The following is a 72,089-nucleotide window of genomic DNA, read 5'->3' as shown; positions in this document are numbered from 1 at the left end:
GACGTTGAGTATCCGAGCTTGATTTCTGATGCTTGGTGTTGTCGATACCGGCGTTAACGTGGTTGCAGGCGATGAACCTTGCGCTGACAGCAACAGAGCCTGTACAAAGAAGATGAGGCGCATGGTGAACGACCTGCGCCAAGCGCTTTCGCCGTGCCCACATCGCGAGCTACATGCGGCACTGTACGCAAGTGCTGAGCAAGATGACACTTTTTAATGCAAACTAAGCTCAAACGATTGGCGTAGCCGGAGTGGAGCCAACCCATCGAAATTTTTAGTTTGTGTGTACTTATATACAGGCACATATACACACTCACGAATGTACATATAAAGAATAGGATCCCCCTCGGTCCCTTGAAATAATATCCTGACTACGGCCGTGGCTCGAACAGCTCAAAACTTCCCGTGCACACGCGCATTACTTTGCAACAAAAATCGGTGCAATGTTTTTCAGCATGCATATGAAGTTTTCTCGCGGAGGCGGAAGGCAAGAAATGTTTTAAAGGGTGTTTAAAGAAAACTTCACACAGGTGTGGTAGACAATTAAGTGAGCACATTTTGGCTGCCGAAGCGAGAGGAATAATGAATGTCTTCAACAGAACTATCGTGCCTGCAATTATGTCAGTGACCGTTGACCGTGATTCATCACAAAATGTCGTTCACAGGAGCTGCACGTTTTCGATATATGCGGTGCAGACACGTAAATTTAAACGAATTTCAATTGTTCACATGCGCACATCTTATGCAAAGCTTATTTTTACGATTCGTACCGCAAACTTCTTCTACAGCTGCTTCGTAGCAGCAAATCTGAAAGTGGAAAAATATTCAAGATGCTCGCGCTTCTAGATTAAATTTATTTCGTACATGGGAATAGATAAGCAATGGCTGGTGGCAGCAGGAGATGAGTGCTGGTTCTTGGAGCCTTTGGTGGGCAGAATTAAAGGCCACTGGAATGGCAACAAGTTATTAATAGTAACAACAGGTTATTCTTATTCGACTAATCACACAAGATGACAAACTGGCAAATTAATTATTCGCACATTGCATACTGTAGTATGACAGCACATTTTCTCTTCATACTACTAAGGTTAATTTACTATAACACAGCTGTTATTAAACGTACAAAAATAATTTCACATTCCTCACGTCGACTAAGCCTGATCGAACAAGCAACATATTGCGGGCGAGAAATGCTGAAGCTGTTTCATAAGCGGGAACGCACGGTGTTTTCGCTTACTAGAAAACAATGAACACCAGCAAATCAAACGACTTTAGATGAAAAATCAGAACGCCAGCAAGAAATTGAAAAAACGGAGCAGAGAAGAGCCAGGGTGCAGCGGGCAAACTGTACCTGCTAGTATTCACTCAGTTCTGAACACGCTTTCCTGGAGCCGCATAGAACAATCGTAGTAGCAACAAAGCGAATTGGGCGAGTTGGTAAGTTAACATTCTTGGCGTATATGTGCAGCGCGACACAGACGTGTCGTCCTTTCTTTGTACCGCGTCTGTGTCGCACTGCACATATACACCAAGAATTGCACAAGTGAACAACCTCTCATGCCAGGCGTACGCATCCAAGCGTGTACAGGAGTGTTACTCAACGTAAATGCCGCTTTAGTATAAACAAGCCGAACTCACCTCGGTAAACAAGGCGAACGGACCTCGCATATCCTGGTCCCTTTCTGAGCCGGCCTGTCTCCGTCCGTCCGCACCGCACCGCGTAAAACGCTTTGCCACCTTCCGTGCGATTTGCGCAGTTCGGTGCGCTGCAACCCGTCATACTGGAATACAAGTGTCAAAATGATCTGCTTCGTAGGACTTCACCAAAGACAATAACTTAATATCATCGAATACCGCACCTGCAACCCGGAGCCGATCGCCGCTACGCACGCTGGACGGTCCGCTGATTGCAATTCCGATGGCACTGACAGAAACGAGTCGGCGCCGTTTCCGTAAAGTTGGCTTCGGAGTGCGCAGTTGATCATTTGACGTCATTTTGCACCACGTGATCGCGCTCGACGAGTAGCGGTGCGAGCAGCGCCGGAAAAGTTATGCGCAACATTACTCCCTGCGGGAGCATATACAGGAACACTAGTCCGTTCTACAATTCAGCATCTTCTTCTACATCGCCAAGACAATTGGCTCATAAGAATAACAAAAAAGGAACATGGAGAACAAGAAAATACTTTTCAGCTTTCTTGGGCAAGGCAGCATAGCAAGAAAGGCGCCCGTCATTACTGCGAAAAATTTATCACTGCTATGGTAACTAACCTGCAAGACGAAAAATGCAGGCTTTTCAGCATCGTTGCAGGCACGCTGACGCCTTGCCCACTGATGACGCGCGCGGATGGCGGCAGGAATAAATGTCATGGGCCATGGAGGAAAGAAAAATAGGGGAGGCCTTGACGTCACGATTTTGAAGCCGGAAATGTAGCCATGTTGGTGTACCTTCTCCCGTTGCACCTCCAATCAGCTCGCCAGAGCAAATAGGCGGGAGCTTTAGCTTGCATTGCTACGAACCGCCGGTTGTGTGCGCTGCCGACGCGCGTCAGAATAGAGCCTACGAAACTTCTGCAGCACTTTTAGTGAAGCAGACACGCTCCTGTGCTTTTCTTGGCAGGTTGAAGACGATGACCAAGACCAACTCCATGATTACTTGAGTGTGTCTGTTGGTGACTGACAACTCACAGACCCAAAACACAACTTTCAAGCTTCCACACCTAGCTCCAAAGTCAGGTTCTCTCGCAAACAGAATCTGCTGCGAGAAAGACATGAACCGAAAAAACATACCTCACTTTTCAGAGGCCTAGAGCAGCAGCGGTAGCTTCAGGAGCATCCGCCGTAGTTGCTTAGCGACTATGGTGTAGCGATGCTAAGCACGAGGTCGCGGAATCGAATCCCAGCCACGGGGGCCACATTACAAAGAGGGCGGAATCGAGAAACACTCGTGTACTTAGATTTAGGTGTAGTTAAAGAACCCCAGGTACTCTAACTTTCAGGATTTCCCCACTACGGCGTGCCTCATAATCAGAAATTGGTTCTGGCACTTAAAACCCCATAATTTTAAGCTTCAGGAGCGTGGTTGCTATGGCAACCTTGACATTTTGGGTACCAGTCTAAGTGGTCCTTGGTGAAAAAACGGCACTTGACTTCCGCCACACTAGGGTGGTTGCTTGAGCTAGTTGGTAATTCATAATCAAAAATAACGTACAGCGCGAAGGACAAGGACTGCGAAGACGACATACACAGCGCTGACTTCCAACAACATTTAATTGCGTTGCCACATCGTGTGAATATATACAAGAAAGGGCATGCGCAGAAAATGAAAGGCAGTCACATGGGGTGTTCTAACAGCAAGTCACGGAACTAGAGCATGGTCACCAGAAAAATAAACAAAATAAAAAAATAAAAGAACATTGCGATTTCTATCTGTTTAGATACGTGACTTCACCAGGGGTCAGCGCAATAGAGGGGGCACTAACGCAAGTACTACCAAGTTTTCTGATGAAATCAGCTTCCACAATTTCCCGGGTGAGCTGCAAGCTGTGTCTCGCTAAGTCTTCAGTATCTTCAAAGAGGGGCACGCAGCCGCAGTCCCGGCACTGGATGCCCAAGTGGCCTTGTACAGTGCTGTAGATGTTGTTACACTGTTCTCTTTGTCGATCGTTTAAAAAGAAGCTGAAACGGTTTTCAATATCCATAAATTGCTGGGATTGGGAAGAACAGACCTAATAATTTACGGTTCCGAATTTTTTTTATTCGTTTTTGTTAACATAAGGGGCCGAAATCGCTTTCTAAATCACCCCCGCGGACACGCCCCCATTGCTTCCCGGAGCGCCGGGTGAGGTGGTTGCCTAGGGAGAGAACCGGCGAGAGTGAGGTCAATCGCGGGGACCGAGCTGCCGGACCGGCGTGCTGGCATCCACTGGCATGCCTCTTTCCGTCCTGTGCTTTACTGAACGACGCTACGAGAGATCTGCCGCCGCCGCCACTCACGTTTGTTTTCTTTTGCGATTTTCGTAAACTGTTCTTTCGTCAAGCTGCCCGTCGCGGCAGCTTCACGTGCATGCTCGCGCGAGCAAACGCCGCTGGCACGCTGCGAAGCATAGACGGAAACGCGCGCAGTAATAAATTTTGGCGACCGGACTTCGTGCGTAGCTTCCACAGCGTTGCACCTGAGGTATGAAATGGAGTATAGGCTTGCATAGTGACATTCGACGTATGGTTGCAGTTATCGTGTTTACCACACGGCGGCGATAAAACTGCCTAATATCTTTATGTCAACACTAGCATGGAGCACGCATACCGATTCTTGATCGAGCCACAATCGCAAAGTCGTCGAACCATAGTCTGAATATTCCACATAAAATACCTCTGGCCATCTCTGAATGTGTACGATAAGCAACTTCCGTGACTGTACCTCGCAGCACTGCATGTGCGCGCTTTGAAACGCGGCACTTATGTTCGCGATCGTGTATCAACACTCAAAAACCCACGGGACTTTAGGCAAGCAGCGGCAAGGTGCTTGACATCGCGGAATTGCACCCGTGTTTACAATCTAATGAGAAGTTAGTGCTTCGGCATTCTTCCAGCACCAAGCTCCCAGTGACAATTTAGCGCATTTTTTCTCCCGTCATTGGAACGTGCAGCTACATGAAAAAAAAACATACATACCAGCTAAGATTTCCAACGCGCGAGAAGGTGCACAAATCGCTCTCGCTTTTGGCACACTCATCAACGTCATTGCCGCCGTTACCGCCGTTGCCGACATCGTTTTCCGTATCGGCTGTCGGTTCGAACATGTACGGCGAAAATACAAGCTGTCCGAGACAGCGAGAACGTTCCATAATGCTTACAACTGAGCTATGAAGCCAGAACAGAACAGCGTGCTACCATAGAGAATGGTGCTACGCTCTGAAACGGCGGCGCCGACCAGCGACTGCCGCGATTGACGTCACAGCTGCCCCGACCAATCACGGGCAACAGCGGGGTTCGCTCGATGCCCTGAAGCGTTGGTGCGCGTTTTCTTGAAAAAACAGCCGCTTGCGTTTGTTTCCGCCCTTTTTCAACCAGATATTCGTGTTCAGGAGACTCAAAACTGCAGAATGCCGCAGAGAACTCATTTTTTTCCAAAAAGTGTTTCAGCTTCCCTTTAAGCACCTGCCTGTGCCATACAGTCTACTGAATTCCCCTGTCTTGCGGCAGTAAATATTGCCACGTGGTAGTGACGGTGAAGAAAACAGCAATACGGTGGAATACAAAACTAGCTTTTATTGGGCGAACCTGTGCCCACAAAACAGGCTACACTTATAGCACAACGATAGCGGCGAACACGGTCGGCGATCGTCGGAAATCTGATCAGCGGGTCAAGCGCGTCGGCTTTTATAGAGCAGTCGTCGAACGTTCCAGACTAGTCGTTCGGACCCGCGTGCATTCCACAAAGTTCTACACAATTCGGGTCAGATGATGAAATCAGATACACATAAGGTTCGGCGACAACAGACAGCGGATAGAAGCATCGATAACTTTCCAGAAACTTCGGGTACATGCAGGCGCGTCCCACGCTGTGCGATTACATTTGTTAGGCGGCGAAACGTGATTGCCCGATAAAGATAAGTACACGTCTCAATACCCCCCTCTTAAAGAGCATCGTCCCGATGCTACAAATATAAGAGAGCGAAACACAAAACGACACTTATTAAACTTAAGTAACAAAACAACAAAAAGAAACAAAGTCCAAAGGTCAGTTACGCGAAGCCCCAAAGTTCATTAACGCTGGTAGTACGGCTTGAGTCGCACAACGTGGACTATTTCAGGTCGTGAGCGGCGCCACTGTGATAGCGAAATGCCGTCTGGCACGACCTCATAGTCCAGTGCGCCAATACGTCGGATGATCTTGTACGGTCCGAAATAGCGACGCAATAGCTTCTCGCTCAGTCCTCGTCGGCGTATAGGGTGTTATAATATGTGCTATGCGGGAGTGCGAAACAAACATACGGTGCGCCGTGCGGGGGCGAAGAGGACGAATCTGGGCAAATACCCGCAAGAGAGTCATCATCATCATCGACGCCGACTCGGGAGCGTCGGCAGTGGCGCCTCAAAAAAGCGTGGCGCGAGAGTGTGGCCCGTGGCCCGTGGCGTGAGCAGTGCGCGAGGTTCGGCGGTCGACGGAAAACAGCTTCCTCGCTGGGCGTCTGGCCCAGAGGAGCTATCGCCGCCCGCGCCAATACGCCATACCCGAAGCAACACTGTCGCCTGCTGGGAGGTTACCTCGCCCCGCTCTTCCGCTGGGCACTGGTCCAGGAGGCTGGCGGTCCTGAACCGGGGCGGTCGAGCGTTCGGTAGAGCGGCCACAGGGCTACCCCGCCAGCTGTGGACGCGACCCGGTGACTGCGGCCGGGCCCCGAGAGCCTGAGCCCCGCGAGGCGGTCCGACCCGGGCGTCCAACCCGGCTGTCCGACCCAGCCGTCCGTCCCGGCCGTCCGACGCAGCTGTCCGACCCGGCCGTACTACACGGCTGTCCGACCCGCCGGCCGACACTGCTGTCCGACCCCGCTGGCCAGCATCAGTTCCACGAGGTCTCAGACAAGGCGACACACGCTTCCGCCGGAACTGTAGGCCAATCATAATCCACCCATCCATAGAGATAGTGCATGTCGCCTATGAGGCATTGTCACGTGTGTGTGCCGTTATCTGTGTCGTGTACGTCAATACAAGTCCGATGCGTGTTTGTGCTTTCGCGTCCTGCTTCTCCCTTTTTCTGGAGTGATCCGGCCCCAATAACATCACAAACTGGCGAGCCTGCCAGGATTCACTCGTAAATACAGTGAAAGGGGCAGTTTCGCTTGAGCGCAGACACACATTAGTAGACGGCACCATGGATTTAGAGAAAATCACGGCTATAGGACTCCAAATAGGATTGTCAGGCGCAGAACTTCGCAGATGGATTGAAGCCGAACAGGCAAAACAAAGGGACGAGAGAGCTGCGGAGCGACAGGCAACCAAGGAAGCTGACGAGAGGCAGCGTGAGATCCTCCAACTAAAGCTTCAGCTTCAGGAAGGAGCTCGGAATATGCCGGCAGCGGCTTCTGAAATTTTGACTACTCCCAGCACCTCCTCGTCAACCCTCAATCCACAGAAGTTACTTCCTTTGTTCGACGAGAAACGCGATGACTTACACGCGTATTTACAGCGATTTGAGCGCGTAGCAACAGGGCAGGACTGGCCACAAGAAAAATGGGCTCTTGCTGTGAGCATGTGTCTAACTGGTGAAGCATTAACTGTGATCGGTCGGATGACTGCCGCCGATTCATTAGATTACCCGAAGGTAAAGAAAGCTTTGCTGCAGAGGTTTCAATTCACGGCTCAAGGCTACCAAGAGAAGTTTCGGAAGGCACGAGCAGTAGAGGGCGAAACTGGAAGACAGTTAGCAGCAAGAATTTCAGCCTATTTTGACCATTGGATTGAGATGGCTAATGTGCCTAAAACATATGAAGGTCTACGAGATCACATGATCTCTGAACAGTTTCTGCGTTGTTGTGAGCCAAAGCTAGTCATTTTCTTGAAGGAGCGAGAGTGCAAATCCCTTGACGAACTTGCTAGCTTGACGGATCGCTTTCTTGACGCGCAGAACTGGACAAACTTAGGAAAAGGTACCGACAACACAAAGGATTTTGGTGGGAAAAACATTGAAGCTCCCAGGAAACCGCAACTTATGTGCACCCTCTGTCACCGGTTTGGACATTTGGCTCCTGACTGCCGTGCCCCGCCTAAGCGTATGCTGAAGTGTGAGTTGTGCGACAGAACGGGACATACAGCTGAAAATTGCCGAACTCGGTACGGGGACAACAAACCAAGTTCTGCGTGTGCATTCACCGAATATCGACCAGTCCGGACTCGTCCAGTGAAAGAATCAAAGCGTCCAGGAAAGAAGACTCGCCGATCAAGTGACAGCGAGGACAAAAACCCTTGGACTGCTGTAACTTTCCTCATCGACGGGATGCCAGTAGTTGAAGGCCGGCTGCTGGGAAGAAGTGTACGTGTACTACGAGACACCGGTTGTAATACCGCAATTGTCAAACGAGAACTCGTTCCCGAGATGTATATGACGGGAAGAACGAACAACGTTGTTCTTCTGGACGGCTCAACAAGTTACCTACCTGAAGCTGTCGTACATGTGAACACGCCGTATTTTTCAGGCAAGTTAACAGTGACATGTATGGACGAGCCCCTCTACGACCTTGTTCTGGGAAATCTTCCAGGCGTCAGAGGACCATATGATCCAGACTCTGACTGGAAACCCCCCGATGCTCCCAACGAGGAGTCGTCGTCGATAGGGATGAAGCGTAATAAGACGCCTAGGAAGCCTCACCATGTATCGAGCGTGGCTGAAGCAATAATTGAAGAACAAGAACAAGGCAAGATTCGTCCCTTGTGCGTTCCGACAATTGTCTTACGTGACGTCACAAAAGACCAACTCATTGAAGAACAGCGCAAAGACCCGACGCTGAAACATAGTTTTGCCAAAGTGAGCAAGTCGTTTCACTCTGGAAAGGGGCACAGCTACGAATTCGTCGAAGAAAAAGGATTGCTATATCGCCTTTACCGCCTGGCCACTGGCAGAACCTTTAAGCAGGTGGTCATACCAAAAGCATTTAGATCTGGCATATTAGAAGTGGCACATGAGAGCATCATGGCAGGACACCAAGGTATCAAGAGAACAACCGATCGCGTCCTACAAGAATTCTATTGGCCAGATGTACACGGAGACGTCAAACGCTTCGTGAAGTCGTGCGACCAATGCCAAAGGACAACCCCTAAAGGGAAAGTAGGAGTCGCTCCTCTGGGCAACATGCCTTTGATCCATACACCTTTTGAAAGGGTCGCTGTTGATTTATTCGGGCCATTTTCACCAAAGTCGGACCGTGGGAACCGATACGTTCTTACGTTAATCGACTTTGCGACTCGTTATCCAGATGCTGTGGCACTCCCTGCAATCGACGCAGTTCATGTTGCAGAAGCGCTGATCGAGATCTTTTCTCGCGTCGGCTTGCCCAAAGAAATAGTCACGGACCAAGGAGCAAGCTTTACCTCAAAATTAATGAAAGAGGTTAGTCGATTACTCTCAGTGAAGCTACTCAAGACGACACCCTACCATGCGATGGCGAATGGTCTCGTCGAGAAGTTTAATGGCACTCTAAAGATGATGCTAAAGAGAATGTGCCAAGAGAGACCGCGATCTTGGGACAGATACCTTGCTCCTCTGCTTTTTGCATATAGAGAAGCGCCGTAGTCAAGCCTCGGATTCTCTCCCTTTCAGCTCATTTACGGCCGGCACGTTCGAGGACCGTTGACGGTATTACGAGAACTGTGGACGAACGAGGAATTGGATGGAGAAACGCGAACGACATACACTTATGTCTTTGATTTGCGCAATCGCCTGGAGGAAACATGCCAGATTGCACATGATCAGCTAGAGAAAGCTCGCGACAAACAAAAAACTTACTATGACAGGAAAAGTCGCCCTAGGAAATTATATCCAGGCGACAAAGTGCTAATTTTGTTGCCAACTGACTCGAACAAGCTTTTAATGCAATGGAAAGGACCGTTCCAGGTTAAGGAACGGAAAAATGACGTTGATTATGTAATTGGAGTTTCTGGAAGGAACAAGATCTTTCATATAAATATGCTCAAGAAGTACGAGGTGCGGGAACCTGCACAACCACACCAAGTCTCTGTTGTTGCAGAGGTCAACGAAAGGTCATCCGAAGGTGACACCAGGGAAGAGGACGAAGTGAAGCAAATGCCTGTCTTAAGCCTTCATCGAACACAGTTTTCTACTGACGTTAAGTTGGCGGGTATTGTTGGGGGTATTGTTATAATATGTGCTATGCGGAGTGCGAAACAAACATACGGTGCGCCGTGCGGGGGCGAAGAGGACGAATCTGGGCAAATACCCGCAAGAGAGTCATCATCATCATCGACGCCGACTCGGGAGCGTCGGCAGTGGCGCCTCAAAAAAGCGTGGCGCGAGAGTGTGGCCCGTGGCCCGTGGCGTGAGCAGTGCGCGAGGTTCGGCGGTCGACGGAAAACAGCTTCCTCGCTGGGCGTCTGGCCCAGAGGAGCTATCGCCGCCCGCGCCAATACGCCATACCCGAAGCAACACTGTCGCCTGCTGGGAGGTTACCTCGCCCCGCTCTTCCGCTGGGCACTGGTCCAGGAGGCTGGCGGTCCTGAACCGGGGCGGTCGAGCGTTCGGTAGAGCGGCCACAGGGCTACCCCGCCAGCTGTGGACGCGACCCGGTGACTGCGGCCGAGCCCCGAGAGCCTGAGCCCCGCGAGGCGGTCCGACCCGGGCGTCCAACCCGGCTGTCCGACCCAGCCGTCCGTCCCGGCCGTCCGACGCAGCTGTCCGACCCGGCCGTACTACACGGCTGTCCGACCCGCCGGCCGACACTGCTGTCCGACCCCGCTGGCCAGCATCAGTTCCACGAGGTCTCAGACAAGGCGACACACGCTTCCGCCGGAACTGTAGGCCAATCATAATCTACCCATCCATAGAGATAGTGCATGTCGCCTATGAGGCATTGTCACGTGTGTGTGCCGTTATCTGTGTCGTGTACGTCAATACAAGTCCGATGCGTGTTTGTGCTTTCGCGTCCTGCTTCTCCCTTTTTCTGGAGTGATCCGGCCCCAATAACATCACATGGGGGTCCAAACCCAAACACGGTCACCGGGCTGGTACTCGACGAAGTGGCGTCGGAGGTTGCAGTGTCGGTTGTCGCTCCTCTGCTGGTTCTTGATTCGCAGGCGGGCGAGCTGTCGGGCTTCTTCGGCGCGCTGGAGATAGGTAGCGACGTCAAGATTTTTCTCGTCAGTGACCTGCGGCAGCACGGCGTCGAGCGTCGTCGTCGGGTTCCTGCCGTAAACCAGCTTAAATGGCGTGATCTGTGTTGTTTCTTGCACCGCCATGTTGTCAGCGAATGTTACGTACGGCAGGACCGCATCCCACGTCTTGTGTTCGACGTCGACGTACATTGCTAGCATGTCGGCGAGGGTCTTGTTCAGGCGCTCCGTGAGACCATTCGTCTGCTGATGGCAGGCAGTTGTCCTCCTGCGACTTGTCTGGCTGTATTGCAGAATGGCTTGCGTGAGCTCTGCTGTAAAAGCCGTTTCTCTGTCGGTGATGAGGACTTCTGGAGCACCATGTCGCAGCAGAATGTCCTCGACGAAAAATTTCGCCACTTCGGCTTCGCTGCCTTTCGGTAGAGCTTTAGTTTCAGCGAAGCGGGTGAGATAGTCCATCGCCACGAAGATCCACTTATTTCCGGATGGTGATGTCGGAAACGGTCCCAACAAGTCCATCCCGATCTGCTGAAAAGGTCGATGAGGAGGCTTGATCGGCTGTAGTAATCCCGCTGGCCTTGTCGGTGGTGTCTTGCGTCGCTGACAGTCTCGGCATGTCTTGACGTAACGGGCGACATCGGCGGTTAGGTGCGGCCAGTAATACCTTTCTTGTATCCTCGATAGCGTCCGGGAGAAACCGAGGTGCCCAGCGGTCGGATCGTCATGTAGGGCGCGCAGTACTTCTGGACGCAGCGCAGACGGAACAACAAGAAGGTAGTTGGCGCGGACTGGTGAGGTCTTCTTCACGAGTAGGTTGTTTTGAAGCGTGAACGAAGATAATCCACGCTTAAATGCTCTAGGGACAACGTCGGTGTGCCCTTCCAAATACTCGACTAGGGCTTTTAGCTCCGGGTCCCCTCGTTGTTGTTCGGCGAAGTCTTCCGAGCTTATTATGCCAAGGAAGGCGTCGTCATCCTCATCTTGCGGCGGCGGGTCAATGGGGGCGCGTGATAGGCAATCGGCATCTGAGTGTTTTCGTCCGGACTTGTATGTTACAGTGATTTCGTATTCTTGTAGTCTGAGGCTCCACCATGCCAGCCGTCCTGAAGGGTTCTTTAAGTTAGGTAGCCAACACAACGCGTGATGGTCGCTGACCACTTTGAATAGCCTGCCATATAGGTGAGGGCGAAATTTCGCTGTAGCCCAACCGATGGCGAGGCATTCCTTTTCGTTTGTAGAATATTTGCCTTCCGCTTTTGAGAACGACCGGATAGCGTAAGCTATCACGTGTTCATGTCCATCTTTTCTCTGGACTAGGACGGCACCGAGGCCTAGGCTACTGGCGTCAGTGTGTATTGCGGTACCGGCGTGCTCGTCGAAGTGCGCAAGTACGGGCGGCGACTGCATGCGTCGTTTGAGTTTTTGAAATGCGTCGGCCTGCGGCGTTTCCCACTTGAACTCGACTTCACATTTAGTTAGCTTTGTCAGCGGCTCAGCGATGCGTGAAAAATCCTTGACAAATCGCCTGTAGTAGGCACACAAGCCAAGGAATCTATGCACTGCCTTCTTGTCGATGGGCTGCGGGAACTTTGCAATGGCAGCTGTCTTCTGCGGATTGGGGCGGACTCCAGACTTGCTGATGACGTGGCCTAAGAACAGAAGCTCATCGTAAGCGAATCGGCACTTTTGTGGCTTCAGAGTAAGCCCTGATGACTTGATGGCCTCTAATGCTGTTGCAAGCCGCCTAAGGTGATCGTCGAAATTTCCGGCGAAGACAACGACGTCATCCAAGTAAACGAGAGAGGTCTTCCACTTCAATCCTGCTAAAACCGTATCCATCACGCGTTGGAACGTTGCAGGCGCCGAGCACAGTCCAAATGGCATAACCTTGAACTCGTAGAGGCCGTCTGGGGTGATGAAGGCGGTCTTTTCGCGATCTCTTTCGTCGACTTCTATTTGTCAATAACCAGACTTCAGATCCATCGACGAGAATTATTTAGCGTTGCAGAGCCGATCCAATGCGTCGTCTATCCGTGGGAGGGGGTATACGTCCTTCGTCGTGATCTTGTTCAGACGACGATAATCGACGTAGAAACGTAGGGTTCCGTCCTTTTTTTTTCACCAGGACAACAGGGGATGCCCACGGGCTTTTCGACGGCTGGATGATATCGTCGCGCAGCATTTCGTCAACTTGTTCTTTTATAGCTTCACGTTCTCGCGGCGAAACTTGGTAAGGGCTCTGGCGGAGTGGTCGAGCGAACTCTTCGGTTATTATGCGATGCTTGGCGACTGGTGTTTGTCGAATCCTCGATGACGTCGAAAAGCAGCCTTTGTATCGTCGGAGCAAACTTCTCAGCTGCTGTTGCTTAACCACGGGGAGACTTGTATTAATGTCGTAGTCTGGTTCGGGAACCATGGTCGTCGGGGTAGATGGGGCGGAATCCGAGAGGACAAACGCGTTACTGGTTTCCAGAATTTCTTCGATGTACGCGATCGTCGTGCCCTTGTTGATGTGCTTGACCTCCCGGCTGAAGTTTGTCATCAACACTTCAGTTTTCCCTCCATGCAGTCGAGCGATCCCTCTTGCGACGCAAATTTCACGGTGTAGCAGTAGACGTTGGTCGCCTTCGATGGCGCCTTCTACGTCAGCGGGTGTTTCGGTGCCGACCGAAATAACCATGCTGGAGCGAGGCGGGATGCTTACTTGATCTTCCAGCACACTCAAAGCGTGGTGACTACGAGGGCTCTCCGGCGGCATCGCTTTATCTTCCGACAGCGTTATTGACTTCGACTTCAAGTCGATGATTGAGCCGTGTTGGTCCAGGAAGTCTATACCGAGAATGACGTCTCGTGAACACTGTTGGAGGATAACGAAGGTGGCAGGGTAAGTCCGGTCATGAATGGTTATTCTTGCCATGCAGATTCCAGTTGGCGTGATGAGGTGTCCTCCAGCAGTCCGAATTTGAGGGCCTTCCCATGCAGTTTTAACTTTCTTCAACTGCGCGGCAATGGGTCCCCTCATGACGGAGTAATCGGCTCCTGTGTCCACTAAAGCGGTGACTGCTTGGCCGTCGAGAAGCACGTCAAGGTCGATGGTTCTTTGTCTGGCATTGCAATTAGGTCTTGGCGTTGGATCACGGCTGCGTCGTGTTGAACTGAAGCTGGAACGTTGCGTCGTCAAGTCGTCTTTCGTCGGTGTAGTCTTGGCTTCCTGACTTCGTCGGGACGGCGGCGTGTCATTATTATGTCGTTGAGGTAGTCTCTTCGTCCTCTTCGTCGGCGGCGGAGGAGCTTCGTCAGTTCGACGAACAGCAGCAACCTCCATCGGTTGCTGTTTTTAGCTTTCCGGATATGGGCTCGATGACCGGCCCCGGGCTAGGCCAGCGTATGGCCGGCGCTGCGGCGACAGGTAGCGGCCTGGTGACGGCGAACGGGACGGGACGGTCGTCGTGGGCTCCACTGAGTAGAAACGAGGTAGTCGGCGATGTCACGAGGGTGTTCACCTCCCCGAGGGTGCGGTGCATCGACGGCGAACCCTCGCAAACCCAGGTCGCGGTATGGGCATCGGCGGTACACATGGCCGGCTTCGCCGCAGTGGTAGCAGAGCGGGCGGTGGTCGGGGGCTCGCCAAATGTCCGTCTTCCTCGCGTAGCTGCGCTGGGCGACGGGTGGGCGTGCTGGCAGCGGCGGCGGCGGCGGCGGACGACGGAATTGCGGCGTTACAGGGCCCTGGCGTTGTCGCGGAGGGGGACCTTGACGGCGGGCGACGGCGGCGTAGGTCATCGCTTCCGGCTGAGGTTGCGGTGATTGTGGTTGCACCTCAGGGACTCCAAGCGATCGCTGAACCTCTTCTTTGACGATTTCAGCGATTGGACCCACTTGGGACTGCGTCCTTGGGTAGAACTTCTGCAGCTCCTCCCGTAAGATCGCTCTCATAGTCTCGCGTAGATCGTCGGTAGCCTGTGATTGAACCCTGGCGTAGTTTGTAGAGTTCTTGCGGCGATCGAATTGCCGGTTTCGGATCTCGAGTTTCTTCTCAATGTTCGTCGCCTCACGAAGAAACTCTTCGACGGTCTTCGGTGGGCTTCTTACCATTCCGGCGAAAAGTTACTCCTTTACACCACGCATCAGTAGGCGGACTTTCTTCTCCTCGGCCATATCCGGGTCGGCGTGGCAGAACAAACGGCTCATTTCTTCCGTAAAGATGGCAACGTTCTCGTTTGGTAGCTGCACTCGGGCGTCCAGCATAGCTCCGGCTCTTTCCTTGCGCACAACGCTTGTAAAGGTGCGCAGGAAGCCGCTATGGAACAGGTCCCACGTTGTCAAGGTCGACTCCCTGTTCTCAAACCATGTTCTGGCGGCGTATTCTAAGCCGAAGTAGACATGCCGCAGCTTGTCGTCGGAGTCCCAGTTGTTGAATGTCGCGATTCGTTCGTAGGTCTCCAGCCATGATTCCGGGTCTTTAGTCGCTGCTCCATGGAAGGTTGGAGGGTCCCGAGGTTGTTGTAGGATAATGGGGTACGCTGGGGCCGCCATTGGCATTGTCTTGACCACGATCTTCTTTGTCGTCTCAGGTAGAAGTCCGTGCTCTGGGGGCAGTCCTTGCAGTCTGCGGCTAGCACGCTGGTCTTGGGCGATGTTGGTTCTGTCCTCGGGCTTCGGGTACGGATCGCGGCTTTGCGGGGGCGTTCGGTACATGAACGCACAAGCACCTCCACCAGATGTCACGTGGTAGTGACGGTGAATAAAACAGCAACACGGTGGAATACAAAACTAGCTTTTATTGGGCGAACTTGTGCGCACAAAAACAGCCTACACTTATCGCACAACGATAGCGGCGAACACGGTCGCCGATCGTCAGAAATCTGATCAGCGGGTCAAGCGCGTCGGCTTTTATAGAGCTGTCGTCGAATGTTCCAGACTAATCGTTCGGACCCGCGTGCCTTCCACAAAGTTCTACACCATTCGCGTCAGGTGATGAAATCAGATAAGATAAGGTTCTGCGACAAGAGAAAGCGGATAAAAGCATCGATAACTTTCCAGAAACTTCGGGTACATGCAGGCGCGTCCGACGCTGTGCGATTACATTTGTTAGGCGGCGAAACGTGGTTTCCCGATAAAGATAAGTACACGTGTCAATATGTCGGACAGACAGGCAGGTGCTTAAACGATCGACTAAGAGAGCACTGTAACAACGTCTAGAGCACTGTACAAGGCCACTTGGGCATCCATTGCGGGACTGCGGCTGCGTGCCCCTCATTGAAGATACTGAAGTTTTAGCGAGACACAGCTCACAGCTCACCCGGGAAATTGTGGAAGCTGATTTCATCAGAAAACTTGGTAGTATTTGCGTTAGTGCCCCCTCTATTGCGCTGACCCCTGGTGAAGTCACGTATCTAAACAGATAGAAATCGCAATGTTCTTTTATTTTTATTTTTTATTTTTCTGGTGACCATGCTCTAGTTCAGTGACTTGCTGTTAGAACACCCCATGTGACTGCCTTTCATTTTCTGCGCATGCCCTTTCTCGTATATATTCACACGATGTGGCAACGCAATTAAATGTTGTTGGAAGTCAGCGCTGTGTATGTCGTCTTCGCAGTTCTTGTCCTTCGCGCTGTACGTTATTTTTGTTCCGCCACACATTCTGGGCCAAATAATAATAATATTTGGGGTTTTACGTGCCAAAACCACTTTCTGATTATGAGGCACGCCGTAGTGGGGGACTCCGAAAATTTTGACCACCTGGGGTTCTTTAACGTGCACCTAAATCTAAGCACACGGGTGTTTTCGCATTTCGCCCCCATCGAAATGCGGCCGCCGTGGCCGGGATTCGATCCCGCGACCTCGTACTCAGCAGCCCAACACCATAGCCACTGAGCAACTACGGCGGGTCTCTGGGCCAAATGACGTGATATATAAGGTGGCGATACAGTCGATGCATACAGTGCACAGGGCACTCGGCTGTTCGATGAAATTGCAGTAAGTCCTGCCGGAAGCATTGTTGTCCCCATCGGCAAGAAAGGAGCGGTAATCGATGGCCCGGGAAAATAAGGGGATTGATGCAGATGCATGTGGGGCTATACCTACACTCTAAAAACTAGGAAGGGTATCGCAGGAGTGAAGCTGCCGGTTCACTCTTCAAAGCGTCGTTTTACTCTCGCAAAATGTCGAGGAGAGTGAAATGCATTGTTCACTCTGTCAGCAAGGAGAGAGTGAAATGTGCTTTCCACTCTCCCCTTCAGAGAGAGAGAGTGAAAAGACTCTTGCGACAATAGAAAAGAGAGACTCTTGCGGCAATAGAAAACAAAACGTAGCGTAATCTTCTGCTTCAACTGTAGGTGGCTGGCCCCGAACATGGCAATGTATCATTCATGCACGCTGAGCAAAGAACACATCGTTTTGCTTCTAAGAGAACAGGCCGCCGCAGTTCAAAGGAACGCGTAGCGAGCGCTCTACTTTTTCACTCGGAGTGGCTCCACCGCGCGCGCGCGCGCTCAAGATCGCGGAACAACACAGCACCGGAGAAAGGCGAACCGTCCAGCGAGCAAAGGCCAGCCGAGGGAGATCGTGTTTCAGCCATCTCGCGTCGCCACGAAAACACGACAGTCGTTCGTCATGCCTTGGATATAACAACAAATCCGCCACGGTAAGTGAATTCTAACGTAGGTGCACATTCTCCGTATATGTCATGCTATCGCCAGGAAGGCGTCGCTGCGCTTAGCCGACGCGATTGACAAAGGACTAGGCGTACGCGCTGTCTCTCGATGTCAAGTGAAAAAGCCAGTTGTCGCGATAACTGCATGTGATTTTATCACTTTGCCGTTGTCCGTAAGAGCTTTAAAAATCGCAAACGCTGCCAGAACTATGGTATGTTCAATAAGACGCCAGGCGAGAGGACGCTTAAAATGGTTAGTTTACCAGCCCGTGATTCCGAGCCTATGCGGAGCGTGATTAGCGTGCGTTTTGTGTGTTTGAATTTATTCAGTTTGGCAGTCTACTGTGTACGGAACGCTGTTGAACTAAGGAATCACATAACAGAAGCCGTCATTTTGCTGGCAGCATGCTTTTTTTTTTTTATAAATAAACCGCGCGCTTGACGGTGTCTCGCGCAGGGGGAATCTGCGACCACTGAAGTTACGTGCAGCACCAGTGCTAGTTAGAAACTTTGCCGCAGGCATTCAGCTGCATGCTGCAAGAGGTCAGTTGGGCGCGTTATCTTGAACTTATGAAAACGCATGAGGAATCCATGTTTTATGCTGAAAAATGTATAAACCCCATATAAGCGATCTTGCGCGCGGCAGCTACAAGCGACGCGACGGAGATGGCTGTCGCGTTCGCTCGTCGCCTACAAGTCGTACTCCGTGCGAGCGACGATTTTGAGCGACGCCTCCCCGGTGTTGCCGGCATGAGGGCTGCAGTCACGCGTGACGCGTGCTTTAGTAATTTACGTTGATGGATTTTACTATAAAAAGTAGCATAAAATATTTCCGGAGGTCTTGCAGTACGTCCTTATCCTTGCGCGTATAAAAATTGAATCATTTGCTCGTTCCGCGCGACAATCGGTAGTATTTGAGCGATGTATGTACATCCAGTTCCGGCTTCGCGCTATTGGCTAGTCGCTCATAGCACTTCTGGGCGACGAGCGACGATTTCTAGATTTCCAGAACCGAGCCATCTGTTCAAGCGACGGCCCGTTTTGTCGCTCGAAGCCGTCGCTCGTCGCCGTCGCGCACTAAATCTCTCTCACTGTGTTTATCCCTAAGACTGAACTGTTTTTGCTCATGTTGAAATGGTGTGATTATAGGTCTGGTTTTGTCTCCTGTTGCGGTTTTCGTGCACGGTGCGAAACTGAAAGGATGCTTATGTCTACGAACTCGGTGAATTGTCGAGCAGCTAGTTACGCATCGGCATCGAATATAACGGCTGCTGTGTGGAATTACAATTGCAGGGGCGCTTTGCATACGCTTATTGTTTTGGACATGCCTGTGCATTTGCTAATATGAGTTGGCGTGTCAGAGTTATGTCATATGAACAGCTAAATCAGCCTTCCTCTGGGGGTTACAAGCGTAATGTGTGCATTTTGCTATAGCATGGCAGATCAAGATGTGTTTATCGCTTGAATATTTTTAGTAGGGAAATAAAATATCAAAATAAAATGTTGCTTTAATTTCGTGTTACCAGTCTGTCGTACACAGAACAATAGGTTGTTGTAATAAACTAATAACTGCGGCTTAACTGCAACTTTTACATGCCTACAAGAATCTAAAATGCTAGATTTCAAACTGCAGCAGTAGTCGGGTCTGTCAAAAATGAACTCCACTACGCACCTCATGCATGAAAATAAGTTTATGCCTTTTAGTAAGCTTAGATGCAAGCCGCAGTGAACTTGTTAGTATTGAAATGTGGGTAAGCTTGCCATAACAAGCCTTGTTGCCCTTTTTTATAGGCACATCCATATATCCATTGAGCTGAAGGACAATATTTTCATCCCTACTGAGCATCATGTTTGCAGCTATAATCCTGAAATTATGGCTTCAGCAGTGGCACAACCAGGGATGGTGCGGGGGGGGGGGGGCACACTGGGCACGTGCTTAGGATGTGTCACAAGTGGTGTTTGCGATACACCAGACTCATGACAGACCTATGACGTCTGAAAATGACCAATATTCTATTCATTAGCAGGAGTATTCTAACATTCATGAAAAACAAGGATGAACTGTGGTTTATTTGTTTTTTTGCTTAAATCTAAAAATTGAAGTTAGTTTAGCAGTTGACTGTTGCAGTCATTTGGATGTTTTGCATGCATTTCACTAGGAAGACTAAGAGCTAAGACTTTTTTATTGCCATGGCGTTGACTGTCTTGATGTTGTTTTGCACCATGCCCTTGTGTTGACTTTTGCATACGATATTTTTCAGGCACCCACTTTATATAACGCAAGAAGGCAGCTGCAAGGACACGAGGATGTGAAAGAGCCAGTGCAGCGCGACTTCGCGTAGTGCAGATGAGCCAATGCCAAAAAATCTAAATACATAGGCATGCAATTTGGACAAGAAAACTAGTATGTGGGTATATTGGGTGTACCATTTGACCAAATGTCAACAAAATCAAGATACAGTATGTTACACGAAGATGAAAATTCTCACGTGCTCCAGGCAGTCATCTTAACATGGTATATTTATGTAATGTCTCTGATTGGAAAGTCCAATCAAGTATGCTCTCTGGAGACAAACATAGCAGCAAGTGTCATTGAAAAGTTAAAAATGTGTTTTAAGAAAGCTGATTAGTCCTGAGAAGTGACTGCTTTTTGTCTTGCCTCTCAACAGATATATCCATGTGATAAAAAAATAGTGGTACAATGAAATTGCATATTTGCTTAGCGACATGATACATACTTGCAATGAGCACGGTGCCTGTGTTTACTATAAAAAGCAACAGCCCATGCTTGGTTAGGTTAGGCCCACTACAACATGCAGGCATGGGTGATTGGCGCTTTTTTTATTTCTGTGTCGTGAGGTTTATTGACGTGCGTATAGGTGCAATGGCACGCAGTATGGCTAGTACAAAAAAGGGGGGGGGGGGGCAGATATATGTAGCTCACTGTACACGACACAGGGCAAAGGAAATCCGTGTTCAGCAACTATGTTAAATGCCATGTACGTAAATTTTACAACGCTACTCGTTCGAAGCGCGCACAGGTGCATATTGAAGAAAAGTTTCCAGGGTAGATAATTTAGTTCGTAATTTACACTAATTTTGCTCTAACCACGAGACATAATAATTTGAATATACTGCACGGAAAAACCTAGAGCGAATTAAATTGTGTGTCAGCTTCGTGTGTATACATATAGTCTTTCCTATGCATTAGGTTTTTTGCGTAATGCATTAACATTTGAGAGCCTATCTTATGATGTGTACTCTGTTTACATTACAGTTGTTTATTAGTTTACTCGTTTGTTTTGCGACTGATGAAATGCCGGCATATATATATTTTCAACATTTGACATAACCCTGTATGTTTTGCAGGGACAACCCAGGACGTGCATTTCTCAGCACCCAGTCAACTGCCAAAAGTGACTCAAACACAGGCCACCAGTAAGTGGACATCAGTTGCAATTTCACATTATGCAGTTGGCGGCTGCCTTGTACGGAGGCTTCTTTTTTTTAATGAGATGGTGATGTCGTTCTAATGTACATTTTGACCACAAAGGTGCGATCATGTCTCACAGAGGCATATATGGTTGCTATTCTCTGCGAGGGACGTGTTCTCGTGTTCGTGAAGCATTTGTGTTTGGCAGTATTGTCGCCCAATGAGTCGGATATAAACACTAACTCGCCACTGCCGGCAAGTAGTTGCGAGAAACGCATTATGACACTGTAAAGTTATTTCATTAATTCGAAGGAAAGTTTTGCAGCAGGAAAAAAGGTTGGTATTCCAGGTTAACATGTCTTTTTCTCACAAGTTATTTAGCCAAACTGTAGATGCGTGAAATTCGTGACTTATGAATAGATTTTAATTTGTTCTTTAGTAATGCTTCTAAAAGAGACTAATAGCATGTGACTACCTCTGCAATCAGCAGACCATACATTTACAGTCATAAGTGGCAGTTCCATGCAGTCTCGCACTTTATATTACCTTTCCTTTCAGTAACATTGGAACTGGTGGCTACGTTTTCAGAAGGAGAAGTGCACTTGACACTGTATATGTATGTGTGAATTCGGTTTTCTTTGTATGTGTCGGCTCACTGACAAACAGTGCAAAAGTCTGTTGTACCATGAGCCTGACGACGCCTTCTGCTGCTAGAAATGCGGCACTTCGTATTTTATAGTACTGCATGACATTTAAATCAAAGCTACCACATAAAATGATCAAGAAAACTAACCGCTGTTATAGCTGTTTTCCTCAAAGAACGCTTGTCCTTTATGGGCTGTGTTAATCTGAGCTCTCCACCGATGTTTCCGTAGTATTATCCCTTAGTGAGTGAGAGATTGGGGGCAATTAATCGTGTTAGAGTTTAAGTGGTGTTCTAATTATGTGCATTTGTTCCAACAAAGTTGTCTAGATTACTTTATTGTGTAGTGTAAAGCTTATGAAACCATCAGCAACTACTGAGTTGCTAACACGCATATGGATTTGTCACTATACAGGTGAAACTCGGCTGTACCACTGCAGTGCTGCGGAAATTGCTTCACCAGCGGCTTTGCAACAGCTGTTTCGCAGCATGTCGGTATGTGTTAATTTATAATTATGTTGGGATGGGCTAGTATTATGGACCACTGCTACTCTGTATTGTGACAGATCCATATGATAAGGGATGTAATGGGCACAGCGAAAACCTTTGAATTCTTTACTATGGTACATAAACAGGCTCTCCTTTTCGTCACTGGAGCAGGAGAGAAGGGCATGCAGGCACTCCTGAATGTACATATATTTCAAAACATGAGAAACACACACACACACACACACACACACACACAAACACACACAATTAAACTAAAGGCAGGGACGTTCCATCTTTCATCTTGAATTGAATTGTGCAGCGCAAAAATACAACACAGACCACAGAGAAGCACACATGTTAACAGGTTTGATACACACGTTAGTTCAACAGATTTGATACTTCAAGTGTGCTATTTTACACAAGGGGGAAGGGAAAGGGGAGAAAATCTGAAAAAAAAGTGGAGTGGAAAAAAAGTAATCGTGCCAAAAAGCATGAGAAGCATCGCGCAGCCAGGATCACCAGCAGGACAACCTTACGTATAGTTTGTTTCAATCAACTCAGATCACATGCAGCCATTACTGCAATCAAGTTGTTTCCTTATGTCATATGAGGGAATGATGTGGGCCCAAAAAACTGTTTAGAGCTGAAGGATTATGTTCCATTCTAGCCTCATTGCCTGCTTTCTTATCATATTGTTATCAGCTGCTTATGTTAGGGACAAAAACTAAGAGTACGAACTGTTTCCCGATTCGCCATTCCACACAACATGTCTTTGTGACTATATGTACATGCAGATGATCCATAGTTGAAAAATATTCAGTACAGTAGAATCTCATTACAAGATGCACTTGGTTGTAAGAGACATCTGAAAATGGTTTGGTTGGTTTTCCGAAGTTTCCCACGTTAACAATACTGTATACAAGAGACACCTTTGTTAATAAGGATGACTTTTTAAGTATTCACTACTTCGAAGGCACACAACCCAGACACATTCACTTTGTGCACCTTGTGTGCTCCGAAGGGCGTAAAGATCACGCAATCCTTACACAAGTCAATCGCGCATGTCTCTTTTAGCATGAACCAGAAAAGGAGGGCAACGAGGACAGTGCAGGGCAGAAAGTGTCGGCAGTTGAAGCTGACGAGCGTCTAAGAGCACCTCAAAGGTACTGCGAGCAACAAGGCTTGCAAAGTGAAGTGTTCAAATTCCAGAAGTTGGGAAGGAAGCTAACACCATTTACAGTCACTAAAAAGCTGTGAATGTCTTCTTTAAAGGGCCTCTAAACCACCGAGGTTGAAATTTAGTTGCGGTGTTGCAGTTCTACACAATAAGGCAATGAACAGGTAGCCACGAGAATTTTTCGAAACGGTGCAGTAATAGTGGAGCTACGTGTGTTTGATTATCGAAAAGTAGTCCCCACTCATTTTACTCTTTCATCTGGTACACGCCATATGGACAGTGTCGTCTTTTCCTTGCCTAGTACACCTCCAAATGTTACGGGACAGGCCAACACCATAGAACTCTGTTGCTGCCGCGCTGGCCCGTCGTCCTGCGAGGGGTGGCGCTAATACAATGGAACTATATGGTGACTCGTGTTGAAGAGCCTCGTAGGGAGACCCTTCTGTTGGCGTTTCTGTTCTTTGCCCCCATTGGCTGCCCACAATGGCATCGCGCGCAACGCGACGACGAAGAAGGAGTGTGTGTATTTGCTTGCAGGCCTTGCCGGCAGTCGTACACTTTCGTTCGACCAATCGACAGCACCGGAAACTGGTGACATCATCAGAGACAGCCTGGTGATGTCAGGACAAACTGGGGGGTGCAGGATAGGTCCAGAGAGGCGCACAGGGTCATTTTCTTCATATTGTGGTGCTCCGGCAGTGCTACGCACTCTGGCATTTGGCTTCGTCGATCGTGACGGCATTCTGATTTCAATATGCGTGTTTACTTGAAATGTTCAAAAAATGTCGAGAAGTGGTTTAGGGGCCCTTTAAGCCACCCTGAGCATTTATTCCTTCAGATATATCAAAACATACTTTAGTGATGATGCATAATAAAGTGATCTAGTCTGGCTCCTCAGTGTCTTAAAATTTTTGGTTTCGGGAGACATGTTTCCCGTGTCTCTTGAATATCTTCTGATGAGGCTTTACTGTAATATACACAAACAATTGTGTAACTCCTCCTGCAAGTATTATTCATTAAGCCCGGTCACTTATGTGCAAAGCTTGTGGTTAAGTCTTGATGTCCGTACTTTTTAGAGCTATGTTTATAATTCATGCTGTTCTTATTGGTTCTTCGATGCAGGAGACAATGCCTACGAAATTATTGGCCCTGATCATGAGAGCCCTCAAGGGGCAAACAACATCTCTGTTGCAGAAGTGAGCCCGATACCACTTGGAAGTTACCATGACAGATGACACGGCAGCAATAGATACAGAGACTGCCATGTCTACTGCAGCTGCAACAGTGTACGAGGCAAGCAGCAGCGCGTCAGCATCAGCAGCAGTGTCAGAAGGAACCACACCAGGCCTGGTAGAGCAACATGTGTGCTATCACTGACTTTTTTTGTAGTGGATACAACTCATTTGCTCAACATACAAAAGCTTTTCACCACGACTGTGAGCCAGTGTTATTGTGCAGCAAGTGCAAGACTAAGTTAGGTGTTATAACACAGTACAAGCATCACTTTAATATATGCAAATGCAAACATATTACAGTTGTTGCCTCCCCAGCCAGCCCACATAGTGACAACAATGTGGAACACATGGTGGGACACACCTCTCTCCCATTACAAGATAGTAGAGACTGTCAGTGTTGCTAGATTGACTGGTCTTTGTAGGCAACTAGAAGGACAACACAGGTGTCATAAGATTGTTGTTGATGTTGTTGTTCAAGAGGTAAAAAAGAAGTTTGATGCAGCTGAAGTGCCAACTGATATTGAGCAAATCAAAAGCAACCACCTGAAAAAGCAACACTATCGAAATTTGGGTATCTATGTGCCGCCAACTCTGGTAAGAATGGCATAGGACGGAAGTGTGATGAAAATCACACAGACACTGCTGTTGCATCACTGGCCACAGTGAGCAGCGACTTGTAGGGCAAGAGAGTCAACTGAAACTAACATTATGATATAGTGTCATGCTCCCATGTGACCACTTTTCAAGTTATTTTGCAAGATACAGCTCAACCTCCAGAAACGAGACTGCAACTTGTCTGTAAAAAAGCTTTCGCAAAAAATAATTCATAACACTATTAACATAGCAGTATCTTTTTTTTTGTGTCGGTTCGAGGTTCCCGGCTGTCCATTAATGCAAAAATTGAGGAAAAAAAGAACATGTGTCGTACTTACACCTTTTTAACAAGTACGAGGGGGACAGAACTTTTCTAGTCATGCATCTTCATCATACTATCAAGTTTTTAAATGCCTTTTATAATTATTATTACCAGTTATATCTGAGTGCATTGTATGCATGTAGCAGGTGTAAAATCAGTTCAGTTGGATCAGATGCCTTATCTGCAAGCGAGCCCTATATTCAAGAAATTTGAATTAAAATAGTTACGTTAGAGACGCAGTCTTTCAGCACTTTATTGCCTGTGGTTTAAGCATTGCTCAATACTTTTGTGGGTGGCAATTTCAACCGGCACAGCACTGCGCTTTGCCACAGTCACATTTGTCTTCAAAGCGGTGTTTACCATTTGTGTTGATCTGTTTGTGTATGCATAGAGCAAGTTTTTAATTTGTATTTTTCTGCATTCTTGTGCTTGCACTAAGCTTGTATAAGGCAGTTACAAAATGTGCGTCACTATAACGAACTGTTCTGTTGAGCTTACACTTGCAAATAATCGTGTTCAGATGGCTGCACTTCTATGCGGGTGCACCGCTAGCTTTGTGTATGTTCTCATGTTTGTATAAAGCTTATATAAGCTAGTTAGAAAATGTATGTCACTAAGCATTGTGATATTCTTTAAAGAACTGCTTGGTTGGTTTTACACTTGTGAATTAGTATTGAGGCAGTGGTATTCCCATGTATGCCCACTGCTAGCTTTCTGTGTCCTCACGTGTTTGTATTAAGTTTCTACAAGGGAGTTACAGCATGTACGTCACTAAGCGCTGTGATATTTTTTAAAGAACTGCTTTGTTGGTTTTACACCTGTGAGTAATAGTACTCGGGCGGCACTAGTCATGTGTAGGTACACAGGGACCATTTGTATACATTATGCTCATGTAAAGCAGTTACAAAGTGTATGTCACTAATTACTGTGATATTTGTTGAATTGCTGTGATGGTTTTACACATGTGAATATTAGTGGTCAGGACACAGTACTTGCGGTGTATAGTTGAATTTATACACTGCCAGGACATGGGCTGTATACGTACCAAAAGAAATGTATGTCATTTTATTGTTGTGATTATTACTGTTTGGATTTTATTAAACTGTAATAAAATTGTTTCTTGTATCTATTGAGGTATGGCAATTCGTCATGCAACCAAACTGAGGACCTGAACTTGTGCATACAAATAAACAGCTAATTTAAGAGTATGCTGCTCATATTCTGCTAAACCAGTTTAACAAATCTTGTACTACAATGCTGGAAAAATGACAGAGCTGACTCGGATGTACAGAAAAAGTTCTGCACTGGCTGAAGGACTGCCCCACACTGGAGTTCGTAATGTTGCGTTTATTGGAGTAGAACAGAAAGTGCACTTCTATTAAAAATGCGACAGTCGGTGCAGAAACATAAGGCAGACGAGCGGATGTGGCACATTTTTTTCAGGGCCCTCCATGCCTACTACTGCATTTCTAGTCTTCCTGTGCTCTGCGTATAAGCCCCTGTTCAGCCAAGGTTTTTACTCCATGACAGTTGTTCTACTGGGTTCGTAGCAATATTGAAGAAAAAAATTCAATGGTTTTCAAGGACTTTCGAGGCCCCCACACAGTAACTTCAAGGACCTCGTGCAATGTGTGTAGTAGTTTGGACAGGCAATAACTTGTTCAAGAACACCGTTAACTTTAATGCAAACAAAAGAAAACAAAACAAATCGCATTTCAGTGATTTCAAACATTTGAAAGACTGCTAATTTGCCTTTCACCGCCCACCACTAAATGCACACAACGAAGCATTTCAAGAAAGCGCTCAAAGTTTTTCTGCAATAGCACAATTAACTACTTGGACCTGTAACATTTGCAGTTTTTGAATACTGTTTGGTATGACAGTGTATTTGATGTCATCTGTTGCCTCAGCTTTCTTCACCATCAAATAAGCAATAGTCATTTCTAATTTCTTTTTATTGTGTCTGTCGCTCTCAATTTACTCTTCACGGCTTCTCTTTGAATGCCTCAACTGTTGAGCTTCCTGCTTCTGCTCCTCCAAGCACATTTGTCGCCGGTTCCATGTGCATAAAACTGGTATCTGCAGCTCCTTTGTAATTTCAACTTTAAGGATGTCGCTTTCCTTCTATTACCTCCAGAGACAATTTTCTGCGACATGCGAAAGAGTGTCACAGAAGGGAAAAAAGCACTTGGCAATGTCTGCTAAGTCTAGCCAAGTGTACAAGTTTAAGGACTTTCCAGTACTTCTAAAAATTCAAGGGTTTTCAATGCTTTGAAAATGGCATTTTAGAAATAAAGGATTTTCAAGGCTCGCTACAAACCATGGATTCTAGCACCTAAATAATTTTACAAGCTTATTTTGGCATGGAGTTAGGAAATTCATGCTTTCTAGCTAACGCTGCACTATCTCTGTACAGTGAAGCCACGAGAGCGCAACTATTTTGGAATAAAGAAAAATACTGAAAGCTTTTAATACCACTCTTCTTTTTTTCTATGGAGCTTCGTATTGCCTAGTTAAGTTTACGAATGTGCCTGGTTTTGGCGGGCGTTTCTTCGACATTTTCTCGAAGAAGCAGATGTCTAGCCCCCGTATTCAGAAATGTATCTTAATACAAAGCTCATGCTTGACTTGATATAAACGACGCCTGGTGCGAACGTCCCCCAAGACGCTCACTGCCTTTCTTTTGGTGCGTTCACGACTTGCGTCGTTTAGATCAAGTCAAGCATGGGCTTCAAGTTATGATGCATTTCTGCATATGGGGGTAAGCGTGCACAATTCCGGGCAACGCACTGTGCCATTGACACTGAGAGAAAACGGGGAAAACAGAGTTAACCACTTATGCTCTTAAACTTTCGCGTACCTGTGGTGTGCGTGTATTGTGGAAGAAGAAACAGCGCAAACACAAGGACGAAAAAAAGCATCAACCACACCAGCGCTTCGTGGTGTGGCATGTTTTTGCGTCGTCCTTGTGTTGCGCTGTTTCTTCTAAAATGCTCAACCAACTAGCCGGCAAGTCCATCCTGTGCATATATAAATTGAACACACGCATGAGTGTAGATGGTCTTCGAAGCTTTTAGAACGAGCACTGCCACAGGATACGAGCAGTGCACGCGTAACAAGTGGACACATTAGTCATTTAAACATGCGTGCCAATGCATTTGACGCGGCTATCGGCATAAGCAGTCTCCAAATGCTGGAATGCATGCGCTTCAAAACGCTAACGATCAGCTGCTAATGCAGGACAACAGCTCACAGCGGACTGAACCAAACTCTAAACTAATGCACTTGAAAAGAACGCCTACACGGCAGCGTGAGGCACGTCGAAATGCCTGGTACTGGCGTCGCAGTTGCTCACCAGTATACGCGCGAATTAAATTCACATACGTGGATGGTTGGCGCAATACTTTGTATCCGCGTATTTTGGAGAACATATAATGCATGGACTGGAAAAGCACTCGATCATGAGCTGAACGGCACATTTGTTATTTTCCTGCGGTGACGACAAGCCGTGAATAGTTCTCACGTTGTCGTCTACGTTGTCTTCCTTCGTTAGTCGTAGCAAGGAATGAAAATGATGCAAACGCACACGTATTCCAGTACAGAACAGCACAGCACACTGCAGAGAAACCCCACCCACCACAGCCGATTCATCAAATACGTTTGGTATATATATAACCTCTAAAAGAATACGACTGGGCGTGGCGGCGCTGTGGTGTAATGGTTATGATGTGTGTTTTGAATTGTACAAATGCGAGTGTACGCGGGTTCGAATTCACATGATGTATAGAGCATTGTGATTCTTGATAAGTATGTGATTCCCTTGACAATTGTATTCTAATTAGATTGTGTAACTCCTGATTGTGAAATTTGCGAAGATATTTGCAGATTACGTGTTAATTCGCTTTTTTTCTCCTCAGTGGCGTTCGTGACGCATACGCATAGGCCGCTTCAGAGCAGTCACGCCTCACGGTAGGCAGCAAATAGCCAGGAAGAAATGACTTTAAAATCCTGCGTAACTTTGCTCACGCCTATTCTGAAGGCCGCTTGGAATCGGGCCAGTGTCTCTGAGGAGCCGCCTAGGGAACAGTATATCAGCGGCCCTAATTTGATCTGATTTCCTGCCTGCATGCGTGACCAGGACTTGGCTAAGTGGGTATTGGGAAGAGTACTAGCACTCTGTTCTGAAGGAGTACAAGCACTCTGTTTGGGGGAGTAGAAGTACTCGGTCTGGCGGTGTACCATTAACCCTGCGGGGAGAGTATTAGCACTCTGCGGAAGAGTACTAGCACTCCCTGTGGGAAGAGTATTATCACTCTGCGGAAGAGTACTAGCAATCCCTTGCGGTGGAGTAACAAAACTCTGTCAGGAGGAACTGACCTACTCTCTCTCAAAGAGGGTCGATCTACTCTCGAAAAGAGAGTGAAATATGGGACAAGCAGCTACTCCCTCAAAGAGAGTGCCCGGCACTCCCTTAGTTTTTAGAGTGTATAGTCAAAATCGGCACGAGGAAAAAGACAGCCTTGATTAGCTTCGGTGTAGGCACGCTGCCGCCTTGCCTACTGACGACGCGCCATGGTGGCGGCAGGTTTAAATCTCCTGGGCCAGGTGACGTCATTTGGAAAGTGGCGATAAAGTGGTGCTTTGAGCGCGCGGGGCACTCGGCTGTTTGATGAAACTGCAGTAGTTCCTGCGGGCGGCGTCGTTGTCCCCATTGGCAAGGAAGGAGCAGGAATAGATGGCCTTGTAGCGCACTACTACGTGCCATGATGGTCCGGTCGCAAAAGCGGCGAAGACACGCCCAGCACGCTGACGGTGCGCGAGCAGTAGAATCGGCGGAATCAGGTTCCCGTCTGATTGAGCGGGCTTGGCTAAAATATAATTGGTGGACACCAAGCCCCAGCGCCTATTTTTTATTCACCCACAGCCTGGTAAAAGATGTGGGTCGATGCAGATGCGTGAGGCCATAGCTGAAATCAATTTATGCACGAGGAATAGGAGAGGATTGTTGAGCATCGGTGCAGGCGTGCTGCCGCCTTGCCCATTGATGAATGAATGAATGAGTGTTCTTTTGGGGTTTTAGTTGTCAAAACCACAATCTGATTATGAGGCACACCGCAGTGGGGGACACGGGATTAATGTTGACCACCTGGGGTTCTTTAACGAGCACCCAATGCACGATACAGGGGCGTGTTCACATTTGGCCCCCATGCAAATGCAGCCGCCGCGGGCGTGATTTCTTCCCCCGACCTGATGCTTAGCAGTGCAACGGCGTAGCCACTAAGGAACCATGGTGTGTCAATAAATAAATAAATAAATAAATTCTGGCAGGACACATCTGTTTGATCGTTAATTTGATTAGCCTTCAATCTATTTAGCGACACACCGTATTGTTAATGACACCTTTATTTAAATTTGTAATGGTGTCGTTTTCACTGCTACAGCGACAACATTCGACATAGACTTTCTCCGGGATCGGCCCATTCTGCTATAACACTCGTTCGCCAGGGTCGGGTGTGGCCATGATGAAGACTGCAGGACGACGACGTGATGGTGATGACAAAAAGGGAATGGCGTCGATAGAACGAGGAAGACGATGTGGCGACAATGTGATGATTATTCAGAAAAGTTGACAATGGTTCAACGGCAACAACTTGACGACGACGGTATGAGGACAAATCACGACGACTGTATGACAGCGATGGCATGACGACTACAGTAGGACGAGATTCAGATGAAGCTGGTGCAGTGTGACGATCGAACGGCCAAGATGGCATCGCCATGACCATATTATAATAAATGTATGACGACGACTGTATCATCGAGACCCAGGTACGACGATCGTTTAAAGGGACCCTGAAACGCTTTTGACGATTTTCTACAAACGTATTGAGTCGTTAGAGTAGGTCCTTCTGATCAATAATTGACACATCTAAGTGCTCCGCGTAAAGCGTGTAATTTATTATAAGGTTTTAAATATGCACATCGCTGCCGATCGCAGCGCACTGCTCGGCGGAATTTTAAGCCGCCCCTACCCATATGACCGAAATCACCCATACGACGTCAGTGGGGCGAGCTATCCGATTGGCTGACAAGGGCGCGTGATCGATAATTTTTCCAACTTTACGGTAAACAAATTATCTTCGTAATAGTTGGAATGTTAGTTAATTTGTTTTTATGAAAAGAAAGTAACATAAAGAGAATGCACAAGAACAATTTTTCAGTACACTTAAGCACTTCCGGCACACAGCGTGTGTCGTCTGCTTGTGTTACAACGTACTCCATTTTGAAGAGAGCTCCGCGGTCAGAGTCGGTCTCAGTCTTTTCGCGAGCACTATGATTGGACTTTGTTGCCTTGTGGACTGCAAACGTAGCGACTGGCAATATGTCAAGCTGCGACATCGTGTCCCTCTGCAAGGCAGCGTACGAGCGAACTGCCTGCTGCGCATCAGACTGCCGCTATCCGATCGGCGCCAGGATTTGCGCGTTTGTGGCCGTCATTTTACACCGGAAGATTACTAGCGCAATAGCATTTCGCGAGTCCGGTATTAGGGCAGACGCAAGCGCAAGGGGACAGAGTCTGGCCGCTTAACTGTGCCGTAACGGGATGAGCCATGAGATGAGCAGAAGGGCAAATATGAATGGTCTGCATGGTGCAGCCACCTGGTGGCACAAAGCTCAACCATACACAGTAGCAGCAACGAAGTGTATTCTTCTTTGCTGCTGGTGTGTATTTTTCGCAGGAGTGTAATCATCAACACTTGTTTTTATAAATGTTTAAATTGTTTTACACTTGGTTAGAGCAATATTAGCGCTTTGTTTGGCTGGTTAAGCGCTGCGCCAACAAGTGTATGGACCGTGCAGACCGATCAGGCCGCTCACGTACGTCTACGCTAATGTTCCTTCATCAGCTTGAGTTTATGCCTCCAGTCATTTGCCGAAATGACCAGCTTGCCTGTGGTTACCGGAATACAAAACACGTTCGGCGCTACGACAGAATGCTTGCAACGCACGCTGCTTCGATAGCTCTCGCTTGGGGTCGACGGCCAAGCGGCTAGCGGAGAGGTCTCGCGCGGGTGGGCTCCAAAACAACCGGAAGTGGACGATGTGATGTCGCATCGTGACGCTGAACCAGTGAAGGCGGAGCTTAGCCCCGCTCGCTCGGCGAACGAGTTGAGGAGGAAAAGCATGGCTAGGGAGGAGGGTAACTTCTAATCGCTTGTAGCTCCATTAATACGTAACGCTTCACTTAAATTGTGGTGCGAATGTTCTACTTAAGCTGTACCCTACGCGTCTACAAAATTTGTCCGAACCGTTTCAGGGGCCCTTTAATCACGACTGAGTCACGAAAGACTGACTGCGACCGACTGATGAAGGAAAGGGGATGATGGTACGATAATTGCGATGCCATGGCGACATTGCCATATCGTTTCTGAAATGATGACAATTGCACTACGATGCCGTGAGGACAGTGGGATGAGGATAACTGTGTGATGACAAAGGCGACATGATGACGGAATGACGACGACGGTATGATGAGAATCGGAGCTTGAAGGGAAAATATGACAACGACATGGCGAGGACTACCGCCTCGCAACGAATGGATGACAACGACGGTATGACCATAAGCACGTGACAAAACTGGAAGCATGGAATTACGGTGATGGAATCACAACGATGGCATGACAACAATTGCATGAAGTTTATGAAATTATGACGATGGTCCGACAACATCGTAATGATGACGGCATGGAGAGCATGGGATGACGATGATTGTGTGACAACGTTGACGTGACGATGACGGCATGATATGAGTCGGATGGCGAAGCTAGGATGATAACGTTGGATCGACCATGACGGAATGACGACCGCGAGGACACATCTAGTGGCCCAACCTATTACAAAACTTGGATCACCGTGTCGGTGTGACAGACAGACAGACAGACAGACAGATAGATAGATAGATAGATAGATAGATAGATAGATAGATAGATAGATAGATAGATAGATAGATAGATAGATAGATAGATAGATAGATAGATCGGCTCATAATGCCTGAAATAGGCAAAGAGTGCTAATCACATAAGGAAATAAATAAATAAATACGTAAATAATGTACCACTTAATCGATTACTGTTAGGATGTTTTTGCATCTATTAGCTGACTGGATCATCGACTTATACGAATGCGGTGCATAGACAGCCGGCAGCAGCATTTCGCAAGCGGTCGTAACCAACAGAACGATGCCGTTATAAGCAGCCCTCTGGCTCTGTTTTATCGGAAATCTGTTTTGAAAAGTTAGTGCATGGTTATAACATGCAATGATAAGAGAGACCGTCATTCGCAAGGGCAGGAATATTTAAGTGGTGCTTTCCCCAAGCTTCCATGTATTCCTACACGTTTGCACGCACTGCTAGGTAGCAGGATCTGAACGTGCGCATAGAATATTGGAGAAATAGAACATATGCGATTGTTTATCATAGAAGGCTGGCGATTGTTGTAATCGACTTCCTTGCGTCAGATGAGCCTCTCCTGCAGAGAGCCGAGGTAGCCGCTGCCACACAAAACATGTGTGGTTCGAGGCGCAGCGCAGCGGAAAGTCGAGTATACGCACTGAGAAGCTTGCTGGGCTCCCCTGGCGGTTTGAAGACCTGAGGTACTCTGAAGGCGAGCTCGTCGGCGGTGATGTGGTCGTCCGTGTATACGTAAACGCTGTAATTCAGCTCACCCTGGTCGCCATAGAAACGCACGCACGGCACTGTGTGCGCCGGTTTCTTGCGGCTTACGTCTTCGCACACGACAGGCACGTCTGCACCTGAGTTGATGGCCACGTGGTCGAAAGGAGCCTCGGTCCAGATCCCGATACGATCGGAATCTGCGATTGAGTGCGTTCTTGAGTGTTTTGGCATCTACCTCGTGGCTGTCCTGACACTTGACAGGATAGAAAGCACATACATTTATTTAGCTAAACATATACCTCTATGGATAGCATTTCTGAATATTAAGTGAGCTTCGAACAACGTAGACAGATTAATATTGTAGTATATTCTAAAGTGCGGTGCGTTAGACGAAAATTTTTTGACGTTGCTTAGGGAGATCTACAGAAGCAACCGGGTATAGATAGAACGGGGAGGCCGGAAATGCACAGAGCCATGATGGCTTATGGTATTTCATAATTCAGAATGTAAGTTCATGTGTATCTCTCGGAAGCAGAACAGCAGCATTTACACCTATTTCCTCAATTCATCAGTCCTCTCACTGCAGACATCGCTACCTAGGCGTGAAAATACCGAACAAACTCAGCTGGTAAGCACATTTTACACCTTGCGGCTGACTGTTCAAGATTGTTCGGCTTAATAAAAAGGTCCCTATCAATGTCACCCACTTCTATTGGCAAACTTGCCTACGAAACATTCCCCCGGACTGACCTCAAATATAGGGCGCGAATTTAGAGTCATCACGATTAACGCATTAACTCTGTACAGAATCGCGTTGCGCGATGTACAACTTGAAAATAGGGTTGGCACACAACTACCAGTAGCATTCAATCTTCTCTTAACCTTCCGTCCTTGTCAGCTCACCGCATGATACCACAACTGTGTCTTTTTCACAAACTCTAATAATATTTGCCCGTGCTGCGTAGCACACTTAACCCTCCTCACCGAACTTGCCATCGACTTTTCAACAGGGTAAGTGTACAAGCCTCTCGCGTTAGTACCACCGCATTTCATAAATCTTTCCTACCCATTACAATAGATCACTGGAACGAGATGCCACAATCTATAGTTACTGAGTCATCATCATCATCAGCCTGGTTACGCCCACTCTAGGGCAAAGGCCTCTCCCATACTTCTCCAACAACCCCGGTCATGTACTAATTGTGGCCATGCCGTCCCTGCAAACTTCTTAATCTCATCCGCCCACCTGATTTTCTGCCGCCCCCTGCTACGCTTCCCTTCCCTTGGGATCCAGTCCGTAACCCTTAATGACCATCGGTTATCTTCCCTCCTCATTACATGTCCTGCCTATGCCCATTTCTTTTTCTTGATTTCAACTAAGATGTCATTAACTCGCGTTTGTTCCCTCACCCAATCTGCTCTTTTCTTATCCCTTAACGTTACACCTATCATTCTTCTTTCCATAGCTCGTTGTGTCGTCCTCAATTTGAGTAGAACCCTTTTCGTAAGCCTCCAGGTTTCTGCCCCGTAGGTGAGTACTGGTAAGACACAGCTATTATATACTTTTCTCTTGAGCGATAACGGCAACCTGCTGTTCATGATTTGGGAATGCCTGCCAAACGCACTCCAGCCCATTCTTATTCTTCTGATTATTTCCGTCTCATGATCCGGATCCGCCGTCACTACCTGCCCTAAGTAGATGTATTCCCTTACGTTACTGAGTACTATGGCCCAAAATTTAAGTAGTTACTGACAGCCAATTTTCAAGGCTAATCACCTTGCTTACACCTGTGCCACGTCTTACGTTTTCTTTTCCCTTAACATCCATACCACTTTTGTTATTATGACTATTCTGTATTTTTGTTTCATCCGCCCCATTATGTAATACCACGAGAAGGGCCTTTAGGAAGTAATAAATTATGATGATGGTGACGATAAAGGATCTAATTCTTTCACACAAATCGTAAATTTGATCTTTAATGAGGAAACAAGTAATGACGTGATATCAATTTGAGAGCAAGTCATATACGAATGGTCAAACAATCTATAAATACTTGATTGCATACAAAAATGAACAAAAGGTACACTCAAACATCCACTGACATAATCTGAGGAGGAAGGCGAAGCAGAATACAGCTATAGTGGAGAATGGAGGAAGCGGTGAAGAAAGTTCGTAACTAAGCATGGGATCAGTTAAAATATATATAGACAAGCAGGAGCGATCAGAAATTGCCATAAAGAAAGGCAGTAATAAATGCTTAGGATGGAACGACAAAGAATATGCACATATATAAATACGGCAAGAAGTAAACACGGAGAAAAGATCTGTAGATAGCACAAAGGGCCTTCCTATTTGAGGCCGACATGACTTCCTCAGCACAAAAAGATGTTGAAAACATTTGAAGCAGGCTAAGGCATGTCTTCTCCAGCAAAAGTCAGCAGTCGACTCTGAACATTGAAAGTAAACGCCAGGACATTCACTCAGCAACAACTGTAGGGAACGTCCACCTTCCACTAGTGCCGAAATGCGAAGCTGATAGAAGCTTTAAATGGTCACAAGTCGATATAATCAAGAGTAATGCTAGAAACAAATCAGGGAAGATGTCGATAGAGCGTGGGTCGTTACAGTGAATGGTAACTGTAGAATCTAGAGATAGAAATTTTGAGAACCAGAGAAAAGTTCAAGGAGAGATACGCAAAATGCTTGACTACAAGATGCAGTAAAGCCTGATTAGCGCCGCTTAGTTCCAAAGGGGCGACAACAAAAATCACCGCCAAGTTGCATCGCTTGGCCGACAATGTCCAGTTCTAGCTGGAGGCAAGCGCAACGTTCGATTCTGCTCAACGCGAATAGAGGAGCAGTATACCAACAAGAGCTCGCTCAAGTTGACGCCATTTTCCGATTTAATCGGCATAACACACCCACAAACTTCGTCGGTGTTGCTTTCCACTGCTAGATCTTGCATCACGTTGTCTCGGTTTTTGGCGGGCGTCTGCGGCTCAACGAAGCGCAAGATCCTTGGGCCCGCTAAGGTTCATGCGCCGTGCGGCTACCATTGCCACAGCCAAGTAAGGATTGTTCTGTGGGGTGTCGACTGGCGCTCCGTGCACCGCAGCTTAGTGGAGGCTGCTAAAGCCAGCGTCCCTATATGCGCCTTATTTGCAAAGGAAGAAAAGCCAGGCGTCGGGCACGCCCTCATTTTGTCGATATACAGCCAAATTTTGCTCAAGTGGTGTTCGTTGTAGGTGCTTTCCTATCACACGTGAAATACACAAAGTTAGCTGAAATATTACGAATGCTTTGCTGTAAAGGTCATTTTGTTGTAGAGGCGTTCAAGAAACTCGGTGTTTTTTCAGCAACTCTAATCTACAATATTTTCATGCCTAACAACATTTCGGCTCATTTAATGGTTTGAAACAGAATGGCGGTGTTTTTCTCTATGCTAAGGATGGTGCGAAATGTGCGCTTGTTTCCGTGTACGCCATGGTTGCTCGACATTGTGTACTACTGGAACTTCTCATGAGGCTATTACAATCATTTTATACAAGCATCTATCGGGTAAATGAGTTTTATATTGAGCATGTTTATGGAAGACAGCTGGAATATATAAAATATATGTGTGATATAGAACGCAACGGTCAATAATGATAGAAGGTATCAATACTGAGCTAAAATCTTGCGGTTAAGGTTGAAATGACTACCTCGGTAGCAGCCCTGTCGCATGACTAAGTAATCGTGTTCTGTTTTGTTTTTTGCTGTTTTGCCGCACCAATTAACCCATGCATTGAAATTTGCGTATATGTTTGTTTTATAATGAAACCTTTATTATCTGGTGAGTTCATTAAGGGTTACGGACTGGATTCGAAGGGAAGGGAAGCGTAGCTGGGGGCGGCAGAAAGTTAGCTTGGCGGATGAGATTAAGAAGTTTGCAGGGACGACATGGCCACAATTAGTACATGACTGGGGTAGTTTGGAAAAGTATGGGAGAGGTCTTTGCCCTGCAGTGGGCGTAACCAGGCTGATGATGATAAGTCGGCACTCGATCATCGCGGCCATTTACTTATAGTTTTTATTTTTGATGGATACGCAATACAATGAAAACGGAAGAACGTAACGCTAGAAAATGTACTGAACGGAAAACAGAACACTTCGGCAAGCACATTCGCTGTTTCACAATTTATGCTAACCTTCAGCACCACCTTTTATGGGCGTTTTCTTCTAGTCCATATTTATTTCTAAAGGTAACGCCGGCCTGCATCTAGCTGATGACGGCGCAGGCTATGGCGGAAACGCTCCATGGGACACACCTTTTTCTGAATCGCGTCGTTCGCGCCTCGGGTAGGCGGCGTCCATGAGGCGCTCCGCAGACTCGGTGCTGGGCCCGTAGCAGACGGTGGCTCCACCCGTGGGCGCGCCATCGGCCACAATCTCTGCCAGCGGGCGGGGGGCGTACGCGACCGGCGGGTTGAAAGCCTGCCGACCACCAGCCACTGCCTTGGGGCGCGTGTGGTCGCGCAGCTGCACGAAGCACAGCGTGACGAGAAGCAGCTCGAACAGCGTGGCCAACCAGTGGCGACGCAGCGCCTGCACGTACAAGGTCCGCCACAGCACCAGGCCCGTCTGACGCACCACCATGCCGCTGCTGCTGCACGGGTGAGTGCAAAAGATGACGTCGCACAAGTCGTCGTTGCCTAGCAACGCCAGGAAAGAAAGGCAATGGCGCGAGGTAGAGAGGAATTCGTTGGCAAGACAAAATTTGTTAGCGAGTGTTTTATGTTTACTTTCTACCTATTAGCAGATAGCGCGGTCACTTTCGGGACCCATGAAGGTAGGAGATAAAGAATCAGTATATTAAAACAACGCGAACTTCATTTCAGCAAACGCTCTTCTATACGTCCACCTCCAGGATAATGCCATAGTTAACGTAGCCTGGAATGCTTCCGCGATAATTCCGCGGAAATTGCTGCATTCGCAGCATTTATGATATGCTCCCAGAGTAACAAATACACAAAACAATGACGATGTCAATTTACACTAAGAAAAGGCAGCAAAATTAATAATAAACATGGGCGATTATAGCTCGTGTATTTCATATATATATATATATATATATATATATATATATATATATATATATATATATATATATATATATATATATATATATATATATATATATATATATATATATATCAAGAAGAGCTCGTTCCTACCTCCGCAGCGTACATTGATGTTCCGTGAGCTACGAGCACCAATGTGTGCTACCGTATGGGCGAGCGAGGTTTTGCGTGTGTATCTGTGCGCCCGCGTCAAGTCGGCTTCCGTAAACGTTCACTATTTACATTGGGTATAGATAATACCATAGAGCTAAAGAAATGTATTCGATTTTGTTACACACCAAGCAATGACAACTAAAATGAATTGTTTACACAGCAGGCAATACCAACTAGGAGAGTAGCTACAAAGCTTGGCGACATAGTTCCGAAAACATGAAAAAAACGTTTACGCTGCAAAATTGATTTCACGAATCCCAATTAATGTGAGCTGTTGTGACCGGTGGTCCGAAGTTGTGAGATGTTCATTCAGAGTGGAGGAATCAGGGAGCGTGGGACTGAGCCAGACATCCAGGACGTTTTAAACACGCACGTTTATCTTTACATTTCCTGCTATATTCAGAATGCATACTGAAGGTAACATGATCACATTCAAGTTCCAACTGTCGACCTATTTTTCTCATCAAGCGTCCGTATCCTCATTCGAACACCCCGTCATCCCGGTGCCCCCGTCTGCCTTCAATTCGGCGCCGGAAGATCGCCCGCCAGTTAGGAGGTCGGTAACCTTATTTCTCCGAAGAGCGCTTCGCCCAAAAACACGCGCACATCACTGGGCACGAACAGAGAAAGAGGGAAGCACAATGAGCCAGTCCCCGGTGTTAACGTGGCAGTTTGAGCTGATGGCAGGTGATGTGAAGGAATGTCTCCCTGCACCCTTCCGGCAGTGCCCCTCCACCCCCCCCCCCCCAAAAGAGCCCCTCCAGGAAAAGCCCAACCCTTCCTGGCAGAGTCAAACTGTTTACCATGAATCGTCGCAGTTAGGGATGGCTATAACGAGGTCGTCAGCTCGTTCCCCATCGTCGCGTCTTGCGTGAGCGACAGGTTTCGTGGGTATATGGCCGATCACAACAGAGCCCACAGCACACATGACATCTTAAATGATTACGCTTTGCTATAATATTAGCTCACAAGTACGGTCTGCTCACTCCGAAGTATGTTGTACACAATATGAGCGTTCATTTTTACCGTGGTCATATTTAGCGCTCTGGCAGCCCGTTCATATTGGCGTATGGCGCAGAAGGACGATTTACCACCAAAAAGCGTCGGACACGTGAAATGTATTTTTTTTTCTTTTTCTTTCAGCAGGCGGCAGCTCCTGTGAGTCGAAGTAAAACGTGGTGAATCTCGTAATCGAAATCATCCAAATGCTAGTGAAAAAAAAACAAACGCAAGAAATAGAACATTTCGAACTTGTCTCACGGTTGACTCTCGAGCTCGATACATGCCGGCGCCGAACAACGGCCGCCTGTGTGTTTTTGCATATGCCCAATTTTACGATGCTGCGTGCAAGGCGAACGCGCTAGCACCCACGTATACCACCACCTCCGCACAAGTGGCACAGACAGCGCGCTGTCGTCGCATGGTGCACTTGCGGCGGGTACCCCACATGTGGCCATGCCAAGCGGAAAAAGAAAAATCCAAGGTGTAAGGCGTGATTAACGTATTTTGATGATATTTGAAATGGTCCGCAGCTTCAACGGGACAATTTATACTTAAAGGGGCCCTGAAACACTTTTCGAACATAATAAGAAAGCGTTGCCGATCTGTAGGGGAGGCTATTGTGAACATGTGAGCATCACTGCATGCATGCAGTTGGGAATCATATCACCTCGTGTCTAAAACAGTCGCTTGCTTTCGTGTTTGCGTAATGCCGTCAGCAGCTGCATCGCTAGCTGTAGGCCCAACAGTTATTGATATGGCCTTGATACCGAGAACTCTCCAAAGCAGCCATACATAACTTCGGAGCGGTTATGCTCTCTAAGGCAGCCCTTTCTCTCCTCTTGGCCCATCCTTTCCATCAAACTGTGGCATTAATCTGGACTCCCGCGCATGCGGGCCTTGCCGGAAACGGGGCGGCTCATGACAGTGCCCGAGGATTTAGAGTCCGGCTCAGGCATCAGATGTGTCGGACCTCGCCACGGAGGAGGCGCCGTTTACAGCGCGGGGTCGACTTATTACTTACCACGACATCTGTACACACTACCGATCAGACCGCTTAACCTTTCCGCCACTCATGGGCAAATCCCCGCGTAAGTGTGAAGTTCTGTGGCGACAGCTGCAGACTCGCACCTTTCCGTCCCCTTACCTCCTCCACCGCATTCATCCCGCCATTTACCTTTCTCCCTCTTGTAAATTCTGTGTCTCTCCCAAAGCAGACTTAAACCACATCATGTGGGGATGCCCTAAGCACCCCCTTTCCTCAAGCAATTAATATCTAGTGAGGAGCAGTGGGAGGCTGCCTTGCGCAGCTCCAGGCCCGATCTTCGGGAGGCCATCCTGGAGTGGGCTGAGAGGATAAAGGAGGCCTACTTCAAGTAGTTCCTCCCCCCACCCTCTATTCCGTTGCCCCCTTTCCTTTAAAGAGGGATAAATACAGTTTTTCCCCATCATCACCGGGGATACTATTATTGCTAATGTTGAGTTTAAATGAAGAACATGTACATATCCGCCATCCTTAAAAAGCCGACAACAAATTTCAATTTGGCTCCTCCTGTCTCGGTGGACGGCCGTCTGCTTAAGATGTAGCGTTTTCTCCTCAACTCATGTGAGGCAGCACCTGGAGTATTACATGCGCGCTCTTTCAAACGTCACATGAATATGTAGGTCACCTGCTTTGCATTGCAACCGTTACTACCGTACTCACCAATGCATATCGTCGTATCCCAGACCACGTGTACGCTTGTCTGAGCGCTAGATCTCTTTTACGCACTTTGCGCCTGCCACGAAAGGAGCGATATCGCGCCGTCTCTCCTGCCTAGACGCATCTGGATTTGACTAACATCCATAGGTCAAGCTGGCGCAGGACAAAGCTGGTGCACACCACGTAGCGTGACGGCCTTGGAGGTCACGAGGGCGCAATCCAGCTCTGCCATGCACTTAGCAAACGTTATGCTATGCGCACGACTGTTGGGCTGCAGCGTGGCGTTAAGCACCGCAGCCATCATGCGGTGCCGCGACGAGCCCTCTCGATGGCGAGCTGCTCTGACAACCGCGTGCTCTGGTTGGGCTTTTTAGGGGACACAGTTCCAGGCACGGGGCGACGCTAGACAGTTCGAACACCCGCCTAGTGTGCCTCCGCGTTAAAGGGCCCCGCACCAGGCCCGACAGCAAATTTTTGTTATACACTGGAAGTTGTTACGTGCCGTCTTGGGAGCGTTCTGCCGCAAACATTTTTCAAATCGGCTCATTAATAGCCGAGATTAAAATATTTCAGTGCCACGAACTTATCGTTTCAGCAGGCGGGCTCCACTGCCAAGCGAGACGCTCTCTTCACTCGCCCCGTCTAGCCTTTGCAAGACCCACCGTGGTTGCTTAGTGGCTACGGTGTTGGGCTGCTAAGCACGAGGTCGCGGGATCAAATCACGGCCACGGCGGCCGCATTTCAATGGGGGCGAAATGCGAGAACACCCGTCTACATAGATTAAGGTGCACCTTAAAGAACCCTAGGTGGTCCAAATTTCCGGAGTCCCTCACTACTGCGTGCCTCATATTCAGAAAGTGGTTTCGGCACGTAAACTTCCATAATTAATTTCTTTTTTATTTTTGGCCTTCGCAAGCGGAATTCCTTCCTTGCGTTCTCCCATACCAGACCTCGACGATCGTGTCACACATACGTCACAGGCCCCGCCTTCAAACTTTTTTCTCTCTTTTTCGGCGCTACGCACTTCCGCTGACGGCGCCGCGCACGAGCTGTTGTCTCGTTTGCGCAGCGCACGATTTTTGCGCGCTGTGCACAAGGAAACATGACTAGCGGTATAATTCAGGGCTACACGAATACTGAGGCAGAACAAGCGGATCCCAGAGCATGATCACGCGATGGAGCACCGTATAAAATGGCATAGTTTCGGTACCTATGTACCTGAACGCACACACGTGGGAACAAGTAGACGAAGCTGAAGTACATCTCTCTTGCTTCGGTGCGAAGTGAAACAAAAACACGTAGACATTCGGTTTGTGTTTTATTAATTCTCTAAGCTTAAGTTCGTCAATTCAAGCAGCAGATCGCACAGATAACAGATGCCTTGAATAATTCTCGAAGTCACGTGTCACCACGAGCGACGTCACGCTGCGGACTCGACTATGTAAGCGCAGGGGCACAACTACGTCATCCACCGGCTTGGAGCGCGGTGGCCGCGAGGAGAAGAAAAAACGGCGTTAGGTTTGAAATTTCGGATCTTTCCGCGGCACGTAGCGATGTAGTACTTTGCAGACACGATCGTTATCGATCAATGCATGCTCTGCACTTGTCAGCTCAAAATGGCCATACCAGCTGAGGTGCCCTTTAAAACCACCCAAGTATGTTCGCGCGAGAACGGACCGTGTATTGGTGCCAGAATAGGGCGGCCACGCTTCTCTTTAGCACTCCTGCATCCACCACATTTACAATTACACTTGGCAACCACGGAGAGGCCGGCAAAGCAAGCTTCGCTTTTACAAAACACTAAATGATGCAGTGCTCTACGGAATCACCAACAAGGCCAAGTTCAAATGCGTAGCTTAAGCTACTCCACTTTTCAATGGCGTCCGCATATCAAACGCCGTTCTGAGTCTCAGTAAGCTTCGCAACACTTACTTATGTCAAATGCCGAGCTCCACTTGTCAGGGTGCGGTGCCGCTGCTGCTGATGATGAATTCGCAATTAATGACAAAAACCCACTATCGGGAATAGGTCAAAATGGGGTGGTGATATGATTGACAAATAAAATGAATTAATACATATATGAATAAATATTACAAGAAAGGAAAATAAATGAATAATCCAAGATGAGAAATTAGATGTTAATAATGAGATAAATTAGTGTTTAATAAGGTAGTCAGCTTTGCCTTGATAGGAATAGTAATAAAGAACTTATTACTGAAACACATAAAGGATATACTTAAACATGAGTAAGCGAAATATTTAATAATATTATTAACAATATTTTAACTCTGAATTTGCGTTTCATATGTTCGAATTTTCTAAACTTACAATTTATTCAAGGAGAAGTAAATCAATCGTAGAAAGTACGAAGTGTTAAGAAGGCAGTCTTTCTGTGTCACATAGGAAATTATAAATGGCTCGGCAAACGTTCATGTGGCTGTATATTAATACAGTTGCTGCAAGGGAGCGTATAACAGTAGTGCTTAATGCAGTCCTAGATTTCGAAGCGGAGTTTCTAAATATTGTTTTCGATGAGTAAAAACCGCCGACACGACCACAATATAATTGGCCGACGATTAGGCTTCTTGGTAATGCGATCTTTGAGCGCAGCTGCTGCCTTATTTCAACAACCGGCAACCGCATACAGAACACGCAGTGTCGAACGAAGGTGGTTCTGCGTTTCGCATTGGGCAGCACACACCGGGAGCCACCGCTATTGAGCCGGCGTTCCGGCGACGCGCCATCTAATAGTGGGTCACCACCCCGAGAGGGGGGAGGGAAACCAGCAATTACTATTTCATCTTTCTTCTGAGGTGGGATGAGGAAATGAGCGAACGCGGGTATTGAGTAGAGGTCACACACTCATTCACTCAGACAGGCCTTAATGTGGCTGCACAAGGTTAGGATGGGAAGTAGGAGGGGACGAAACGCTCTGTCTTTCCAGTCACCGGGCCGGTACTGCGCCAGGTAAGGGGACGTACAGGGCAAGAGTGGAGGCGGGAGTAGGACCGCCAGGCACAAGCACTGCCAGAGGAGACAAATGCCACTGAGGAACGCACCCCGCCAACGGGGAAGCGAGAGACACGGCTGAGAGCCATACAGCCGCGCGACGCGGAGACGGAGGAGCGGAAAGCCGTGGACCACGCGCGAGGCGACAAGGAGCACCCGCCGCATGCTACCGCCGGACCACATCTGTGCGAGTAAAAACTAATGTTGAATTCCAATGGCGGAGTCGGAGCAGCCGACGGACTCCGCGAGCGAGCACTCGGCTCTGGCGTAGAGCAACGCCTCCAAATCCGCAAGTGACCTGAACATCGCCCCCGAGTGCTCCGTGATCACTGCGCATGCGTGAGCTGAGAGAAGGTGAGAAAGGAGAACAACTCTTTTTCGCAGGATGTGACGTCACATTTTTGCTTGTTTTTACTTTTTTGAAAGAGCTACTCTCGAACGTAGATTAGCCATTGCCGTCGTGTCGGCTGCAAGACGTTCTGCGCGCGCTTGGCGTGCTGTTGTGCGTGTCGAAAGCGTATAACGCGCGCGATATTCGTGCGAGCGCAGTTTGACTTGAGCAATCGTGGGCTTGGACTCCGTGACATTTGCTTTCGTCATATGCGAGTTAGGGGCTTGCCGACAGGTAAACCGCCGCTGTACTTAGGTGAATACCTTGTTTTTTGTGGTCCTGAAATAAATATAGCGCGTCGCTGCGATGGTGACTTCAATCGAGTGCGGTAATTGCTGCGCATTGCGGGCGATTTAATTGCTCAATACGTGCTGCATTATCGGTGTAGATAGAGAAACCTTATCCTATGAGCCTTACTTCTGTCAGTCAATCGGTTACATGTTTCGCTCTTATCCAGTGCACATTGCTTGATATCCACTAACGATCTGCTTCAAATATCGACGAAGTGTCTATTCATCGTGCAGATGTTTTTTTTTATTTTTTATTCACACAACTAGCGATGGGCAGTAGCGTTACGGCCGTGAGTTTTCCTTTCGAGCAAACCTTTTCAAATTGAAGTTTTCGCTCATGTTCGCGAGATAGCAAATTTAAGTGTTACACCCGCTGCTGTATTTTTCGATTCCATGTGACCAAGATTTAAGCTGCCTCAGGTTGTATTAACGCGCGCAGAGGCTTTTCGAAAAATAGTTGTCACCTGAGAAATCAATGCAGTGTGCCAGTTCTTTTGGAATGGTGCTATTTGTGAAATTGATCATATTTCCCCTAGTCATGCTCAACTACTTACTGGTCAGATGCTTGAACTTCCGAAGAAGTATTTGTAAAGTTTCCCTTCCAACTCAGCGTTGTAACCGACGCTTCTCGGAAGTATGAGTGGTATTTGCCCCTACAACACTGCCATGAGTTCAAATTCAAATTCTGCCCACCGACTGTCTAACCGTGTGCCACTAGAAAGCAAAGAACTCATTTCTCAATTGTCGCAACATTTCTTTTTTATTCCATCTTCAAGAAATTTGTTTACTTCTTTTCCTCGTCATTGTGGACTTGCACACATTGAAGTTTTGGATAGTTTGGCAAAAGCATTACATAGTGGGCCTGTAGCGAGTTCTTTTTGTATTTAGCGCATTGCCCTTCTGACTGGACAAATTAAGTAACTGCATTACAAATATTTCACTTCCTTGGAATGTCTGTTCCATGTGCCTCATAACAGTACACGGTTGAATTTGGCACATATATATGCACCTTCATATGACCAAGTGTAGGTTTGTATTGCAATGGAAATAAGAACATGAGTGCTTCAATTGTCTTCATCACATTGCTGATGCCTTCAATGTGTGAAAATGGCTTGTAACAATATTGCTGCGTTTCATGTGAGGATATGGAATAGAATAACTTTCTTCTTTTATGCTGAAGGTATTCACTCCTTTTGCCTGTTGGGCTTCAAATCTTGTAGAAAATGGTGTGAGCAGCCTGGGGTGTGCCTGAAGAGCAATGCTAGTTTGTGCATGATCATATTGTTGCTGCTGGGAAGATGACATCTTAGGCACATTTTTTTCATACAATTAACACAAATGTTTCCATCTTTCCCCTTGTGGCTCAATCGTAGTAGACCTGTTCGCTTTTCAGTTACTTTGTTGTTTATTTTTCTTACATATCAGTATTATGTACTATCAAGTTAGTGGGAATATAAAGCTATTTGATGTTGTATTCATGGGGAATCCTAGCCAATCCCTCGTCATGGGTATGTGCCATATGTCACAGGCAACAGTCATTCTAGTCTCTCTTCTTGTGGTAAAAGTATCCCAAAGCCTATTCTGTATGCTTGCAGATGAGTTGAGATTTACACATCAATGCCAGCTCACAAAGCATCTAATACGGCAATCAGCCAGCCACCTCCGCAGATGGAGAATTCTGCAGTTTCCAATCATACTGTTTCTGTTGTCCTTGGCAGAGATGTTGATTGTACACAGAGGGAATATATTGTAGGACAATAAAAATAACTTGTCATGACAAGGGCAATATATGGTAGAAATTATAGTAGACTATGACCAGCATTAGCGCAAGCCCTGCGGTATCTAAAAAATGAGTAAAGTGCTGGTTTTCATATGCTATAGCTGCTGTGTGCATTAAGCTCAAAACTCCCTTCTTGGCAACATAACCCAGGAATGCCCACTCCAAACACTCTTGCACATGCACTTTGACAGCATCTGCTTTGATCTACCTAATTGCATATCAGTAAAGATGGGTCTAGTTCACTAAAGACTGACAATGCTGCATTCGTATGGAACCAACCTGTTCTCGAAAAGTTCTTCAAACCAGTCAAGCAGGTTTTTGAGAACTTTTAATCTGGCAAAATGACAAAATGAAAGTTATTTGAAATAAGTGATGCAATGCTAATGAGGTTTGGGCATGCATTTCAATGTGCTTGGCCTTCATCATCTCTAATCATAGTGAACCTGCCAAATTGGCAAGGATCTTGAATGAATTCTTCACTAAGCCCAACTATTTTGTTGCTGCCCTATATTGTCTCTATAGGAAGAGTGCACAACAAAAATCTTGTGGCTTCCTGTTATCATAACACCCTATAACTTCCTTAGATGTAGGGCCATTTGATATTCACCAATAAATACTTACACAGGATTTAGATGATGCCCTTAAAGATGTGTCCCTCATGCTTACATGTAAAGGAGCACTGACATTAAACTTTTGGACTGAATTTTTTTATATTAATCTGGTTCCAAATGGCAGCTTTTATGACCACAACATGCCACTGAAAGCTGCATGTGCTTTGAGCGATTCTTAATGTGTGCTAAAACTTGCTTCACTAAATAAATTTTCTTATGACTCTTCTCAAACATCTAAATTAAAATTAATTTAATTCTAGTGTTCTATAAGTCACAACCACGATACGATTACGAGGCATGCCATAGTTGCGGACTCCGGCTTAACTTTAATCGCCTGAGGTGTTTAACATGCACCCACTCCCCGGTGTGCACCAAGACAGAAAGGAAAGACCAATGTTGTGCTGCATAGTGGTCCTAACATGCTCAGTCTTCAATGACCTGATAATGGCATGGCTTACTCATGAACAACTGCAGCATGCATCATTTGTTTGTGACCTACCATGCAATGTTGTCACCAGATTATGGGGCCACACTGCCTTTGGCACATGTTTAAATGTTGGCGTTAAGGATATATTTGTTGCGCATAGAAGGAATTCGACGTTTTGTAGTGTAGTTAACTGAATGACAGCTACACACGCATAAGAAAAAAATTGTGCCAGGACTACTTAAACTCTGCAGTGTTTGAGTTTGACCAATTCTTGCGATATTGCACATTTCGGATGACTGAAGGTCATTCATTACAGTTATACCAGCTTTTGTACTTTTTAGACATGGTGTTTGCCCCGGTTTTATACAGTGATCATAGATAGCCACACCACACGATGTCGGTAGAAGAATTCAGAATTTTAGTAAAATGGGGTTGCTCCATGTTGAGGTGCACCAGCATGTCATAGTAAATAGAAGCCAGAAGCAGCAGCATTTTAAGGTATTGTGCCACACCATGTAAAGTCAAATTATTGTGCCCCCCCCTCCACTCTCGCTGGCAAAACCTGCTGGTGAAGCATTGCGAGCAAGCTTTCGAGGTACGCTGCGCTCTTTTCAAAACAGCGTCCGAGGCAGCCATCTATTTTGCCTATAGGACGAAAAGTCCCTGGCCAGGAGTGCATCGAACATACGGAAATAGCTGTCAATTGTGCTGCTGAACTTCTAGAGATTTATAGTTTTGACCTCAGGTTGCAGAACACAGCAATGCTATAGCAAGCAGTGTGGTGAAAGCTGTTTCACGGCTCTACCACGGCATAGCCAGCACTGCATGCATATACTATACACAAGCATGAGGTTTTAGCAGCAATACTTAACAGTAAATTGTATTTGTACAACTTCACTCTGTCTTTAACACTGCCAGGCTTTAAAATACATGAGAAGAGGTCACGGCCTTTCATTTGATATGTTTATACAAAAAAAGTGTGTGCATGGAAGGGGTTAAGGCTCCTTTGTCAAGCCAAAATGCTTCCTGGCATGATAAAGTGAAGCCTTGTGCATTTCAGTCTGCAGTTGCTCACTGCATTTTCGAAAGTGCAATCAGCACAAAGAGCACAGGAAAACACACAAGCAATGGTTCAGCAATTTATTTGAAACAAATGCAACTTTGTTTTATAAGGAGACCAGATTCCAAAAAGCAACCACATGCTATGCAGACAATACAGCCAACTTATATTAATTGTACAGATGTTAACATGCCCTGCCTTTATATGTGGAAATGTTTCAAGTCTCAAAGTGTGCCCCTACTTTGTAGCTTGTCCTTGGAACAATGATTCAAACAAATGCTGAATTTAGCACCATTGCCACACTGATAGAAGAAAACTACATATTAAATCTTGGAGAACAGAAAAAGGTGTATAGTAAACTTCCAATAATCTGACTCCGGTTAATTTAATTTTTTCAGTTAATTCGAACCTGGCCAACGCCCATGCATTTCTATGGGATTAAACATTCATCATTTCGATCCTAAAACTGGCATTCGCCGGATAATGCGAACTTGACCAGACCCCAATAATGACCCCTTTTAGTGGCAGCGCATGTCTCAGTAGAGCTTAGGGGACAGTGAATGCATTAAACAAATGCCATCTCTCTGAAATGCCTATTTTTGACCCACCCGAGAAAGATTTTCAAGCAGTAACGGTAGCTGACAATGTCCGGTTGTGGTACTTGCCTGATTCTAACGAACACTTTTTGTTTTCGAAGGACATTGAGACGAAAATTGCCTAGCTGTGCAATCGATTGCGAAACTAAAACCGTGGTTGTAGCACTCATATGCTTTACCACATATCATGGGTGTAATACGGCGAAGCTGGCTTTAGAAAATCAGCTGCCATTCTAAAAAATGAGGTACGCGTAGGTTTCTACTTTGGTGTGGAATTAAGTCATTTCTACTTTAGTTTTATACTGTGGACAAATAGAAATTTGATGCACATTCGTTTCAGAGGCGTGTTACTCAAGCACATATTGCCAAATGAATCAACGGTGCTTCAGGAGGTTTTTGCATCTTAATTCGACCCGTCAGTCTCGTGAGGGTAGAATTAATGGAAGTTGATTGTATAAATTGTGTGATGAAGCACCAAGAAAGTTACCTTGCTCAGGTAGTGAAAAAGCATGGAAAAAGTGCTTCACACAACATCCACTGATGTTCTGTTGCAGATGCAAAAGCTGCCTCCTTTATCTGGAACAGAATAAATTCCTTTCGAAGGCAAAATAAAAAACAGAAAGAGAAGTCATCAACGCATTCCACATCCATCTTATTCAGTCTTTACAGTGTTGCTACATCACCATTTGCTTAGCCTCCTATGCCAAAAAAAATTGTCGAAAATAAAATGACCTGATTCCCACGTTTTTCACCATCCAAGCAGTGTTTACTGCCAATTATTACTGCTTTCTGTAACCTCACCTGTAAATACTGTATTTTAACCTGTATGTTAATACTGAGCTATACGATAAGCTTAGTGAAAGTTAAAAAAGAATACTGGATGTTCATTTTTGTTTTTTTAGATATAAGAAGGGGTGCTTAAAAGCGAGCCACATTTGCAAAATGCTTGAATAAACAGCAACTACCCCGGTCATGCGCTAATTGTGGCCATGCTGTCCCTGCAAACTTCATAATCTCATCCGCCCACCTAACTTTCTTCCACCCCTGCTACGCTTCCCCTCTCTTGGAATCCAGTCCATAACCCTTAATGACCATCGGTTATCTTCCCTCCTCATTACATGCCCTGCCCATGCCCATTTTTCTTGATTTCAAGTAAGATATCATTAACTCGCATTTGTTCCCTCACCCCAATCTGCTCACATCTTATCCCCTAACGTTACACCCATCATTCTTCTTTCCATAGCTCGATGTGTCGTCCTCAGTTTAAGTAGAGCCCTTTTTGTAAGCCTCCAGGTTTCTGCCCCGTAGGTGAGTACTGGTAAGACACACCAGTTATACACTTTTCTCTTCAGGGATAATGGCAACCTGCTGTTCATGATCTGGGAATGCCTGCCAAACGCACAACAGCCCATTCTTATCCTTCTGATTATTTCGGTCTCATGATCCGGACTCGCGGTCACTGCCTGCCCTAAGTAGATGTATTCCCTTACCACTTCCAGTGCCTCGCTACCTATCGTAAACTGCTGTTCTCTTCCGAGACTGTTAAAAATTACTCTAGTTTTCTGCAGATTAATTTTCAGACCTACCATTCTGCTTTGCCTCTCCGGGTCAGTGAGCATGCATTGCAATTGGTCCCCTGAGTTACTAAGCAAGGCAATATCATCAGCGAATCGCAAGTAACTAAGGTATTCTCCATTAACTCTTATCCCCAATTCTTCCCAATCCAGGTCTCTAAATACCTCCTGTAAACATGCTGTGAATAGCATAGGAGAGATTGTATCTCCCTGCCTGAAGCCTTTCTTTATTGGGATTTTGTTGCTTTCTTTATGGAGGACTACGGTGGCTGTGGAGCCGCTGTAGATATCTTTTAGTATTTTTACATATGGCTCGTCTACACCCCAATTCCATAATGCCTGCATGATGCTGAGGTTTTGACTGAATCAAACACTTTCTTGTAATCAATGAAAGCTATGTATAAGGGGTGGCATTAAAATTAGATATTTCGTCTCCTGCGATAGCTTACTGGTATCCTGTCTTACGAAGTTACAACAGACTTCTACTGCACACTCCTTAATGATGCCCATAAGATTTTCGTTCATTGCTTCAACATTAAGGTTCTGTTCCCGAGTTAAAGCCCTATACCTCTTCTGTAGCTTGATCCGAAATTCCTCTATTTTCCCTCTTACCGGTAACTCATTGATCGGCTTCTTATGTACCAGTTCTTTCCATTCCCTCCTCAAGTCTAGGCTAATTCGAGATCTTACCATCCTATGGTCACTGCAGTGCACCTCGCTGAGCACGTACACATCTTGTATGATGCCAGGGTTAGCACAGGGTATGAGGTCTATTTCATTTTTAGTCTCGCCATTAGGGCTCCTTCACGTCCACTTTCGGTCATCCCGCTTGCGGAAGAAGGTATTCATTGTCCACAAATTATTCCGTTCTGCAAACTCTACTAATAACTCTCCCCTACTATTCCTAGAACCTTTGCCATATTCCCCCACTGACTTTTCTCCAGCCTGCTTCTTGCCTACCCTGGCATTGAAGCCGCCCATCAGTATAGTGTATTTCGTTTTGACTTCACCTATCGCCAATTCCACGTCTTCATAGAAGCTTTCGACTTCCTGGTTATCATGACTAGATGTAGGGGCGTAGACCTGTATGACCTTCAATTTGTACCTCTTATTAAGTTTCACAGCAAGACCTGCCACCCGCTCGTTAATGCTATACAATTCCTGTATGTTACCAGCTATATCCTTATTAAACAGGAATCCGACTCCTAGTCCTCGTCTCTCCGCTAAGCCCTGGTGGCACAGCATGTACCCGCTTTTTAGCACTGTATATGCTTCATTTGTCCTCCCAACCTCACTGAGCTCTATTATATCCCTTTTAATGCCCGCTAATTCCTCCAATAGCACTGTTAGACTCTCCTCACTACAAAACGTTCTAGCATTAAACATTGCCAGGTTCAGATTCCAATGGCGGCCTGTCCAGATCCAGAGACTCTTAGCACGCTCTGCTGCATCACAGGTCTGACCGCTGCAATGGTCAGTTGCTTTGTAGCTGCTGGGGACTATTGTTCTATTCATATAGAAGGTTGTGGCCAAGTACTGCACCAAGATGGGCAATCCTGCTCTGGTGAGGGAGTGCATTACCGGTTCTGGTCACCGGGGTCAGGCCACCAGGCCTGTTTATACAGCTGTATCAACATGTGGATTTTTTTTATCCACCAGTGGAAAATTGCATGGCACCGGGATTTGAACCACAGTCCTTTTGCACGTGAGGCAGATGCTCTACCTCTACGCTATCGCATCAGGGCGCATGTAGTAAGTAATTACACAGAAAGCGTTTTATTTACTGTAATTGGAGGTTTGGAGTAGATTAGTTCGACCACTCAAGGAGTGGGAATGGTTCAACTGTCAGAACTCCGACAAAAGGACTGGAATCACATAAACCACAACTCTGAAGGAATGAAGTGGTAATAGAATGGAGCGCCCCCACTCTGCAATTCTGCACCATGCCAATATATCCTGTTCTTGGGCAATGCCAGTGCAGCTCTAGAACCACAAAGACGACCGCACTACCAGGGGGAAACACATCGAAGGCCCGTCAGCTGCTGCATGAGCACGTGCTGCCAACGACCAATCCTGCACAACACACACACACATGCAGTGCACAGACTGGTACCCTACGTAGGGGCTAGGACTCGCGAAAACTATAGTGTTCTCCACAAATGTGACGAGTACCAGGCCGCCGAACTCCTTGCCCTGTGCACGTTGCTGTCTATCTTCATGAGCCTAGATCCTGATGCAACCACTGGTGCCACGCTGCTATTTTCAAAGGCCACCACTAGGTGAAGCGCCAGGGACCGCCCAGGCCAGGGGACATCGGCTTGGTCCGATACACAAACGACAGTAAACTTCGAATTGACAGGACTACGAATTGGATTAGTAAATTCTTAACTAACCGGTACCAATTTGTAACTACTAATTAACTTTCTTCTCTGCGATCGCTAGTAAGATCTGGTGTGCCACAAAGCTCTGTATTGGGACCAATTTTATTCCACCACAAACATGGCTCCACACAATAGTTTTGTTTGAAAACATATGTGAGTGCATATGCTTGTATTGGACAGCGAGAATAATTAAGAGTCAGTAAGCAATGTCAAATACATGCAATCTGGCTTACAAAACAAAAGGAACTGGTCACTATTTAGTAATAGTTTTCCGTTAAACAACTTCACCCTTGAAAAGTTCCTCATTCTACAAAGGTTAATATAGTGAAATATAGAAATATTTGGATGCATTTGAGTTATCATCTGGCCCAAGGAACTTCTAGTGGCAGCCTGTCTCGATCTCGCAATTCCTGGCACTGCCCAATATACAGCATGCCTGACTGCTGCAGTGGTCAAGTGCTCTGCAGCTGTAGGAAACCGAGGGATAAGAGTTGATTGCACAATTTATGGCATTTCCAAATTTTTAACTTAGTACCATCTCTATACTATGTCGACACTATGCCACTAGACCATTGCTCTGCTGCAGTCATCATAATATTAATTACTCATCGTATACACAAGCTATACAACTGTTTAGGCAAAATTTTAAACTGCGCGAGGAAGACAGGACGTGAACTGAAACATAGACACACACAAAGCACAGGCTTCCAACTGGTTTTACTTTGTGAAAGCAAAGAATATATAAGGTACTTCAATATAGCAAAACAAGGAGCAATTGCAAATAATTTGTGCACAAGGTATTGACGAAAAATATCAAGGCCATGTCTGCATTAAGAGTGCAGGAGAGTCTTAATGTGCCCATCTAAGACTTTAATTCTTTCCTTGAGAATCTCCTCTTGCAGTGCAGGAGCTGCGACAGCAAAAGCTGCCTGCCTTATGAGGAACAGAATAAATTCCTTTCGAAGGCAAAGTGAAGAACAGAAAGAGAAGTCATCAAGGCATTCCACATCGCTAAAAGGTGTGACAACTAAGTTAGCTCACCCTCTTGATCTCTATCAAGGAAAGAAATAGAATTCTTAGATGGGCACATTGGGACTCTACTGCGCTCTTAATGCACAGGTGGCCTTGCTATTTTTTGTCGTCACTGCCTCGTGCACAATTTCTTTGCGAATGTTCTTTGTTTTGCCATTTTGAAGAACCTTATAAACTCTCTGCCTTCACCAAACAAAGCCAGTCGGAAGTCTACACTTTGTGCATGCATCTATGTTTTTGTTCATGTCCTGTCTTCCTCGCAGAGTTTAAAATTTTGTTGAAGCTACGAGGAGAATAGCCAAAAACATGCCTTACTTCAGTGTACAGCTGGGCTTGTTGGTAAAGCTACACAATGCAGCTCAAGTGTGTTTCTGCTCTTCCTTGTTCTCATAATGTGGCTCAGCCTTGAGTGCATGTGTAGTTTCAATACTGGCTACTATATTTTAACGACTAATATAATTTCAATCTTCAACTTCCAGCCAGACAGAGTACCTCATACTACATTCTGAACATTGCTGCAGTGTAGCAGAATTTCTGTCTAATGCATTGGCCTCTACCACCAAATGCCTGAGAAATTTAAAAAAAAATTATGTAGATTCCAAGCACAGTGGGGATTCATGTTACAGGAGGCATACTGCAGGTGAACGGCTACATAGTGTTGGTTCGGGTTCTTCCAAACATTGCAGTGTTGACCAATGTGTTTGTGTATGGTGAGTGATTGCATATATATTATGACACAAGCTTTGTGAGGAGAGTACGAATGCAAAGGCATGGTTTCGTTGCCTCTTTCCTAACACTTTGTGGCGGCTGCAGTTTTGACAAGTGGAAAACTTGGCTTATGCAGTATGCGCAAATGGGTTTGAGACTTTGAAGACCAATTTCCTTGAGGCAAAGTTTAGCATGGAGCCAGTTTTGTCACAAGGAAGTTATTCCTACTCACACATGCCTGTTTTTTTTTCATTTAGTTTCAGGTCCACCTAAATTATTGCCGTCATGACAGACGTCACATATAATATGGTAGCATCAATCTTTGTATTAATCATTCGAGTATTGAAATCTAAAAGTTTGCAGCAGTGTAAAAGGACAGGAGGACAAGAGGAGAGAGGAGAAGAGAGGTTGCAGTGTAACAGAAATAGGCAAGCACTAATTGAGCGACAAGACCACTGGACACAGGAAAAGCAGATTTAGCTGAAACACAGCAGCCTGTAAGGAAGAGATGGAACATAATTCTTTGTGAAGCTTAGTCTGCATCACAGTTTTATATACCATCGGAGATCATGAACATGCCAGAGGCAAAGCATACTGTTACGGGGATGTTGGGAGTATAGAAAGACTGTATTTACAATATATATTGTCACTTGGTAGTGACGGTTGAGAAGGCAGCAAAACTATGATTGACGAAACAAGCGTTTTATTGGGCGAACTTGTGCCCTCAAAAGAGGCTACACTCAAAGAAGGATGGTAGCGGCGAACACGATCGGCGGTCGTCGAAAATCTGATGAGCGGGTCAAGCGCGTCGGCTTTTATACATCTGTCGTCGAATGTTCCGGAGCAGTCACTGGGACCTGCGTGCCTTCCACAATGTTCCACATTATTCGCGTCGCGCACACATGCAATCAGATAACACAAGTTGCGGTGAAAGACAGTGGACGGAACCATCGATTACATTCCAGAAACTTCTTTTACATGCAGGCGCGTCCTGTGCTGTGGGATAACATTTGGTAGGCGGCGAGAAGTGGTCGCCCAATAAACATAAAGAAGTACACGTGTCAATATACAAGATGAGGCAGAGTAGTTAAGATGGCTGACCACCAACAGCACGCAGCAGGGAGCGTGCTGCGGCCTTCTTCCTCTCTTTTTTCATCCTTCCGTAACAGGACCCCCAGGTGGTGAAGCGCCGTCTCGGCTCATGGTAGGCAAAGAATCGTGAACGAAGTATGGCTTCAGCCGCGAAACATGCACGACGTCAACAGGCGTCAGACTTGAGGATGCATCAAACTGAAGTGGCGAAATCTCATAATTTATGTCGTTAACTTGACTTAGGACTTCATAAGGCCCTGTGTAGTGAGACAGAAGCTTCTGGGAGAGGCCAACCCGACGACATGGTGACCAAAGGAGCATCCAAGCACCTGGTGCGAACTTAACATCGCAATGGCATCAGTCATAACTCTTTTGGTATATGCTGCGGGGCTAATAAACGAGATCGGGTGACTTGACATGCCCTGTGAGCGCGATCGATGACTTCATGAGCATGGTCAGTTGCAACACGTGGCTCAGAAGGGATTATGATGTCAAAAAGCAAAGTGGGGTTGCAACCATACAAAAGATAAAAGGGTGGATATCCTGCAGTGTCACGTCGGGACAAGTTATACACAAACAGCACGTAGGCCAGCGTGGTGTCCCAGTCACAGTGATCGTTGGAGACCTACATCGACAGCATCTCTGTGATTGTTCGGTTGAGACATTCCATAAGACCGTTTGTTTGTGGGTGCTGGGCGGTGGACCGCTTATGCTCAGTGGCACAAGAGCGGACGAGGTCGTCGACAACTAGAGAGAAGAATGAGCAGCTGCGGTCTGTAATAACTGTCGAGGTGCACCATGGTGGACAATGACGTCGTGGAGGAGAATATCGACGACGTCTGTTGCACATCTAGTCGGCAACGCCTTTGGTATCGCATAGCGTGTCATGTAATCAGTAGCGATGGCAATCGACTTGTTAGCTCTAGTCGTCGTCGGAAAAATGCCAGGTAAGTCAAGGCCTAAGCGAGAGAACGGTTCACAGGGAACTTCAACTGGATGGAGTCATCCGACAGGTGGTAGGGGAGGTTTCTTCCGGCACTGACACAATTCGCAAGTTGCGCACAAAGCAGTAGAGACCTGGCCAGAAGAACCGGCGTTGTACATGATCATATGTATGCAAAACTACAAGGTGTCCCACCGTCGGTGCATCGTGAAGTTGTTCAAAACCAACAGATTCCAGATGACGAGGACGGCCAAGGAGCAACTCAGGGCCATCAGCATTCATATTGCGGTGGTAGAGGATGCCGTTGCGCGGCAAGAACATGCGGCATGTGCCGTCAGTGCTGTCAGAGTGATTGCACTCCGGCAATGATGGACTGTGAGGACTCGTCGCGTTGTTGTTCGGTGCGCATGTCAGTCATGTCAGTGAAAGCCATCACGCAGGTCACCGGATCATGCACAGAAGGATGAAGTGGATCCACGGGGTGACGAGAGGCAGTTAGTGTCCTTGTGGAGGCATCCAGTCTTGTAATCGCCAATAAATGAAAATTCCTGGAGCCACGAAGCCCAGCCACCAAGCCGTCCTGTCAGGTCCCGGAGGGAAGACAGCCGGCAGAGTGCGTGGTGGTCTGTAACGACCGAAAATGTACGGCCGTACAAATATGGCCGGAACTTGACGACAGCCCAAACTAAAGCGAAGCACTCCCACTCGGTGATGGGGTAATTTCTCTCGGCAGGTGACAGCAGGCGGCTGGCGTAAGCTATCACGCACTCCGTACCATTCTGTTGTTAATCGAGAACAACGCCGATGCCATGGCCGCTTGCGCCAGTGTGGACTTTGGTCGGTGCAGATGGATCAAAGTGGGCAAGTATGGGAAGGGTGGTCAGAAACCTGATGAGAGCGGCAAACGCATGAGCCTGCTTTGGGCCCCATGAGAATGGCGTGTTCTTCTTTTTGATCTGTCAAAGGCCGAGCAATGTTGGCAAGGTTTTTGATGAAACGATAAAAGTAAGAACACAGGCCGAAGAAGCAGAATGTGGCACAGGGAAACTGCGTATGGCACGAACTTTTTCCGAATCTGGTTGGACACCGGATGCGTCAATTAGGTGCCCCAACACGGTAATCTGATGGCGCCCAAATTAACACTTCGTGGAGTTGGAGGCCAGCTTTTCAGAAGACCGCAATAATGGCAGTGAGTCGGGTAAGGCAGCTGCCCAACATGGGAGAAAAAACAGCTTCGTCAAGGTAACAAAGACAGGTGGTCCATTTGTAGCATCGCAGAAGAGAGTCCATCACAAGTTAAAATGTCGCACGAGCATTGCATAGGCAAAAGGGCATGACTTTGAAATGATATAAGCCATCCGGTGTGATGAAGGCTGTCTTCTCCAACCATTTCATCAACTGAAATCTGCCAGTAGCTGGATCAAAGATCGATGGACGATAAGTATTTAGCTCAGTGCAAGCGGTCCAAGGTGTCATCGATGCATGGTAGTGGGTAGACGTCTTTTCGCGTGATCTCATTTAAGTGGCAATAATCGACGAAAATGTGCTAGGCACCATCTTTCTTTTTTCACACGGACGACAGGCGTAGGGCTGGCTGATGGCTCGATGACCCCTTTGCGGAGCGTTTTGCCCGCCTCTGATTGGATGGCTCGACGTTCAGCATGCGATGCAGGATACGGACGCTGACAAATAGGATTTGTGTCTCCAGTGTTTATATGATAGTGAACAACAGATGTTCATCCTAAAGGCCTGTTGCCGAAATCAGATTCCACTGTACGATTCAAGCAGGAGACGTATGTCCCTGGCCTGTGCAGAGGTGAGGTTAAGTGCAGTCATTTTCGCAAAGTCGTCCGTTAAGGAACTAGAGCTGGGCGCTGCGATTGGCACTAATAAACCACTCTCAAAATTCAGACTCTCAATATCAAATTCAGAACCACTAGAAACGCTGTCCAAGAACATGCTGGCCGGAATCACTTGAGGGCACAGGCTGAAATTCAGAAGAGGTAAAACAATGTCATTATTAGTAACCGTTACCAGTTCAAAGCACATCGATGATGGGGCGAATCACATATTCACCATCAGGAACCTGTGGCTGGGCGGTCAAAGTGACGTAAGTAACTGCTTCGGGTGACAGACGCACATCACAAAGCGAGCACAAGTGTGGTGGGGCGGTGCTCGGAGCACCGGCGAGTTGAGGCAGTTCTAACTGAAGAACGCCGGCCGTGCAGTCGAGGAGAGCAGAATGAGTGGATAAAGAGTCAAATCCTAGGATAACGTTGTGAGGGAAGATGTTGCTCACAGTAAAGAGAACACAAGTAGGGCGGCCAGCTATACTTGCAGTACACATTCCAAGAACCAGCATTCCACCGTCAGCCATATGAAGCACTCGGGCAGCTGCTGGGGTGAGGACCTTCTTTAAACGACTACGCAGGCTAGCGCTCATCACAGGTATGTGGGCTCCACTGTCGATGAGTGCTTGGACAGCTATGCTGTCTATTTTAATGCCAGTTACACTTCTCCTTGTGTGCATAGACAGGGGATTTGCTGAAGCATTAGGCAATGCAGCACCACCTCTGAGGGCTGCATTTCTTAGTTTTACGAACAGATGCGGCCAAACGCCACAGGGGACGAAAGGCGACGTGGCTGTGGCGAACGCGAAGATGGGCGACGTGTTTGCGGTGAACGAGACTGGTGTCCGTGCGGCGATGGTGAGCGACTGTACCACATGTTCCTAGCAGAGTTGCCGCTGTTAGATTCGGCGGTGGGCATAACATTGCGGGCATTTTCATCAAAACGGCTCAGGTTGGTTGGCATGCGAAGTGTTAAGGGCCACGAGTTGTGAAAGTATTGGCGACATGACCAATGTGCCAGCAGGTGAAACATATCGGCTGGTCGTCCGCAGTTCTCTACTCAGTCGGGCTGCGATAACACGGAGAGAAGCGTCGGGGTGGAACAAAAATAGTAGAAGGGCGTTTGTTAGCTCTGGGATTGGCAACAGCACAGAAAGAACGTAAGCCAATGTTTTCCTGGTGAATGATGGCTTGTAAGAAGGGGACTGAAAATGTTGTAGCATCAGGGATAGGCGAACAGAAATGCAGGCGCCATCGCATCCAGTTCACGTCAACGATTCGCACCACATCCTCCGATGGCGACGCAGGCTGCTGTGTGGGTTGATCTTCACACGTTGGCGTTGCAGCAGTAGTGGGAAGTCTGGCGAATGGTTGCAAGACGCATCGTCTTTTGGCGTGCTGGAATTGTCGGCACTCTTTAATGATAACATCAACTGTAGAGCAGCTTTTGCACATGAGCAGATTAAAGGCGTCGTCAGCAACCCTTAAGCACATGCCCGACCTTCTCAGCTTCTGTCATGTCGTGATCGGGTTTGCTTTACGACAAAGTGCCAGCATGTCTTGGATGTACAAGAGATAGGACTCCGTGAGGGATTGGGCACAGGAGGCCTGTTCCTGTTTTGCGTCAATTTTACGGCCGGCTGGTTTGCCAAACAACTCTGTCAACTTCTCTTTGCATTGGTCCCAGCTGGTTAGCTCCTCTTCGTGGTTTTCATACCACACATTTGCCGTGCCTCTCAGGTAGAAGAACAGGTTAACTAGCACACGCGTGGGGTCCCATCTGTTGATTCCACTCCCACGTTCGTACATAGCCACCCACTTTTCAACATCGGTGCCATTGGTCCCACAGAAAGTTCCAGGATCCTTGGGTTGCGCAACCACAACCTTGGCTATGCCCGATGACAAGGTACAACAAGATGCTACTTTACCCCCAGATGTCACCTCTTATGACATTTCAAGGCAGCGAGACTGAGACTGCACTGTATTCAGCAGCACTGACAACCATGATGTAGAGGATTGACTTTCCCCCTATGTACAACACATCAGCAGAATAAGAACAAGGAAATGCACCAAACAGGTGCATGGCACTAAACTAGACTCACTACCTGCTGTATGCAAGAGAGAATGAGGAAGAATGAGCTTCCCGTTACTCCTGAGCACCTACCTACAACTGCTTTTATGGGCACAGCATTGAAGCTGCAATTGAGGTAATGCCTAACACCACATGAAATACAAAGCACACTACGTCAACACAGAGAAACCAAAACAATTGCACACACTTCTCACCGAAATAGACACAACACCTGCTTTATTGCATCTGAGCTGAAACGGGTGAACCCCAACCCTGTGTCACATAACATCTGAAAAAATTAGCTGCTACGAGAGAACCAATGAGATTAATCTGGCGCGCTATGCATGCGCATCTTTAGCCTAATGGGTAAAGAATTGGGCTGCTGCACTAAGGACCCAGATTAACAACCCACCATCAGGCACATTACTAACTATTATTGAGCCTGTCTGACTGGATGTATGAAGAAGCCAGGAGACAGCTCATGATAATGCTTTGCATAAGAGACAACGAAGCTGAACCCACGTTTTCTGCCTTGTGCTTGCAATGCTCTACTAAGTGAGCTTCAACGGCAGTTGCCCCAATGTCAATTTTCTTGGATAGCTGCACATATGTACTAAGCATAGCCGTGGGAGTGCTAGGCAGCAGTACTCACAGTTATGATGGCAGACGTGTAGTATCCTTTAAAACACCAACATATCAAAGCACATGATCTTAGAAGCTGACAACTCGCTAATAAACGCTCGTTTTCTACCATGAGGCCCCAAGGCACCCGAAATCAAAACATTTGTATCTTATGAGCGAGAAAAATGAGGGGAATCATGCAGCTCAATTTTTTGTTTATAACAAGCATGTGATGGCAACAGACAATGAAGCAACAGTGACTACATAGAAAAATGGGTTAGAGCTGACGACAATCATTGGCAGCTCACACTATAATGCTTTCTCTACAATTTATTGTCTCAAGACATCTGGCAGCAAATCCTCTGGATTCTTCTTCTACTATGTCTCTTGCAACTGAAATTTTAAATGTGTGTAACACTTCATGGCAACTTAGAACACTTAAATGGTTAAGCATCTCCATATCTTAAATTTGTGGACTAGCTTTGTCTCCTTTCTAGAACAATAACTCTCTGGTGTCATACATCACTCAAACCAACTAATTCTCACTCAAACCACTACTTATTAAATCTACCTTTAGATGAGCAGTACCTGCATTAGACGCAGCTGCATACCCTTTTAGCAAATGGATATACATACCACGCTCAGACTGAGCAAACCAAACAAACCAACAGCAACCAGTGCTTGTGTCCATTTGTCTTCAACAAGGCAGAGACAGGCCAGGTCTCGATAAACACAACAAATATAAGGTGCAGGCAGAGGAAATAAGCAGAAGCTGTAAAGACAGCAGCAAAGTGAAACAAATTAGACAAGCTTGCATACAGTCGGCGATCTGGGCCGAGGACAATGCACAACGTTACTGCCACAATTAGAAGCAAATGCTCCTCTTGTAACAAGAAAAAAGACGTTTTAGCCGTAAACAGCACGACTACGCGGAGTTGGTTGATATTCTATAAACAGCACATACAACAATTAAAGCAGACACATTACTTGTGTCATCTGTCTCCTTGCTGTTTCTACAATATCGGTCACGGTTGCAAAGCTACGCACATGATCTATGAACGAAAGCAACGGACGTACATATAAAGCTTGGTGAGCCGATTCATACTAATATATGTATGTTTAATTTTGAAAGTTTCCGAAAAGTGATAGTAGCAGCAGCAGTAAAGTGGTTTCGTTTACCAGCTCGCTCACAACGTACGCATTGTATGATTTAACTCCACGGCTCGCAAAGGAGCTACTAAGAAGCTTAAGTGAAGGAAATACGCTTTCGTTATCTCACTGCAACGAATGATAAGCCTCTGACGCCCATACCGCGGTCAGCAGTGAGAAAGGTAATTAAATGCAGCAATGCGCTGCATGGGTAAATAAGAAGGGCATAGCGTAGTCATCCTATAGAGATGGAGAAAAATAGACTTAAGAACGCGATAAACATCATAGGACGACATCCACGCTAGTTGAGTGCATGCATTTCTGGCGCGTGGAAGATGTCGCTGTTTTTTTTTTTTCATTTTTTTACATCGCTGCAACGCGTAGGAACTGCAGTGTTGAAGGCACGAACGAATAAATTATACTGCGATCACTGCGGGACCTGCGACAACCGCTTCGTGTTCCTTCGAATTTCGAGATCACATCGACCACAGCTCGAATGCGCAACCGGTTTTTTACGTGTCACCAAGAGAATGGGTAATCGCACAACACTTACCGTTGCTCCAAGTACGTCGCGGTAGCACCAGCAGCTGGGCAACAAATGTCATCAAACCCTGACCCACCGCTGTGTCCGCAACTTGAAGCTTCTAAGCATTCGCTAAAAACTAAAAGCGGACCACATCCATACGTACGCGCGCGAACGAGACGCAAGCCATGCCGTCTGAGTTCGAGAGTAGTTATTTCATAAAAGCAAAAACAAACAATAATGTGACGTCAAATCCGGTAAAGTCAACTTGTCCTCCTTTCTCACCTTCTCTCAGCTAACGCATGCGCAGCGACCACGGAGCCCTCGGGGGCGATGTTCAGGTCGCGAGTGGAACACAACCTGCGCCGCCGGAGCAAGGCGGAAGCGGAACTTCTATCTCCGAGTTACCCAGGATGCCTCGCGTGTTGCCATTTCCTTCCGCTGTTCGCTCCCAGCACCGCCGCACCGGTCACTTGTCTCTTCAGCGCCGTTCAGCTGTTGTTTTTTTAAATGTGCGGAATGGATATCTCGCCAAGCGTGCAGCAGCTTTTGCTTCCTCGCGAGTCGTGACCGGTGGCGCCTCCCAGCAGACAAACGTGGTAAAGGAAATACGTCACACAGAGTTCCGGTCCACTCCGCCGATTTTGGCGGAGCATCTTTTTCTGCTCCACGGAGTGAATCCCGCTCTGAATCCCCTCTGACTCTCTCATTGGAACACCTTACTCCCGCCCTCACTCTGTCATTGGAATAAACCTGCTCAGAAACGAGCAGAAAAACTTGCTCCGACTCCGCCATTGGAATTCAACATAAGTGTTGTAATACGATGCTGTATTACAGCGCGAAGCAGGGACAAGGGGCGAAAGAAAAACGAGGAAAAGCGCTTTTCTTTAGTCCCTTGTCCTGTTTCGCGCTGTACCACACCAACTAAAATTGAAAACCAACTAGCCCAAACCATCACCTTTCTGAGTTAAAATACGACAACGCACCCTTGCAAATGATACTTCAAATTGCCGGTTAGGACACCATTGTTGGTTCCAACAATAAGTTAGATGCATAAAATCTGTAGATTTTGCTAATGAGACGCTTTTTTGTTTTCGGTCAAAGTGCCTATATATGGCTGCAGTGATATGCGCAGTTGCCGGCAGAAGTGTTAAAGAAGCTCGTGCTAAGGAATCGGCTGTTACATTAAGAGGAAGCTTTAGCTAGAGTCATCATCATCATCATCAGCCTAGTGACGCCCACTGCAGGGCAAAGGCTTCTCCCATACTTCTCCAACTACCCCGGTCATGTACTAATTGTGGCCATGTTGTCCCTGCAAACGTCTTAATATCATCCGCCCACCTAACTTTCTGCCGCCCCCTGCTACGCATCCCTTCCCTTGGAATCCAGTCCGTAACCCTTAGTGACCATCGGTTATCTTCCCTCCTCATTACATGTCCGGCCCATGCCCATTTCTTTTTCTTCATTTCAACTAAGATGTCGTTTACCCGCGTTTGTTGCCTCACCCAATCTGCTCTTTTCTTATCCCTTAACGTCACACCCATCATTCTTCTTTCCATAGCTCGTTGCGTCGTCCTCAATTTCAGCAGAACCCTTTTCGTAAGCCTCCAGGTTTCTGCCCCATATGTGAGTACTGGTAACACACAGCTGTTATACACTTTCCTTTTGAGGGATAGTGGTAACCTGCTGTTCATGATTTGAGAATGCCTGCCAAACGCACCCCAGCCCATTCTTATTCTTCTGGTTATTTCAGTCTCATGATCCGGATCCGTGGTCACTACCTGCCCTAAGTAGATGTATTCCCTTACCCCTTCCAGTGCTTCGCTACCTATCGTAAACTGCTGTTCTCTTCCGAGCCTGTTAAACAATACTTTAGTTTTCTGCAGATTAATTTTCAGACCCACCCTTCTGCTTTGCCTCTCCAGGTCAGTGAGCATGCATTGCAATTGGTCTCCTGAGTTACTAAGCAAGGCAATATCATCAACGAATCGCAAGTTGCTAAGGTATTCTCCATCAACTTTTATCCCTAATTCTTCCCACTCCAGGGCTCTGAATACCTCCTGTAAACATGCTGTGAATAGCATTGGAGATATCGTATCTCCCTGTCTGACGCCTTTCTTTATAGGGATTTTGTTGCTTTCTTTGTGGAGGACTACGGTGGCTGTGGAGCCGCTATAGATATCTTCCAGTATCTTTACATATGGCTCATCTACACCCTGATTCCGTAATGCCTCCATGACTGCTGAGGTTTCGACTGAATCAAACGCTTTCTCGTAATCAATGAAAGCTATATATAAGGGTTGGTTATATTCTGCACATTTCTCTATCACTTGATTGATAGTGTGAATATGGTCTATTGCTGAGTAGCCTTTACGGAATCCTGCCTGGTCCTTTGGTTGACAGAAGTCTAAGGTGTTCCTGATTCTATTTGCGATTACCTTAGTAAATACTTTGTAGGCAACGGACAGTAAGCTGATCGGTCTATAATTTTTCAAGTATTTGGCGTCCCCTTTCTTATGGATTAGGATTATGTTAGTGTTCTTCCAAGATTCCGGTACGCTCGAGGTTATGAGGCATTGCGTATACAGGGTGGCCAGTTTCTCTAGAACAATCTGACCACCATCCTTCAACAAATCTGCTGTTACCTGATCCTCCCCAGCTGCCTTCCCCCTTTGCATAGCTCCTAAGGCTTTCTTTACTTCGTCTGGCGTTACCTGTGGGATTTCGAATTCCTCTAGGCTATTCTCTCTTCCACTATCGTCGTGGGTGCCACTGGTACTGTATAAATCTCTATAGAACTCCTCCGCCACTTGAACTATCTCATCCATATTAGTAACGATATTGCCGGCTTTGTCTCTTAACGCACACATCTGATTCTTGCCTATTCCTAGTTTCTTCTTCACTGTTTTTAGGCTTCCTCCGTTCCTGAGAGCCTGTTCAATTCTATCCATATTATAGTTCCTGATGTCCGCTGTCTTACGCTTGTTGATTAACTTAGAAATTTCTGCCACTTCTATTCTAGCTGTAGGGTTAGAGGCTTTCATACATTGGCGTTTCTTGATCAGATCTTTCGTCTCCTGCGATAGCTTACTGGTTTCCTGTCTAACGGAGTGACCACCGACTTCTATTGCGCACTCCTTAATGGTGCCCATGAGATAGTCGTTCATTGCTTCAACACTAAGGTCCTCTTCCTGAGTTAAAGCCGAATGCCTGTTCTGTAGCTTGATCCGGAATTCCTCTAGTTTCCCTCTTACCGCTAACTCATTGATTGGCTTCTTGTGTACCAGTTTCTTCCGTTCCCTCCTCAAGTCTAGGCTAATTCGAGTTCTTACCATCCTATGGTCACTGCAGCGTACCTTGCCGAGCACGTCTACATCTTGTATGATGCTAGGGTTCGCGCAGAGTATGAAGTCGATTTCATTTCTAGTCTCACCATTCGGGCTCCTCCACGTCCACTTTCGACTAACCCGCTTGCGGAAAAAGGTGTTCATTATCCGCATATTATTCTGTTCTGCAAACACTACTAATAATACTCCTCTGCTATTCCTGGAGCCTATGCCATATTCCCCCACTGACTTGTCTCCAGCCTGCTTCTTGCCTACCCTGGCATTGAAGTCGCCCATCAGTATAGTGTATTTTGTTTTGACTTTACCCATCGCCGATTCCACGTCTTCATAAAAGCTTTCGACTTCCTGGTCATCATGACTGCATGTAGGGGCATAGACTTGTATCACCTTCAATTTGTACCTCTTATTAAGTTTCACAACAAGACCTGCCACCCTCTCGTTAATGCTATAGAATTCGTGTATGTTACCAGCTATTTCCTTATTAATCAGGAATCCGACTCCTAGTTCTCGTCTCCTCGCTAAGCCCCGGTAACACAGTACATGCCCGCTTTTTAGCACTGTATATGCTTCTTTTGTCCTCCTAACCTCACTGAGCCCTATTATATCCCATTTACTACCCTCTAATTCCTCCAATAACACTGCTAGACTCGCCTCACTAGATAGCGTTCTAACGTTAAACGTTGCCAGGTTCAGATTCCGATGGCGGCCTGTCCGGAGCCAGGTATTCTTAGCACCCTCTGCAGCGTCACAGATCTGACCGCCGCCGTGGTCAGTTGCTTCGCGGCTGCTGGGGACTGAGGGCCGGGGTTTGATTGTTGTATTCATATAGGAGGTTGTGGCCAAGTACTGCACCAGGGTGGCCAATCCTGCTCTGGTGAGAGAGTGCGTTACCGGTTCTGGTCACCGGGATCAGGCCGCACTCCAGGCCTGTTTGTGCAATTTTCTCAACACACGGTTTTTTTTGTATTTTCCGGTGGAGAATTGCGCGGCACCGGGATTTGAATCACGGTCCTCTTGCACTGGAGACGGATACTCTACGTCCCCGCAGGAGTTAAATTAAAAATTGAATTATGGTGTTTTGCGTGACAAAAACCACTTTCTGATTATGCACGCCGTAGTGGAGGACTCCGAAAATTTCGACCACCTGGGGTTCTTTAACGTGCACCTAATTCTAAGTACACGGGTGTTTTCGCATTTCGCCCCCATCGAAATGCGGCCGCCGTGGCCGGGGTCCGATCCCGCGATCTCGTGCTCAACAGTCTAACACCATAACCACTGAGCAACCACGGCGGGTCCCGCAGGAGTTGTACGCCTCATTTAACCTACAGTGGTGCCCTATTTGATCAGTCAAGGTGGACCAATCTGAGCTCGGTTATACCGCATGGATGGCACTCGGCTAGAGAACCTGGTAGTTATGACCTGCACATGTGTAGCCACATATAATTGAGGATATATAATTTTTTTTTAGGAGGGTTTCCGTACAGTGATAAAAGGAAGAAAAATTCATTAAAAGAAAAAAAAAAGAGGAACATAACATGTGATTTGAACTCGTGATCCTTCAATGTTGCCCGGAAAGGTAGCTCAGTCGGTTGGTTCGTCAAGCCAACGGTTACTTTCAAGCGCCAAAGCTCCTGCTCCGAGCCTCATACTTATGTGGAAAGGGACTGATGTTGTCCGCGGCAGTCGATTTATCTCTTATCTCACTCAACATACACAGCTCTATATACGTGCATCGGTGCAATGCTTTCCGTTGTATCAGCAATTTCAATGTCATGGCCGATCATGTAAGCAAAAGTAGCTGTTTACTATTTACAATATCCAGAATTAATCAAACGTGAAGTTGTCGCCGGCATTCTGAGTGGTTGGAAGGCATAATTTCTTTGAAAAATGGCCGCCAGAGGAGCAGCGTGAACTCGAGCGGCTTTATAGACTAGGAAAACTGCCTTAAAATATTGAGACTTGAGGGGAAGCTTCGTTAACAAACTATAACACGGCAATCAGCACTCGTATACGACGAGAGAAATTATTGAGACGTGGAAAATTCCCTTGAAATAAATCTGGTTTGCGAGACAAATGCTTGTATGTATTGAATCTCTTAAAAGATGAGGGGGGAAATATGCGCTCACCGAGAGGGCATCTTCAGCACGAGACCACCGCCAGGCACCTTACTGAGATGTAGAGAGCTTCGCGGCCGGAACGAAATCTCCCCTCTCCGCCGGCCCAGGGTGGAAAACGCGCTTTCCGATCGCTCAAGGTTGCGCGGACATTGTATAGCTCTAGCGTCTAGGAAAAAGCTTAAACAGGTGCGGGGGCGGCACGCATAGCGTGGGAAGCTAGCCGCCGGAATAGCTATCTCAAGTGCTGCTGCTGGCGAGGGCGAAATACCTTCGTGTAATTATAATAACCCTAATAGGACTTCTTTCAAAGAAAAAAAAAGAGAAGAAAAAGAAAAGGGGAACGGCTCAGAAGGCTATACTCGGAGAGCTATGACTGATACTTTTCTATATATATGTATTCATATCATGTATGGGATCGCATGCGCGCGCTGGTGGTTTTAAAGCGCAACCGTGGTAGGGAAACGGAAGGCGATATAAGCATGCGTGTCCATGATACGCACACGACAAACTGCCTTACAGTATTTAGAATTGATATATATATACACACACAAAAGCCAATATAGGCTGCTCGACACTATCTCGCGCGTTTTTATAGCGACGTACATCAGAACTGACTCGTCGTTCCACAAGAGTACTCCTATCTAAATACATGTAAAAGGAGAATTCGTTTTTCTCGGCAACCACTGCACCAAATTTGGCGAGGTTTGTTGCATTTAAAAGAAAAACGTAAAATGTAGTGACTGTTGGTTTCGAATTTTTCAGTTAGGTCGTCAATTTTTTATTAAAAATTGGAAAATGTCGAAAATTTTCAAAAAGCGAAACTATCAAGTTTACAACTCTGTAACTCAACCACTAAAAATGATCATACAATTCTGTGAATTGCATCTAATAGTACATCTAAAGCGGACAAAATTGATAGGTTACACATGAATGGAAAAAAAAATTTAATCATAGGGACATACAACTTTTGCAAAACCGTTGTAACCAACGTAACAAGTTCACCTAAGATGTAAAATGACATATTGAATTTGTCCGCTTTGAATGATCTAATGGATGGCGTTTACAGATCCGTAATATCAGTTCTTGATGCAGAGTTATGAATTTGTAAACTTCGTGTTTCTATTTTCTTTCAAACGGTAAAATATTTGCAAATCGTTTTAAGGAAATTCAAGCCTTAAATCGCAATTCCGCTTCCAACAGTCACTAGAATTTAACTTTATCTTTCAAATGCAACAAATTTCATCAAAATCGGTCCAGGAGGTATCTCATAAAACTTTTTTTGCGTTTTGCATGTATTTGAATAGGCCACGTCGGAGTTGGGCCCGAGCTAAAGCTTCCTCGTAATATGAATGTCTCGGTGGCCTGGGAGCCATACTAAATGAACTAAATTTATGTGGTGCGGAGCTAATGCATATAACATGTTGAAAGCTGTCGAATTTGTAGGCGCTGCATATAGGAAGAGAATCTGCGACGATAATAAGTTTTGAGTATGAAGGGGTAATATTCGCAAGGCAAGAACTATTGCCTGAAGTTCGGTGTGAAAAAATGATGAGTAATCTGCTAGACGAAGTGAAAAATACCAATTGAGGGATGTTTAGTATATTCCCACGCCTGCCTTCTCTTCGCAGGAAGAAGCATCAGTCGCTATTACATTTATTGGGAAACGGCCCAAATAAGCTTGTAAAAGGTCATTCAAATAAGTTTGAAGCAGCAATTTCGCGTAATTGGGAAAAACCTCAAATTCAATTTTCAGCGACAATGTGGACCTATCAAGCAGAATGATTTTCCTCAGGCGAACATTTGAAGGTGCTAATTGTGCTGTCACAAATATAACCTGTGGTAGTGCAATCAAGACCACGAGGTCTCAGAAAATGATATTGGTTCACCAATAAATGCATATTGTCTACGCCGTAGAGGACATTCATAAGTTCTTAAGTAGGTTTCAACCGTAAGCATGCACAATCTCGTGTGAAGAGAAGGTAGGCACGCTTCCTGGTATAACACATTATTAAAGAATTTAGGAAGACCTAAACCTATGCCGGGTTAGATGCGCCCGCTAGAAAACCGTTGGACCATTAGGGTTACAGAATGGGTACAAGGAGAAGGGAAACGCAGTCGAGGACAGCACAAGACTAGATGGGGCGATGAAATTAGGAAATTCGCGGGCGCTAGTTGGAATAGGTTGGCGCAGGACAGGGGATATCGGAGATCACACGCCTTCGTCCTGCAGTGGACATAAAACAGGCTGATGATGAGGATGATGATGATGAAACAGTCGAAGAGCTTCTCTCTCTAAAAGAACAAGTGGTTTTATTTCATGTTTTGCACTTACGCACAACAAATCACAGACAAATTCCAGAATCGGTCGTACATACACACGAAAAATCATAATGAGTGCGTCACTTCGCATACCAGAAAGCCGGTTACTGTTTCTACGTACTAGTGCGCCTTTCGTTGCAATATTTTCTATAT

At 46.7% G+C, this 72,089-nt stretch overlaps 2 long non-coding RNA genes across 3 annotated transcripts; one reads left to right on the top strand and one right to left on the bottom strand.

Annotated features, from left to right (window-relative positions):
* The first annotated feature begins 19,872 nt into the window (after positions 1-19,872).
* Positions 19,873-26,518, top strand: LOC142571294 (uncharacterized). The gene is made up of 3 exons (XR_012825840.1): positions 19,873-20,940; positions 21,994-22,073; positions 24,367-26,518. It is a non-coding gene; the product is annotated as an uncharacterized LOC142571294 (long non-coding RNA).
* A 23,981-nt stretch (positions 26,519-50,499) lies between these two features.
* Positions 50,500-64,428, bottom strand: LOC142571293 (uncharacterized). Of its 2 annotated transcripts, none has more exons than XR_012825838.1 (3): positions 64,184-64,428; positions 62,513-63,253; positions 50,500-50,785 (listed from the first exon to the last, which is right to left on the bottom strand). It is a non-coding gene; the product is annotated as an uncharacterized LOC142571293 (long non-coding RNA). The 2 variants fall into 2 exon arrangements; XR_012825839.1 differs by lacking the exon at positions 50,500-50,785 and adding an exon at positions 54,534-54,631.
* Between the last annotated feature and the right edge of the window lie 7,661 nt (positions 64,429-72,089).

Source organism: Dermacentor variabilis, chromosome 2 (assembly GCF_050947875.1).
Source record: "Dermacentor variabilis isolate Ectoservices chromosome 2, ASM5094787v1, whole genome shotgun sequence".
NCBI lineage: Eukaryota > Metazoa > Arthropoda > Arachnida > Ixodida > Ixodidae > Dermacentor > Dermacentor variabilis.
Note: the sequence above shows the minus strand (reverse complement) of the source record. Positions and strands in the feature narration are given on the sequence as shown.